General features: G+C 35.7%; 6 protein-coding genes across 7 annotated transcripts; 5 read left to right on the top strand and 1 right to left on the bottom strand.

The window, feature by feature from the left end:
- Positions 1 to 20,939: 20,939 nt before the first annotated feature.
- On the top strand, positions 20,940 to 30,046 carry LOC136807287 (kinetochore protein NDC80 homolog). Its single transcript, XM_067063901.1, has 19 exons — positions 20,940 to 21,180; positions 21,345 to 21,400; positions 21,558 to 21,592; positions 21,842 to 21,928; positions 22,075 to 22,263; positions 22,474 to 22,554; positions 22,851 to 22,953; positions 23,216 to 23,242; positions 23,796 to 23,863; positions 24,610 to 24,659; positions 24,839 to 24,933; positions 25,067 to 25,083; positions 26,220 to 26,357; positions 26,859 to 27,005; positions 27,459 to 27,548; positions 27,659 to 27,751; positions 28,167 to 28,294; positions 28,635 to 28,737; positions 29,830 to 30,046. The coding sequence occupies exons 1-19, from the start codon at positions 21,011 to 21,013 to the stop codon at positions 29,917 to 29,919; spliced, it is 1,767 nt and encodes a 588-aa protein (XP_066920002.1). The 5' UTR covers positions 20,940 to 21,010; the 3' UTR covers positions 29,920 to 30,046.
- Positions 30,047 to 30,218: 172 nt separating this feature from the next.
- On the top strand, positions 30,219 to 37,118 carry LOC136807256 (protein FRA10AC1-like). The gene is made up of 14 exons (XM_067063858.1): positions 30,219 to 30,352; positions 30,598 to 30,702; positions 31,103 to 31,148; positions 31,679 to 31,755; positions 32,308 to 32,352; positions 32,525 to 32,560; positions 33,246 to 33,330; positions 33,456 to 33,501; positions 34,027 to 34,085; positions 34,907 to 34,961; positions 35,059 to 35,101; positions 35,271 to 35,443; positions 35,792 to 35,888; positions 36,522 to 37,118. The coding sequence occupies exons 1-14, from the start codon at positions 30,276 to 30,278 to the stop codon at positions 36,562 to 36,564; spliced, it is 987 nt and encodes a 328-aa protein (XP_066919959.1). The 5' UTR covers positions 30,219 to 30,275; the 3' UTR covers positions 36,565 to 37,118.
- A 583-nt stretch (positions 37,119 to 37,701) lies between these two features.
- On the top strand, positions 37,702 to 41,977 carry LOC136807273 (fibroblast growth factor receptor 4-like). 2 transcript variants are annotated; one of them, XM_067063890.1, is made up of 6 exons: positions 37,702 to 37,853; positions 38,241 to 38,379; positions 38,602 to 38,747; positions 40,172 to 40,282; positions 40,687 to 40,881; positions 41,221 to 41,977. In XM_067063890.1, exons 1-6 carry the CDS (start codon positions 37,781 to 37,783, stop codon positions 41,481 to 41,483), a joined length of 927 nt encoding a protein of 308 aa, XP_066919991.1. In that variant the 5' UTR covers positions 37,702 to 37,780; the 3' UTR covers positions 41,484 to 41,977. The 2 variants fall into 2 exon arrangements, with proteins under 2 accessions (XP_066919991.1, XP_066919984.1); XM_067063883.1 differs by having other exon boundaries at positions 37,702 to 37,862.
- A 14-nt stretch (positions 41,978 to 41,991) lies between these two features.
- Positions 41,992 to 43,630, bottom strand: LOC136807265 (gamma-glutamyl hydrolase-like). The gene is made up of 3 exons (XM_067063870.1): positions 43,542 to 43,630; positions 42,711 to 43,406; positions 41,992 to 42,365 (listed from the first exon to the last, which is right to left on the bottom strand). The coding sequence occupies exons 2-3, from the start codon at positions 43,390 to 43,392 to the stop codon at positions 42,088 to 42,090; spliced, it is 960 nt and encodes a 319-aa protein (XP_066919971.1). The 5' UTR covers positions 43,393 to 43,406; positions 43,542 to 43,630; the 3' UTR covers positions 41,992 to 42,087.
- Positions 43,631 to 44,896: 1,266 nt separating this feature from the next.
- On the top strand, positions 44,897 to 49,859 carry LOC136807245 (proline-rich protein 36-like). Its single transcript, XM_067063849.1, has 2 exons — positions 44,897 to 45,062; positions 45,487 to 49,859. The coding sequence occupies exons 1-2, from the start codon at positions 45,017 to 45,019 to the stop codon at positions 48,708 to 48,710; spliced, it is 3,270 nt and encodes a 1,089-aa protein (XP_066919950.1). The 5' UTR covers positions 44,897 to 45,016; the 3' UTR covers positions 48,711 to 49,859.
- A 5,365-nt stretch (positions 49,860 to 55,224) lies between these two features.
- On the top strand, positions 55,225 to 56,851 carry LOC136805789 (uncharacterized). The gene is made up of 3 exons (XM_067062352.1): positions 55,225 to 55,519; positions 55,707 to 55,774; positions 56,532 to 56,851. The coding sequence occupies exons 1-3, from the start codon at positions 55,498 to 55,500 to the stop codon at positions 56,799 to 56,801; spliced, it is 360 nt and encodes a 119-aa protein (XP_066918453.1). The 5' UTR covers positions 55,225 to 55,497; the 3' UTR covers positions 56,802 to 56,851.
- Positions 56,852 to 68,699: the final 11,848 nt, after the last annotated feature.

Genomic DNA, 68,699 nt, shown 5'->3' with positions numbered 1-68,699 from the left:
CACATACATCCTTGGGGATTTTAACATACCACACACACCTCTTAATGACGAGACTTCAACCCCAACACGAAATTGCAATAAACAGCTTCTGGACGTTTTAAATGTTCTTAAAGCAGACTTGCACATTAATCAACTGATACACAAATCAACACACCGTGATGGTAATATTTTAGACTTTACAAAAACTAAACCTAAAGTTGGCCCACTGAAAAATCCAACCACCAACAAATTAACATCTGACTCGCAAGAGATGGCAAACATCTTACAAAAGCAATACTGTTCAGTATTTACCACTCCCAAAACAGACTACAGTTTTATGAATTCAAATGAGACAAAAGACTCCTCAACCCTTGAGCACATTACTTTCACAGAAGATGACTCCATCCAACAAATTGACACTATTCCAGCCAACTCGTCAGCCGGACCAGATGGCTTGCCAGCAAAGTTTTTCAAAATGTGCAAGAAATCACTTTCTAAGCCACGTAAGATGATATGGCAAAACAACTTTGACAAAGGAATCACACCTGAAATTCTCAAAACAAGCCACATTACACCAATCTTCAAGAAAGGAGATCAAGGTTTACCAGAGAATTATCGACCGGTTGCCCTGACATCAATTACCACTAAAATATTTGAGAAAATAGTCAGAGAGAAATTGCAAACCCACCTTGAAGAAAACAACCTATACAATCCAACACAACACGGTTTCAGACCAGGGCGATCTTGCTTGAGTCAACTATTGGCTCATGTAGAAAGACTGATATCTCACCTACAAAACAATGAAAATGTTGATGTAATCTACCTTGACTTCAGCAAGGCCTTTGACAAGGTGGACCATCAAATCTTGCTACACAAGCTAAAAATCAATGGAATCAAAGGACAACTATTAAACTGGATACAATCCTTCCTTACTGAGAGATACCAAAAAGTTTCCATAAACACGTTCCTGTCAGATGAAGCGAAAATTACAAGCGGAGTTCCACAAGGCTCAGTTCTGGGCCCTCTCTTGTTTCTGGTAATGATTAGTGACATCAACGAAAAGATTAAACATTCCATCCTCTCATCTTTTGCTGATGACACAAGACTTATGAAGGCAATATCTTGCGCTGCAGATGTGAGTCTGCTTCAAGATGATCTAGACATTGTCTATGACTGGACATCCATCAACAATATGGAGCTCAATGGAAAAAAGTTTGCATACGGAAAAAATGAACAACTGAAAGTACACTCAGTCTACAAATCAGATGTACAGCAGCCAATCGAAATAAAAAGTGCAGTGAAAGACCTGGGTATCCTACTCTCAAACGACCTGTCATATGAAATGTACATTCAAACGATCACTGACAGAGTCAAGGGTATAAGTGCCTGGATATACAGAACCTTCAAGTCCAGAGATAAATCAGTAATGATCACTCTTTGGAAGACATTGGTACTTCAACATCTGGAATACTGCTCCCAGCTATGGTCTCCTACAAAGCGATCCCTGATGCAAGAACTGGAGTATCTGCAAAAATCCTTTATAAAAGGGATCCAACTTCCACCCAATTTGAATTATTGGGAGAAGCTCAAACACCTCAATATGTACAGTCTTGAGAGAAGACGCGAAAGATACCAAATTATATATACATGGTGTATAATCGAACAACTGGTGCCAAATTTTAACTATGGTGAAGGGGAAGGCGGTATTTATTCATATACAAACCAACGCCTGGGAAGAAAATGCCACCTCAAACCAGTGAATACAACGAACAAGAACATTTGGAAGAGCTGCCTTTCAGACACCGGTCCAAGACTATTCAATGTGTTACCAAGAAAAATACGTGACATGACCAAATGTTCCAAAAATTCCTTAAAAAAACAACTTGATCAATTTCTGCAAGATGTTCCCGACCAGCCACTGCTCCCTGCCTATCTCCCTTACAGGATGGCTGACTCGAATTCAATTGTTGAAATGGTCAAACACTGGACCCCACGGGTTGAGTGAGCAGAGAATTTGCTGAAACACATCAAAGGTAATCAAAGGTAAAGGTAAGCAGGCAAAATTCCAAGCACTCTGGTCACTGGCCGTTTTTTGACTTAGAAATTGAGTTTTGGCTTTCGAAAGTAACCAAAATTTTTTATGAAACCCCTCAAGGCCACTTATGAAGGGTTTATTTTGAAGGATTAAGCATTACATTTGCGAAAATAGAAAGAAATGTATTTAATTGAATCTATTTTCAATCATCATAGAAAGAATACATTTTGATTTTGCTCACTATCTTCATCTTTTTGACAGTTTTGTACACAAAATACAAATTCTCTAAATATTGAGTTTTGAAACTCAATTCAAAATTGAGTATTTTGGCCGTATAACGGCCACAAAAAAGTGCTTGGAATTTTCACTGGTAAGGTACTTCTTTTCCTCTTGATGAATTTTTATGAAATTTTCAGGAGAGATCCATAAGATTATCATTGATATCATGTTCAAATATCTAAATCATTCTCTTTAAAGGAAAGAAAAAAATTGACAATGTTTACATTCCTCTAACCTTTCTGATGATGCTAAGTTGTTTGGGGGGCGTCACTCTCATTGTAAGAGTCTTTGCCCAAGATTACAAGTTTACATTCCTCTAACCTTTCACAGTACTAAAGCGTGCATTTTTACCTACCGTTTTCACGGTAGAACACGGTGGAGAGAGCGAGACTCCTAAACGGTGTATTCATATGACCTAACCTGCAAGTCAGTCTAAACTTAAACTCCTATATCAGGATTAGAAACTAGGCTAGTCTTACCTCTTTTATCTTTTCCTTTACTATAATACAATACTGACAAGTTGACACAACACATGTGTACATGTACATTGACTAATCCCTGAGAGAAGTTTTTATAGAAATCTGCAAAAAAAACGAATATGGTCTCTTCTACTGATTGCTTCCCAGCACTCTCAGCTGTTTATCAAATTTCCACCAATGAGGTTGCCGCATTTCAAACGGCCCTTCTTTTTGGCACCTGTGGCCTTTCAGTGCCTTGCATGACGGGCGGCTGTAAAATCCCACCCTTCATATATTTGTTTCAATTCGTGATCCGTGGCTTCGGTTTTTTTTCATCTTCAATTTACTGAAGAAAGCGGGAATTTGATGCGAGAGATAGATTGTCAACAAAGTGCCGTAAAAAATCATTGAATAAAAGAAGAACTTAAAATGTTAAATATTTTCATTTTGAAGAATAGGTTCAAATCAGTCAGGGACTCCTTGGTCTTTTTTAATATTAGTTTGGATAGAATAAAAACATACCTGATCAACATACCTTCTGTCTTGCGTTTACTCTTTCCTTCCCAACAACTTTCGTTTTTGTTATGTAGGTTTTAAAATCCACAAGTAATGAACCTCTTATAGCTTTATCTGAATAAATCTGGTTGAAAACTTTTTGTCAGGTTTCATTCCGTACGTTTTTTATCCACGTGGTGAACCGGTTTCCCCGATTTCCCGAAAATTAAAAATTGGAACTTTCCCGTGTGCATACTGCTATCGCAAAATATTTTTCGTGAAAATTTACTGTATTTTAATGCTAATATAATCTAGATAGGAAACAAATATTAAATTTGATTCTTTTTTTGTTCGTATTTCTAAATTTCACGTTAAAAAGAACTATTTATAAATTATTTTCTTTAACGAGTGTTGAATCGACATTGACATATTTAATGATGTCATAATTAATGCCGTGCATATTTTGTCAGCGACGTGCATATTTTGTCAACATCCTTTTCATTGGATAAATACCACTAAAATATACAAGATAAGTAAACATAAATTTATTACCCGCGAGCACGGCTTAGCTAAGCGCACCTCTCTTATTCATTATCTAAGAATTGAAGCGGACAAAGATTACCGCGCAGGCTGATAGCTGACAAAGGTTTTTTGAAGATATATTCAGTTATAATCCAAGGTAGAACAAACTAAACATAGAAAGGGGGTATTTTTTAGTGCTCTATACCATGATCGGTATTTTTTTTGAATTCTATGTCAGTTAGGGAAACCATCCAGGATCCTGCCATTCTATAAGCCAGCAAAAACCAAATGACACTTGTAAACTTAAGTTTCTTACCATTTTCCATCGAAAACAACCAAAAACAATGCTACTTCCCAAAGCCGGAGACCAAAACAAATTATCTTCCAAGATTATGGCGCCCTTTTGGATCTATTGTTAAGGCCATTTAAAATGGTGGAAAGAGTTGCGGAAAGACAAAGGCGCTCGCTGCGTCGAGGGTGGTAACGCCAAAACGCCTAATATGATCTTCCAACAGAAGGCGAGTTAGTTGCCGCGCGAGTTACGTCATGCACTCCACCGCAGCGCATAACGAAGTGTGTTTAAATGAATATCATTAATTATAAGAATATCTTATGTGCTTACTTTCAGTAAACTTTGAGTGCTTCATTAAAGATGAAGAAGGTAAGAAGATAAAAAATGCGCTGGATAATTTTCATTGTAACAGTTTGATCAATCATCGCTGAAAGTTTGAAAAAGTTTTTCCGACGCAAAAGAAATTGTCAGCCAATTAAAAGCACAGTGTGCTTATACTTACTATGTTTGCTACATCGTCTAGGCTAAAAAAAGTGCGAAAAGATACGAACGCCATTTTTTATTGAGTGACGTTATGATTTTTTTGATTGCGGCCGCGTACAGGAACTCGCCAAATGTTCCTAACTGTATGTTTAGATTTTTCTACCCAGCCCTGTTGCTATGTACGCGCGCCCTGTTGCTACGACGTTTGTTTGAAATCGAAAGCGAAACCAAAATAATTTAGCACACACTGCCGTTAGCGTAATATAAAAAAAATGAAAGGAGGCCCTCCTGACTGGTTCAAATAAGTGAAACATAGAAAAGTTTCATTTTTCATTGCATTAATCGAAATGGGGGATTTGGAAAATTTTCTATGTTTAGTTTTTTGCACAAACCCCTGTAACTATGGGCGAGCACCCCGTTGCTAAGATATTGGCTTGAAATCGAAAATGAAACCACTCAAAACGAAAGTAAAATCGGCCCTTACTCGAAATCCTGTAATCGTGATATATGAGTTTAAGTCTATACTGCAAGTAGAGCACTGATTTTCTCTTTTTAGCGATCCGTTGCAGACTGGTAAATCAGTCAGGAACTGGGCACTAGAGTACCGCTCGCTTCGAAAGTTTTTTATTCTAAGAAGATTGCCTCAAATAAAAAATCAAAACAAACATGTCACGATGAAGAGCATCATGTCAAAAGTTGTCTAACCGTTGGTTGAAAAGGATTTTTTTTTAAAGTAAAAAGTAAGTGAAAAATTTGAATCAAAAAATTTTGGTCGCCAACTGGGCAGGGAACTTCTGCATCAAGAAAGTACCGTGAAGTCGGGTAACTTGCATCGGTGGAGGCTAACACAGTCTCTGGTCCTTAAAATACAAAGTTAAATCAAAACAAAAATGGTAGAGCAGAGCTGCGAGCGAAGCAGCGTAGTTCATTTGTTTTGAAATTTTGCTGCATTGATTGGTCAGTCATTTGAGGGCTATGCATGTTAGCCTCCACTGATGCAAGTTACCCGACTTCACACGGTGGTGGTATAGCTCTAATAAAAAATAATGATACCTGCAATAAATCCAATAGCAATTCTTGCTTGGTATTCTCGTCAATATAAACAGAGTTATAAAAAGAGATTTTAAACTTTCCAAGGCTCGATTTCCAACTGTTTGTGTTGTCCATTGCAGTTTCTGTTGGCAGAATGACGACAGAGACAGCAGCAGATGGCAGACATGCAGAAGAAGAAGAACTCCGAAAATGAAAGCGCAGGATCTTTGTTATGATGTTTTGAAGGATATCTTTTAGCTTAAAACAAGATTCTTAAATTCAAAGAAGATAAGGTTTGAAATATTTAAAAAATTTGCTGCATATTTCCCTTTAAAGCCCTATTTTAAGTTAGAACCGTATAATTATGTGTAACATTCATCAATAAGTTATGACTTTTTCGTTTTTAACAATTGGAGTATCAAAAAATCTCAAGAGTAAATGAAAAATATATTAACTTTGACAGCCTTGGATTTTCCAAGAATTTGAATCTCCATCGCAGAGAAAGATCTCCATCTCAGCTTCAAAGTTTACCCGCGCAAATTCTGAAAGTTTTTTTCAAAACACAGACAGACAGCAAGACAGACAGAACAGTTTGACCATATGGTTTGACACAGTTTTCAGGAATTTCATCGTGATTTTTCAGGAAAAGATCTATTTAACTGAGGTATATTTGCATTTTACTTCTGCTGCAGGAAAGTATACTTATATTTTTGTAGTAATTTATAATGATGTTTTGGCCATCCATTGCAACCCCCTTTAAAGTTCGATTAAGTTCGATATTATTACTGAAATCGAACTTAATCGAACTTTTTTTAAAGAGACCTCGACAGTTCGAGTAGTTCGATTACTTTAATCGAACTTAAGCGAACTTAATCAAACTTTTTCAAGTTTAATCGAACAAAAATTTGAGTAGGGGTGGGGGTAAAATGGGGCTATCTTCAAATCATGCTGTGCTAGAGTTTTTTTGATGTGTTTCTACCCAAATAACCATAATCTGAAAAAAATTTTCAATTTCATGCATTTTTCAGGAATTGCCGGACCAAAAACTGGGCTCTTCCAGAAAAAATTTGATATAGGGGGTGGATGACGGGAGTTTTCAGATAAAAAAAGCACTCGGAAATCCAGTCAATTTTTCAAAATGCTTCGGAAATTCTGCTCAATTTTTTATTTCAACCCTTGGAAATTCCACACAATTTGTCAAAGTTTTGAAAAAGGTATCGGAAATTCCAGATTTTTCTACCAAAAAATTGATTTTGTATCGGAAATCCAGGAGTTTCAATTGCTTTTGTATTGGAAATCCAGGAATTTCAAAAAGACATTTTGCCTCGGAATTCCGCTGTCGTCCACCCCCCTATAACGGACTTTAACTGGAAGAGCCCACTGCCGATTTTGGTCCCAAAACCCCAAAAATAGCAATCTTCGTCATTTTACTGGTATTTATCCTTGTTTATGATCCCACATGAAGCCAATTAGTATTCAAAGTTGTTTGAATATAATTTAGAAGTACTTAAGATATAATTTTGGTGCTTTCAACACCTTTTGGGACCAAAAATTAGGCAAATTTGGACCAAAAACTCAAAAAAAGGTAATTTTTTATCAATTTTGTCATGTAAAAGTTGCTTAAATGCACGTTATAGGCCTAAAACTTGCCATTCGTTTCAAAGAAATAATTGATGCATCACAGGGAGTCAAGATTAGGGGCCTCTGGGTATAGAATGGGCTTTAGAGGCTTAATTAAGCTAAATAAACAAGAAAATCAACTGTATTTTCTATAAAAATGTAAAATATAAAGTTCAAATCTGATGCTGATTTAAATATTTTCAAATGAATTTTTGATTCATTTCGCTACAAATTATTAAGATTTAATATATATTAATCTATAATAAACAAAACTGTTTTGCTGTTCATCAAATGAAAAAGTCTCTTTCTGGAATCTGCAGCCATATCCCAATCACCTTCTATTAGGTAAATGGCAAAGTCAAAAATTCAAAGTGTAGTATTTTTTTTGTGAAAATTAATCTATTGTAAGACATTTTGCGCAATTTTTAACCTCCTAGGTAAAAAATCCAGCATTCCCCAGGGGGTTCTTTGATTCGCACTAAAAGCGAAAAATGAGTAAAAAATGGCATTTCTTTGCCCATTTTAACAGGGGGGGGCACGCAGTTACTACAAGACATGATGTGTAGTTAGTGCTTTTTCAACACTTTTTTTCAGGACCACCACCCTTTGCAGTTACTACACCTTGGTAGTAACTGTTTTCAGAAAAGATTTCCAGGTACCACCCCTGTTTTTGAGTGATATCATCAAAAACATGCTCGAAATTACCCTAAATTGCGATTATTTTTCAACCTAAAGCCATTTTTGTGCTAGATTATCTTTTAATTTACTTGGTTAACAGCTGTTGAGAACATTTTAATGATAATTAGGGAAAGCATAATTTCAAAGTTGGGTCTGAGAAAAATTTCAAATTTTTTTTCGTCCATTTATAACAGAAATATTTTTTTTAACAAAGAATTTTTTCACAAAAAAATTCATTTTTTTGTGAAAAATTTTGAAAGTATTTTAAAAAGAATTAAAATATAAGCACTTACTACACCAAAAGTGCTACTTTTAGTGTTTGGTACCACCCCCAAACAGCAGTTACTACACTGTGTAGTAATGTTTTCATAACTTCTGAATACAGTACCACCACGGTAGTAAGTGTCATACTGTCTTGTAGTAACTGTGTGCCCCCCCTGATTTTAAGACTATAAAAGGCCAGGAAAGGATCAAAATGGTTTCTAAATGGTGTCTTATACTAATATTCAACACAAAAAGACAAAAGAACCCCAGCGAGATCGCTCAATGTTTCAATTTCAGGCTAAAAAGGCTGATTTTCTCTGATTCTGGGTAGCAAAATGCACGAAAGCAGCATTTTTGAGGACCCACAACTTTTAAACTTTTTAAGGTACACACTTGAAATTTTCAGCAATGAAACACTTCAGAAAAAGCTCCAGGAGAAATCAATCTTGCGTTTTCAAAAATTTCCTATAAATCCATAATGGTGTCCTAGAAATTGAGTTTTCATCCTAAATGCCAATATTTCAAGCTAAAACTTGGTTTTCTTGGGCTAAAATCTCAAAAATGATTTCAAATGATGTCCTGAAATCTTTGGCTCTTGGAAGTATTCTGAAAATACTCTGGAAGAATCAAAATGGTTTGGGTCAGAAATTTGCCCAAGTCTGCCATTATAGTATTGCATTTCCCACTAAAACGCGATATTTAGAGTTAAAGTCTAATTTTCTCAGGCTAAAATCTCAAAAATGGTTTCAAACGGTGTCCTGAAATTTTTTGGTGTTGAAAGTATTCTGAAAATACTCTGGGAGAATCAAAATGGTTTGGGTCAGAAATTTGCCCTAGTCTGCCATTATGGCATTGCATTTCCAACTAAAACGCGATATTTAGAGTTAAAGTCTGATTTTCTCAGGCTAAAATCTCAAAAATTGTTTCAAATGGTGTCCTGAAATCTTTTGGTGTTGAAAGTATTCTGGATATAAAGTTTCCAAAGTCCCCCATTATGGAATTGCATTTCCCACTAAAACGCAATATTTAGAGCTAAACTCTAATTTTCTCAGGCTAAAATCTCAAAAGTAATCTTCAAATAAGGTCCTGAAATCTTTCGGTGTTGAAAGTCTTCTGGAAATACTCTGGGAAAACCAAAATGGTTTGGGTCAGAAACTTGCCAAAGTCTGCCATTATGGAATTGTATTTCATTCTAAAACACAATGTTTTGAGTAAGCTTGAGTGTTCTTCCTAAAGAAATAAATAAAAAAGCCCATTCTATACCCAGAGGCCCCTGGTCTTGACTCCTTGTGATGCATTAATGATTACCTTGAAATGAATGGCAGTTTTCAGGCCTATAACGTGCATTTAAGCAGCTTTTACATAACAAAATTGACAAAAAATTACCTTTTTTTGAGTTTTTGGCCCAAATTTGCCTAATTTTTGGTCCCAAAAGGTGTTAAAAGCACCCAAATTATATCTTAGTACTTCTAAATTATATTGAAACAACTTTGAATACTAAATGGCTTCATATGGGATCATAAACAAGGAGAAAAATCAGTAAAATGACGAAAATTGCCATTTTTGGGGTTTTGGGACCAAAATCGGCAGTTTTTGGTCCGGCAATTCCTGAAAAATGCATGAAATTGAAAAAAATTTTCAGATTATTGTTATTTGGGTAGAAACACCTCAAAAAAACTCTAGCACAGCATGATTTGAAGATAGCCCCTAAAAAATGTTGATTTACCCCTACCCCTAATTTGAGAAAACCTGAGCAACTGAAGGCCGCTCCACTTGCGCGTATAATTCGATCGATCGCACTTTTTGCCGGCCTTTATTATGACGGCACTTTGAGGAACTTTGAAGCACCCCCGCTGGTACAGGCGTCTACCAGTACATCCCCCCTGACCAGTGGGCACCGATCAAACTCTCCGGACACAAGTGTTACGCATAAGCCAAATCGCGTATTACGAACAACCTCTAAATTGCCGAGTACAGGAGAAAAAAAATCGAAATTCAAAATGGCGGCCAAGCCCACACTGATAGGTAACTATCAAAAATCTTTGTTTTTCAATCATCTACTGCAGCTCAATAAATCAATGAAATAATTTGAAATAAAAAGTAAACAAACCTTGAACCTTTCATGAATCCAAATCACTCCCACCTATAATGAACTCAAAATCCTAAAATTCTTTGATCTTGTTGAAACACTCAATATTATGTTCATATACCGCTACCTGAATAGATACCTTCCTTCTGACTGTCTTTCTACTTTTACCTTTTCTATAATTCCTCATGACAATGGGACTAGAGCCAACCATATCAGCCTCCTTTTCATCAGGAATGTCAATACAACCACCTTTGGCCTCCACTCCCTCACACGGCTAGCTTCACGTCAATGGAATAATTTACAAGAGCATCTTGATGACAAAAATCTGCAAATCATAGAACCACTAGATTTATTATCACATATTCATGAATTTTACCTCAACAAATACGCCCCTCAGGAACCCCCTCAGCAACAATAATTGCATACCAGAGTCTTATTATTTTTTAACTGTATATATTTCATGAAAAAACTAAACATGTAAATACAAAAAGAAAAAGAAAAAAGATTTATTGGTCAGCCTAAGCTGAGCATTCAAATAGGTAAAATTTTCTTCCAGTTCCATCATCATCATAAGACGACAAAAAAAAAATCCGATTTTCCGATCTCACTTTGATTTCTAAACTTTCTTCCGATCGGGTTAACTTTTTGGGTACTTTTAGCGTGCGTTGTTTTTACAGATCATAATGTGGTGTTTCAAGATGGCGGCTCAAGCGATAAGTCAGATGTGATAAGTCAGTGTTGTACCAAAGTATTTCCAGTGTAAATCTGTTGCAAGCTTCAATTTCTGTCATTTATTTTTTTAACTCGGCAAATCAAACACACGATTTTAATCAAGGGGATTCTTTTTCTACATCTTTTGAAGGTTTAAAGCCGTATTTGCTCAAGTTTTTGTTTATGTTGAATTACTTTGTTGCTGCTTTTTAATAGTTTTTGCAATAAAAACATATTTTTCTTGTTTGCCTCTAGGGGAGATTGATGGTGTTATAATGTTATTGGAATTTGATAAAGTTTACAAAAGTACAGCTACTGTCTAAATTTGATAAAGACTGGATGCAATCGTGCTTTACTTTTTTGGACTTGGACGTGCTTGATAAGGCAAATCGCAAAAAATTGTTTGGTTCCCGTCATTTCTACTTTAAAAAGTGGGAGTCGTACGGTCGGTCGGTCGAAAATATTTTTCTGTTAAGAAGCAGCTACATCTTGTTGAAAGGGAATCCGTGTGGACTGATCCGAATTTTAAAATTGAGAAACCGTGGATAAACTGGTTTTCGGTTTACTCTCCATTAGCATGCGGCTCTCTACTTCGATTTGAAAACTTGTAAACACAGAGCGTGCAGAGGTCGACAGTGGAAATCCAGCAAAGCAGCGGAAAAGTTTTCCGACTCTCCAACTCTACCTGCTGACCGTAAATCAGGGTCGGTCAGATGACGGGAACCAAATGATGACATCACATCTCCTATTATTGGAATTGCAAAATTATGACAAATGGTCTTTGGAATTTGATCAATTATATTAATATTAATATATACAGTTCTTGTTGAAATTGATCAAACTATTTTTCACGCAGTTCCAGACGCAGATTGTGTTTTTCTAACCTTGGCGCACGTTTTGACTGAATGATGGAATGGAATGAATGGCGATAACCCTTTTGGACCTACCTGGAGGTCCTATAAATTAACCTGCGTTCGTCCGTCCGTCCGTTCGTCTGTTACCAACTTTTCTCGGGATTGAATCATAGGAATTGTTCACGTGTTTACGTTTTGCTAAGTTTTTTATGCAAATTGTGTTTTTCTGGAGTTTACGCTTTGTGACTTAAAGTTTGTAGCTTGTCAGTTTAAAGTGTTATTGGAGTTTTATCAAGTAAAACAAACAGTACAGTTTCTATGTATACTTGATGGATATCTTTATTTTGATTCTGACGTTTTGGCAATTTTCTTATTTATTTCTAGTATAACACTTTGGTCAGATGTGGATATTGTCTACATCCAACAGAAAAAATGTATCATAACTGACGCTGGAATGAAATTAACAAAAAGTTTAATTACACTATATTTCTCTTTTATTTTATAGTAATGAACTATAGCTTAAAAATTGTTTGATGTCATAGAAAACGTGCTACAATGCTAAAGAGAAGTATACTTTGAGCTTCTCCCGGGGGGGGGGGGGTTGGAGGAGCTCTCAGGCTTGTTTTAAATGATTTTAAATCAAGTTATCAAATGTTTCACATTTGTACATTATTCAACATTTAGTCTCTCTGTTCAGTCTCTTACATCTGTTNGCATCATGCATATTCTATTGGTAGAGTCACAAACACACTTTATTGACTAAATCTTTGTAAGTTATATCCCACTGAATTGCGTCAACAAGCAAAACAGCATTTTGATGTATGGAACATACACAAACTGAATGAGTCCCAGACTTTCCAGCAATTATGCAAGACTTAGGTCTCAATGCACAAAAATTTAGAAAAGCCTACCTTGATGTCAGGGTTTTGCATCTTGAATGCTGCATAAAGTTCACGCAAGTTACATAAGACAAGACGTTTTTGTTCATGTACATTTTTTCGTATGCTTACGCAGTCTTTTTTACCTGGCATTTGTCTACTATTCTCGTCACTTTTATAAAAATTCTCGATGTCAATAATATGCTCCTGAGGTATTGTTTTCCCTTTTTTAGGTAATGGTGTGGCAAGTATACCAGAATCCCTTTTTAAATCCCTTGCTTTTCGTACTAGATATTCAGAAACATCAAAGTATTTCGAACAATACTCTCTGGACCAGCTATCAGGCGCAAGTGTTAGTAATTGTACCTTTTCAGGGTATGAACTGATAAGTAACTTTTCTTTGATAGCAGTGCACAGTTCAGTTTATCAAATTCGTCTGCCTTCTTATCAATTGTCTCCCTTTTATCATTATTTGAAGGTTCACTGTCCTTTAATTCTTCCATTGGGAAGTTGTAAACAGTGGATATTGACTCTTCAAATTTACTCATTACAGTTTTAAGTTTTTCTTTTGCTCTATTCACTCTCGAATGTGGCGGAAGAGAATGAAGATTTACTGGAGATACTCCCACTGATTCAAAGCTCGAATTTAACCTTTTCCTTGGTGATTCTTCATACTCAACATGTTCATCCTCAGTTTCATTTTGACTTTCCCCTTCAGTTTCTGTTTCTGTATCCATTTTTTCAGGCTCTACATTAGCTCGTGAAATGATTTCCTGATACTGTTTAATACACTGCCGACAAAGCTTTTGTCCTGGAACAACAAGATACCCTTTCTCTTTCAGTTTAGTTGCCTCAATTAAAGAAATTGTCTTTTGTCCTTTTGCCTTATGACTCTTTGGCGTATCCAACCCAATGCATTTAACTTGATTCCTTTCAAAAACACGTCCAAATTGCTCAAAATGACGGTTGCAAATTGTAGAAATATCATCTTTAGAATCATGTAAGTTGGATCTCCAAATTAAAATCGCTTTTTCGTCAGAAAAGTCAGTCAATGTACGTAGGGTAGTTGTCCTGGTGTTATTTAATTGGTTACAAGCCTGATTGAGAATTTCTCCAAAACTGCAGTTATTTTCTTCACTCATTTTTTCAAACACTTCATCTTCCATTCATATTATTATTAAAACTGATATCCACATTTTTCTAGGCTACTTAAATACTGTCTTAATATTCTCAAGGTGAGGATATAAAAGATTTAACCATGCTAACCTTGTGCTTTTCTTATGAACTTAGTGTGAAAGCATGAGGTACTCTCAAAATAAAGACATGTATTTTATGTATCCATTCTGCAAATGAGGTCACCATGAGGCATTCTGAAAGTGATGAAAATGGGATTTCTCCCCAGAAAATATATTTAACAAATAAATTATTCTTCATGATATACTTACTATGAGTAAAGAGGGTCAAAGGTTGAAGCAAAGTGTAGGTCAAAGCAAATAAAATAAATAAGTTTGAAAACAACATTTCAAATCAAATGAAGAAAACTATCTTTGAATGAACCCCAAAGAACAGTTTACAGGCCAAGTATGTGATTTCTTGGTGACAATTTGCTAGTTTTCCCCATTTTAAACCTTTAAAAAATACCCTGCATTTGATCTTTGATTATGACTGATCTAAAAGAGAACATTCTTAGTTTTTTGGTCAAATTGCAGTTCAAGTACTCTAAATTTGATTGAAAAAAAAATTTTCCCAAAAAAAGTTTGGCCACGCCCCTTTTTTGGTCACATGGTCTACCAAGGGGGGAGAATTAAAACAGATCTATAGCATGTCAAGACTTTATTTTTAATGGTTTTAAGTGCTTTTTTTGAATTCCTCACCTCAAAATTACCCTAAATCCAAAATTTCAGCCCTGTAGCATTCTTCATTCAGGAAATATTAAAGAAAACGTAAATTCAAAATGGCGGATTTTGGGACCGCAAGGCAAAAAGGGGCAAAATTTCAAATGGCGATATCTTGGGAACTAAAAAAGCTATGAGGCTGAAATTTTCAGGATTTTCATTTGTCATTTATAACTTTCCCTGGTAAAAATTTCAAAGAAATCTGAGATGTAAGGGTTACATGCCCTGGATGACTTGAGATGGAATTACCCCGGCTGGAAATTCGATTTTTGAGGATTACGATTTAATCAGTTTTTTAGCGATTTTTGCCTCGCTAGCCCAAATCTCGCAACCTCTTTACCTTAAGCCAGGCGTCCGCGCTCGATAGGATCGATCATCGGAACGGCTCGATGACGGATCGATATGTGATCAATGGATTACTTATCGATCCGGATAGGAGATCGATGGAAGATTCAGCCATTAAAAAGTCTTGAGTATCGATCCTTCGTTGATCCATTATCGAGCTAGTATTTCAATCGAGTATATCGATTCATCATCGATCGTTAATCGATTCGTCATCGATCGTTAATCGATTCGTCATCGATCGTTAATCGATTCGTCATCAATCGTTAATCGATTCGTCATCGATCGTTAATCAATTCGTCATCGATTATGCATCGATCGTTAATCGATTCGTCATCGATCGTTAATCGATTCGTCATCGATCGTTAATCGATTCGTCATCGATCGTTAATCGATTCGTCATCGATCGTTAATCGATTCGTCATCGATCGTTAATCATCGTCATCGATCGTTAATCGATTCGTCATCGATCGTTATCGATTCGTCATCGATCGTTAATCGATTCGTCATCGATCGTTAATCGATTCGTCATCGATCGTTAATAGATTTGTCATCGATCGTTAAACGATTATGCATCGATTTTAAATCGATAGGTGTCGATAGGTAATCGATAGGTGTCGATAGGTAATCGATAGCGAGAAAGATCGATTAATATTATCGATAGGGTCGATAAGATCGATAAAAGATCGATGATAGATCGATGATAGATCAATAACTAATCATAAGCTTAAAAAAATCTTGAGTATCGATCCTCTATCGATCTCCTATCCGGATCGATAAGTAATCCATCGATCACATATCAATCCGTCATCGAGCTGTTCCGATGATCGATCCTATCGAGCGCGGACGCCTGGCTTAAGGAAGATCGAAATTAGAGTTTTTCAGCGTTCCGAAAAAAACACATAGCAGAAATTTTTTCATCTTCACAGGATCGATTCTCAACAACAAAATACATCTTTTGGTCTTTGGGTTTGTTTCTGACGTTTTTTCTTCAAAGAATATCGATCACTTTCTTTTTCCCCTTAGCGCGCGAGAAAAAAATGACTAGCTCGTTTTCGTGCGGGCGAATAAAGATGAGGCGGCAATCTTGCACTGAGAGTGTACTTAGTTTCCGCCCTATTTTGCGCCCAGGATAGAATGGTCCAAACACAGGGGTAGTCCAAATGATAAACTATGTTGTTCTGTAAGTGTTTATTTTCTGAGAGATACAAATAGTATATTTGAATATTATTAACTTATTTATTAAAAACGTAGTCGTCTAAAAAAACGGCTATTCATTTGTAGAAGCAACCTACAATCTAGTTTTTATATTTATAAAAACTAGATTGCTGACGTGTGGAAAGGAATGTCGGCGTGACTGATCCTTTTGTTTCGATAATAACATGGAACATAATAACGGGAACTAATTTTCGTCTCGTTTCTTTCTTTTCTTTTTCTTTCTAGTAAGTTCACGCTTTCCCTCACACTCTCCAAGCGTGGTTAGCTCAAGCGGTTAGAGTGTCTGTCTCATAAGCATGGGTTTCCGAGTTCGATCTCGCTGGGTGACAAATTTTCCAATTCTTCCAATTTCTTTTTTTAATTCTCTTTCTCAAAGCAAGTTGAGGGAGTATGAGGGAAAGCGTGAACTTACTAGAAAGAAAAAGGAAAGAAAGAAACGAGAAGAAAATTAGTTCCCGCTTTGATGTTATTATCAAAACAAAAAGATCAGTCACGCCGACATTCTTTTTCACACGTCAGCAATCTAGTTTTTATATTTATAAAAACTAGATTGTAAGGTTGATTCTAAAAAAGAATAGCTGTTTTTTTAGACGACTACGTTTAAAGTATTTTTGAGCGCAAATTCATATACGGTTAAATAAAAAACGAATGATAACAGTTCTGTTTATTCCTCAAACCCCCGGGAAAAGTTTTTTTGCTGACTTAGCTATTTTACAAATCTCGGAAAAGAACTTCCATAGGAATTCCGATACCTAACCCGATTGGTTAATTTCGGAACGGCTTCAAGAAAGTCATAATGGCAGATAATTTTTAAAGTTTCTGAGGGAATGTGTGTAATTTATCGATGTGGATGGCTTGTTGATTCTTTAAAGAAAAAAGATAACAGGTATAGCTTTTTCTAATCCTGGAATATCGAGGTTCCAGCTACACTGTTCTAAACACAAGCAACAGATTCAGAACAATAGAGGTAATTATTTTTACAACTCACAGGCTGCATCATTTGAAAATTTCAGGCGTGTGGTCAATCACACTCCTAAAACCTTAATTTTAGTAATTTAGGCGTTTGATAAGGAGTGCTATGCACAACTTTCAGTTGTGAAACTTACTTTATGGGGTGTGATTGATCGCACTCCTCAGACATTTTAGGTGTGTGTGGAGGTGTGCGTGTGCTATCGCACGCCTCAAATGATGCAGCCTGAACTCACACTTTTTTGATCACAATAATTGAAGTCTTGACATTATAGCCATCTTGTTAGGTGTTTTGTTTTGAGAGTCCTCATACAATAGTTTACTGTTCAACTTGGAAAAGGAATGTTTGTAAACATAGAATTTTTTTGGGTGACGGAATTAGGCAGGGCTGGCGGATTTAGGACCACTCATGGTAGTTCGGTTGGTTCAAAACGCAGGAGACAGGACACAGGACGCAGGTCACTGCTGACAGGTTAGCTTTAATTGATGTAAAAAACAAAGAAAATATTTGAAAAACAATTGTAATCGTTAGAAATATATTTCTGAAGGTATTTTATTGATCTGAAACCTTTTTAAAGGTCAAAATCTATCCACGTGCCTACCACGTGTTTTTGCATTCTGTGCCGTGTATAACACAGAAACACGGACCTGTAATATTTATATTATATATTACACATAAATCACGCATGTATGATAGAAGTTAATGTTACATACCGTAACTTGGTCTAATGTTGACACCCCTCCTCTAATTCCGACATCCTTTTTATCAGCTGAAATTTATAGAAAGGTTGAAATTCAAGCTTTCGTATTATTCCTTTCTCTAAAGAAGGGTGTCGGAATTAGAGGAGGGATGTCGATATTAGACCAACTTACGGTATGTTATATCCAAAATACACATGTTATATATATTTATCTCGTCTTTAAACAGCCTCCTAGCAGGAAAATAGCTATTTCACAATCGCTATATCATATCTCATTATATCTCCTGCATCACCTTGGGTGTGATAACAAAAATTGATTAAAATGGCGTCAAAGGCTTATATTTCATAACTATATCAATATTTTTATCCCCTGCCTCGTATTCTTGATGAAAATGACTTCACTCTCTTCATATCTCTAAAACAGCTCTTTTGAAGCATTTAATGTTTTCAAAATATATCAATCTATATCCACTTGCACCGTCAGAATCCTATTGAGCATGAAAAAAACATTTTGTTGTAAATTGATTTACACGCCTCGTATTTTATGATAACGTTATTATTTACATAATCTAATTGTCATTTTGTCAATATTTGGCATTTATGGTTTGTTGTTTAAAAATCAAAATTACAAGTGTGTTACAATTTTCAGGTCTGTAGTTTGTATGACCTGCGTCCTGTCTCCTGTCTCTTGCGTCATGTGTCCTACGTTTCGAACCAACCGGGGATAGTTTGTTAAAAAAATTTCCCAGTTTCCCTACAAACGGGGCACATTTTCTCCAGATCTCTGAAAAGATCGAGTGCAGGTGCAAAATTTGAGGTTTTCAGGTGCAAGTGCAGACGGTTTTTTAACCTAAAGCAGCCCTGTGAATTCAGACAAAATCATTCCAGCACGCAAGTGCCGGCCGTAGGCCGACCTAGAGGTTATTTTAGGTTGGCAAAGCCGTCCTAAGTAGCTTGTTTAGGTCGGCAAAGACAATAAATTTCCTACAGTTAGTTTAACTATCATTAATAATTGTGTTAATAAGTTTTATGTTTTATAAAGAGAATGGAATGAGGCTCGATTATCATGTGTTATCAAATGATAACACAATTAGATTAACCTAACTAATGATATTTTTCCTCTTTAAGTCGGCTTTGCCGACCCAAAACATTTCTTTTGTCGGCACGCCGACCTAGAGTGTAAATTACGTCGGCAAATAAAAGCCGACTTCAGCTCAAGTTACGTCGGCTTTCAGGTCGGCATTGCCGAATGCCAACCTGGATTCACAGGGCTGAGTGCAGAGTTCCGCTATAGTTTTCACCTCAAGTGCAGCTAATTTTAGCAATTTTTTGCCTTGTGGGGCAAATTTTCGAAGTATGGATGCACCTTGTCTGCACCCAAGATTATCAGGTGCGCTCTTCCAGTGCGGAACTAGGTATATCCAAATTTTTCCTTGAGTGCAGCCTTGCCATACTCTGCAAACTGGAAAATTTCCAGGGGGTTAGTGAAAAAAAATTTGTCAATACCCCTGTACAATTTTTTTTTGGAATAGCCCATTGGGGAATTGCGAAAGACACACTGGACTTGTACTTTTCAGTCTCTAGTATAGTTCGTAGTTTTTCTGACTTTTTGGGACTTTGTGAGTTATTTTCTATGTTTTTCAACAGTTTGAATGATTTTCCGACAGATCTCACCACTGATGAGATTCAAACCCACTAAATGCAAAGTTCTGATTATCAGAAACCCAACGCTTTCTCTAAAACCACTGCGCCACGAATTCATGCTTTCTTTCAAACTACAGACCAGACTATAATTAGAGAAAATCACAAAAGAGTAGTTGTTTTGAGCTCAAACTAGATGATAATATGATAACCCACAATTCCTAGCCAATCTCTGACACACAACCACACCCATACCCAACTCTACTAGATTGCCTGCAGGTCCTGGTACTATTCCTGCATGCCAGATCCAAAAAATATATTTGTGTCTTTTGCCTTTATGAAGAAGCCATCACCTTTCCACCCCCTGAAAATGTTGTTGTTTTTAGTCAGGCAGCGCTGGCTGGGCACAACCCACGGTATGCCCAAACTTTTTTCAGGCCTGTTTTGAACTTGTAAAAGTCCCGAATATGACACAAACTGTCTAGTGAGCAGAGATATAGTTATCGGTCCCTATTATAGGAACCCTAGGTGCGGGTTTATAGGGACATCCTTGAATATAGGGTATTGCCCCAAGGGCCATAGTTACCATGTCATCTTGAATAATTAAAAGTTCCAGCATCAAAACAAGATATTGCAGTATTGCACTTTATATTTTAATTTTTCTGGTTCAGTGCTTTAAAAAAGCAATTTGCACTTTTTTTTAAAGAATGCAGTCGCTTGTTTACACTCACTCCACGAAAACTTCCAAGGTCTCGTCCTACTTTAGGCGTACAAACTTTTGCAAGCAGAGACTTTTGCAAGGTTGAAAGATCGCGAAATTTGCGACATTTTTTTGCAACAAAATCTTTTTTTGCAAGTATAAACTTTTGTAATCAAGGCATAAAAATGAAAATATTTAAACCTTTTGTCTTTTTGAGTTTCGAGGCTTTCATCAGCTTTAACAGGCTATAAGGAGTGCAATAAATCTTAAGTTCAGTAATGAAGAATTTGAACCAACTTGTCAAAAGAGTGCTCAATACAAACAAGTAAGCTCTAGTTTAGACGGTTGACTTTTTGCCCTGCCTATTCTAATTGTTAGCAGAAAGTGGGCAGTTAAAATCTTTGCTTCGAAAAGGTTGAAAGAAGACATTGCATTTACGTCAAAAGAGGGCTATGCATTGACTTTAGACAGCCCACTTTAAGCCCACTTTTTAATTCACAATTAGAATAGGCAGGGCGAAAAGGGGGCCGTCTAAACTAGAGCTAAGCAGAGCGAATTTCAATTTAATTTCAATCTTAAATTCTATTTCAATTGAGAAGCTTTACAAATTTTCTATTTTGTGAAGAATTTCTCCCGAGTATAAATTTTCGCAAATTGACTTTTCAAGAATTTTCAAAGACATTTACTTTTGTGAAAAGGGCATAAATTTGACAAAACCCTAAAAGTTTGTACGTACACAATAGGAATCACATGAAAACATGAAAAATAAGAAAAAGGTGGGTTTATTTTCTAATTGGCAATCATTTTGCAAGATTAATTTTCTAGGAAACATTTCTGTCTTAAAGTTTTGATCAGGGAAAAAGTTAGATCAAGAGATGCGTAAATCACTTGCAACACCTCAACAAGGAAATGGCAGAAGATCCATGCTTGGCTTTGGAAGTGCTGCAGCAAAAGGCCAGAGAAGGGGTGGACTTCCAGAACAAAAGAAACTTATTTTCAGTGCCAATCGATCAAGAATGCAAAACTCAATGGTTGGCTCCAAAAGGTAAAAAATTTTGTGTTTTATATTTGAAATGATTTTATTAGAATTACTATTTTGAAGACTTTGTGGTGTGAATTTCACCTGGTACTAGGTTGAATAGCACAGCATAATTCTCATTGCACATTGTTTTATATATATATATATTTTTAATTTCTCGTTAATATTAGATGGTCAAGCCAAGGATCTCATGCGATGAAAGACCAAAGACCATTGAGTAACAGGGGTCAGTATAAGAACAATAAAAGCTGTACTTTAACTTTTTCGAAAAACCTCGAAACCTTGTGAGATGTGATGACATGCTAATTCAAATTGCAAACTCTTAGAAACAATATTTAAGTCAATTGTTGTCATGAATATAAATACAATTTTCTACATTACAGCTTTTCAAAAGCAACTGATTGATGATATTCTTGAGGTAAGTGTTTTAGTAATAAAGAAACTGTTTTTATAAACCAAGTACGATACAATAAATATGGCTAAAATTTGACTTAGTTATTGCCATATTTTGGTCTTTTTTCTGTGATAAAACTAAATATCAAAATTTTGTCAACAAGTTAATAAAGTAATTCCATGGAAATTGTCAACTCGTGTTGAGTTTCGCTATCCCGTTTTTTTAAATAATCACACCCTGCTGGACACTTGGATATTTCTGGTTATTTTATAGTTTCTTAGCGAAACTGGTTATCCTCATTCAATCACACCCAAAATCTTGAGTGCACCAACAACCAAAGAATTTGTGAGAGTTTTTGAGGTTTGTAAACTTCAGATCCTACCCTTAATTATTGTACAATTTTTACTTTTCATTATTACAAGATATTCTTATAAGACAGATGTATATGTTTTCTAAAAAATTAAGAATTTCATTAATTTCAGGCGCTGTCTATTTTTGTCATTTAGCATTTGTATGGTTGCATTGACAACAATTTCACAATGGCCAACAAAAAAGTTGAAGAGGAAGTCCCAAAAATCCTGAAACTTCTGAGCTATCCTTTTACCATATCGAAAAGTGCAATGTTTGCGATTGGTAGTTTACATTCATGGCCAACTTTGCTTGGCTCTCTTCATTGGATGGTTGATCTCATTAAAGTAGGTTTTATTATATAAGAAATTCAAATTGGATAGTTCAAAATATATATACCAAAATATATTACCCTTTCATTTTACATCGTCTCTCTAAGAGGAAAAAGAATTCGGCCATTCTTTGTTGTTTGTAGTTCTGACAGGAGAAAACATTTTATTTTCATACTATATATATATATATTTTTTAATATTGACTTATTCTCAATTGTTTAACAGACATTTAACAGTATGGATATTGAACAAGTTTTATTCCAACCATCGTTTCATGATGAAGACCCCACAAGAAAACACGGCAAGGTAGAAATTAATTAACATAACATAATATTTAGAAGAATACTGACCTTATGAAAACATTATAGTGAACAAAACGAAAAAGGGTTGATTTGATTTAACAAAGAATTTCTTCTACTTACAATTATATCAATTATTTGGGAACATGTAAGAAATGTTAATTCGGAACTACGTAAATGTAAATGGGTCTGCGATTTTGACTGAGCAGATATTGTATTATACATTGGATTAGCCAGATAAAACATTATCATGAATGTAGCGTTCAAATCTAATTCAAATTACATTTAATTTCATTTTTCTAGACATTCATTGAATATTATACACTACGATATGGAAAATACATGCGTAACGAAGATGAAGAGGAAGATATCAAACTTATGAAGAATGGACTAGAGACTGCTATTAGTATGTCATTTGATAAAGACACTCGCAAACAAGTCTGATAAGTAATAGTTATCACACGGTACCGAGTATAGCAGGATATATTTTTTAAGTTCAGATTTTTCGTCACATTTTCCGAGCCTTAAGCAAGGACAATAAGAGAATGATATTAGTTTATCATCATCTTCACTTTAGACTTACTTAGCTATTCTAATTCAAAATTTAAATCTTATTATAGGAATGAGAATAATTTTTGTTGATTAAATACAATGTTTTCTTATTTTAGTTGAAGATGCTGGCTGTTCTGCTGAAGGTAACTCTTAAGATTCGAAAAAGAAAAGTTGAGATAAAAGGTCTTGTATTAGAGTGGTTAAAGTTGAGGAATGAAAAAAGTGCCTACAACAACATATTTGCTGAACTTCGTCTATGTGACTAAGAAGAATTTAGATCTTATTTAGAACATATCCTATCTTTCACCCCTATCTCATATTACGTTTTAAAAAACGCTAGAAAATCCATTCACCAAAAACAATGTACAGAACTATCATCAACTATCAATATCTCGAGAGAAGTGAAGAAAAAAACTTTTAACTCTTTACCAAAAAAATGGTAAAGAATCACAAGAAATAATTTATTTTTCAAGAATTCATACGTCTTTATTTTCTTTAAAAGAGGGCAGTGACACTTGTAAATTTTAATCATGAAGACTTGATTAAAAAAATTCAGAAATTTTGAAATGAATTAATGTAATGTAACCACGCCTTTACATTGATAAAATAAAAAGAAATTCTGAAAGTCCAAACTGATAATTATTTTTATTTTTTATTTTTTTGCATTCTATTCCATTTTCTTTGTGTCTTGCTTAGATCATGAGATGCTGAGGGAAGAAGTTGAAGCTCTAGAGCAAGAACTAGCAGCCCTTGAAGCTGAAAGTGTAAGATTTATCAATAATATTCTGTTTGAATTCAATATACAGAATACTTTTTCTTTCAGGGCAGATCTTGGGAGGATGAGATTGAAATCAATAACAGAATTTCGAGATTACTCTGAATTACTAAGATAATCGTCAGCCGTGCAAAATTACTCGAATCTGATTGGTTTAGAGGAGTGCAATTAATCGTTAATTGCACTATTACCACTTTTTGCACTCTTCGGCGGGGGGACACTTTTGTCCCCTTATTCTTTTCTCTCCCAAGTCCTGTGTCAGAGACTTTTTTTTACTATATAATAAAAAACAAAGACATTTTTTTTCTTCAATATAAAAAAGAACAAAGAAATTTTACGTTACAATAGCTTCTTTTAATTGAAAACAAAGAAAAATTACACTGCAATGTTTTCTTTTCAAACAAAAGAAAAAAAGGAGGTTTTCGAATGTTTACAAAAACATAAAAGTTAGAAAAAGATTCTTTTTCAAAACTATTTACTGACGATTACCTCGGAATCGTATGTTTTGTCGTGCAATTAACGATTAATCACTCGTAACAAAGGAGAAAATACCGTAATACTATTTTCTCCTTTGTTACTCGTGATTAATCGTTAATTGCACTCCAAACCATACGATTACTAGTACAAATACTGATTTTAATTCCTTTGTTTAGCATAAAAAACGAAACAAACAGCCAAGATAAATATCACAACATAAATGGTTTTGAATTATATACTTAATTTTAATAATTTTAGGACCCTTTGGAAGAAGCTATCAAAACGAAACAGATTCTTGAAGAAAAGATGTAATTGTTATTAGTTGTTTTCTCGTTACAGTGCAAAAGTAGGGTTCAATTTTAATTGTAGAAAAGCTTATAAGAAATCAAATTTACAGCTTGGTTTGCTCTCGCCTGAGAAATATTTTTTCTCTAACAAAACTTTTCAAAAGGCTTTTTCTAAATTAAACATAATGTTTTTGATTTAGTGAACAAGATGAGATAACTATTAAAGAACTTCTTCAAGAGCACGCTGTCCAGCAAAAGCAGACTTCAAACTACCGAAGACAACTGGAGGAAGAAGGTATACTTGCTTGAATTTTTGAATTTGCTACCCTCTTTTCCTAATTAAAATTTTTTGAGTCCACATTTCCTCACCCAGAAACTTTCTTGAAATTTCAATAAAAGTTTAAAGCTGTTACCTTCTTACTTTTTAGATATTGACTATGAGCAGGTATGAATCCTTTTCATCAGCAATTTTTTTTCTCTGTTTCAACATCTACCTTATTGGTATTATATTTTGAGGAAACGTTTTTCGTGTGTGCTTAATTTTGCGATTGCCACTTTCTGGAAATTTTCGTGTGTATTAGATTTCGCGATTCACTAAATTGGGCATTTTCAAAAAGTGGGAATAAAGAAAGAAAATGACTGATTTCCCTTGAAACACAACTTATTGGGTGTAAACATACCAAAAATAGTAACAAAACTAGTGACGAAAATAGTAACTAAGTGTAACAAATAAGTATTTTCGATTTGCGACCTATTTTGAAAATTTTTCGCGTTTATTTAATTTCGCGATTTTGTATTTTTGAAAAATTTAAACGGTATTAAATTTCACGAAATTTGTCCTAAAAAATTGCGAAATTAAGTACCCGCAAAATTTTGTAACACGCAAAATATAATGCCAATAAGGTATAAGTCAATTATTTCGAATGGCTGATTTCATAAGGCAAAAATAAAAAAATGTAGTGTTTCCGTAAACCGGCCGGGGGAAAAAGAAATTTTTTCTGACCGGACCGCAGACTATGGGTTCATCTATATGGTTCATCATAAAGAAAATCAAGTTGACTGTTCAAGCTATCAAACGTCGTTTATTTAGATATTCCCGCTTGTAAATCAAGTTTTGTTCGTTAGTTTGTTGATACATTAGTATTCATAGGCCTTACTTCATATTGTTTGCACATACAAGTTATCTTTAAAGTTTCAATGATCTTAAGTTATCAAAAATAGCAAAAAAATGCGGCCGGCCGCATGAGAGCTTTTTTCCTTCACCCGAATTCTGGAAACACTACATTTTTTTATTTTCGCCTAAGTTAAAAATAAATGACTGAGTGTAGTCCTGACAAAATATTGGTTTTTTGACCAACTTGGTCTCAGCGAGTCGTCCATAAAATCATTATTTTTCATTGATCTATAAAGTTTTCATCCTTAGAAGAAACTATTTCAATTTTATGACCAGGTTTTTTGAAGAATTTGCTTCATTTTCTAAGTACGTAAGGTTGAGATTTTTTCTGCTCCTTGTACGTTTTGAGAAGGTGATAACCAACCAATTTTTTTAAAGCCACTAATTTCTCATGTTATTTTTTGAAGTTGACAGAAAGATTTGATTCCATCAAACACAAAAGTAGTGAAATCAAACGTGAACTTGAACGATTGAACAATGAATCAGACAGACTGGAGCAGCAAAATAATGAAAGAGAGATCAGATATTGTCGAAAATATGATGAGGTAATATAAAATAATGCAAAATTGCAGGTCTATTTCCTTTGTTACCCAGAAATTTCTCGATTTTACTTTGTTTATGACAGATTCCTAGCTAAAGTACCTGCTTAGATCAATCATTTTCTAAAAATAAGATTTACACAATTGTTGTGGAATAACTGATGGGATTAATTTTCGCGGAATTTTTTTAAGATTTTGTGGGGACTAAAATTTAGGGACAGCTCTATTGTGAGGTAATATTTTCAAGATTTTGTGCTATTTTTGCTATTTTACTGCAATACTATGCATGGTCTGACATTTTTTGTAATTTAATTCAAAAGATTTTGCAGATAAGACCTTTTCAAATTTCTATTGGGACTTTCGCGTATGACAACCAAATCGGCGAAACCTGCCAAATTTAATTCCCGCAAAAATTAATTCCATTAAAGTAGTACTACTATTAGCTTATTGTTAGTAGTGTTATTAGCTTATACCAAGTTGGCATTGTCATTATCTCTTTTTCCATAGATCAATTCATTAATCAATCAATATAATGATATTGTGAAAGAGCTGGTACAAAATTCCGATGTTAAACAGTACATAGGCAATGAATCACTTATTCTTGTCTTTGACCACAACGTTCAAGATATTAGTAACACAAGATATCGACTGAAGGTATTCATTACATTTTGTATTTTGAGTTTTTGTTTTGAGGATGTCAAATTGATCATGTAAATATACAAAACTGGAGAAAATCATGATAGTTGCCGGGCCAACCCCTAATCCTTAGGAATTGTAGCACCTTTAGTGTGATTGGTGCGAAAGTAAATAGAATTTTGAGACTCTTTGAGGGGGGGGATGGAAACCTGGTAAAGTTTTGATGTCATTATAGGCAAAACTTCCAAACTCCAAATTGGTTAAAAGTGGGCAATTTTTCAAAGTTATACGAAATTGATACCATTGGATAGAGTATGAAATTCTGTTCTTAATAAAAAATTCTTAGCCCCCTACTAAGATGTTATTTCACTGGATCGCATAAACTTGCTCGATAAAGAACTTCTCTTCCAACCTCAAACAATTTGGTATTTTGTATTTAATATTGTATCATTATTTGTGTTTTTTTTTCAGTCTTTGCTTACAAAACTAGCGGAGCAGCTTTCTGAAGATGTTAGACAATTAGAATCAGAAATCACCAACAAAGAAATCGAGATAACTAAAGTAAGCAAAACGCATTATCTGTAATGAACTTTTTCAATCAATTGTCAAGGAAAGTCGAGGAAAACGATATTCAAACAGACTGTTGACAATCAATGTCTTTTCTTTTTTAGATGAAAGAAGCAGTAGGTGACAAAAAAGAAGAGATACCTCGTTTGAGCAACAACATTGATAGATTGGATAGATTGTTGGATGATAAAACATCAGTAAGTCAACCTGCCATTTCTGTTGCTATCTTCCTTTTTAATATAAGTGGGTTCAAGGCTGAGAAAATTTCAGTTGAATTAAGTTACTTTAATATAATAGTATAACATGCTCTACAGTTTTTCCTATAACTCTCTAAAACAATTATTCTTTGGAACGACCCAAAAGAATCCCACGCTGGAAATGGCTGGTCACAGATCCTATAAAAATGGGCACATAAAATAATGTTAATTACAGTGTACAAGAAATAAACAAACTGAATTATGATAATTCAATTTTGTTTTTTTTCTTGTACACTGTATGAAGCTCTGGTCCTGATGGTGATGATTGAACACTCTTTGATGGAATAATCTATATTACTTTGATATGATGCCAATTATGTTTCTAATTATAAATATTGATTAATTTTAATACTAGAAATTAAAACACAATACAGGAACGTTTGGTTCCATACAACAACAAGAATTAGCGCTTGAAAATCAACTACAAACTATTTATCAATCTGTGCAAAACGAAATACATTGTTTGGAAGAAAAGCGGTTAAGGTTTGTACATCTGTAGTTTGAAAAACCTTTGAGAAAAGAACAGTTTCAAAAATGAAGGGTGTTTCAACTTTGAACTTACAGAGAAGGAATTTGTTTTGATGACGAACAGTTAGTCAATTTGAAGCTCTACCCTTCCTATGAAATTTTGTAAAAAAAAAGTGATAGAAAGATAATTTGAAACAGGCACCAAAACATAGAATAATTTGGTGTTTTACAGTTATGATCATGACTCTTTCAATATAGTATTGACGATAGTTGATATGGTGTAACAGTGGATCAAATTTGACACTCAAAAATTATCTTCATACGGACTTCAAATAATGTTTGAATTTGTATTTAGAGTTGAAGAAGATGGGAAGAAATTGAAAATTGAAGAAGATGATTTTCTCCAACATATTTTAACATATGCCAAAAGTTTTCAACAATATAAATTAAATGTCAAGGTATGGAGCACTTTCTATTGTTATTGTTTTCTGTAAAGAAACAGGTCCATGTACAAAATAGCGGCATGTATCAGTACTTTGTAGCAAATTTCGATTTTAAACACCCACCCACCCCTATAGTACAAAATGTACAAAATACTATCCAGCAAACTCCCAAAAACACCCCAACACCCCCTATATTTTACAATATACTATCCAGCAAACTCCCAAATACACAGCGGCATGTATCAGTACTTTGTAGCAAATTTCGATTTTAAACACCCAACCACCCCTATAGTACAAAATGTACAAAATACTATCCAGCAAACTCCCAAAAACACCCCAACACCCCCTATATTTTACAATATACTATCCAGTACTATCCAGCAAACTCCCAAATACACCCTGACACCCCCTGTATAATACAATATACTATCAAGCAAACTGCCAAATATACCCCAACACCCCCCTTACATAGTACAATATACTATCCAGAAAACTACCAAATATACCCCTTCACCCCTTCATAAAATAAAAATTTTAAGCCACAAAAACTTGAAAGTTTAAGGCAATCAATTGATTTGATGTTGGCTTTTTAGTACACAAATACTAATCAGAAAATCTGAAATTTGACCCTGACGCCCCCATGTATAGTACACAAGTACTAAACAGCAAAATATTTTTGAAAACACCTACCCACCACATGATACATGTCGCTCTTTTGTACATGGACCCTCCCCCCCCCCTGAAAGAAAAGGCATTTTACCAAAATCGAACCGGACTCATCTTGGAGATTCTCTACTAATTTGTGAAAATTTACCCTAAATGGTTATTGGAATTTAAAAAAAAGTAAACCAAAATATGACTGAATAGACGATATTGGCTTTCCGAATTCTCCCCGAATGATTACCCATGATGCATTGCGCAAAAAAATTCACGGACGATATTGACTTTCCGTGAATTTTTTGCGCAATGCATCATGGGTAATCATTCGAGGAGAATTCGGAAAGCCGATATCGTCTATTGGAGTTATATGTCATCTCACTACGTGCTCTTTCAGAGTAGCTCTTGTGAAATCTGACCAGTCAATATTCTGTTTGTTTTTATTTTTAGAAAGGAATTGAAAATCTTAACAAAAACCTGCAATCAGACATACAGCATATCGACCAAATCCAAAAATCATACACTGACTCTGAAGAATAATTTTGAATTTTTTCTTATTTATAGTAACAACATGTATAATAATTTGTAACATATGATATAAAGACAATGAATGCTACTTCAAATAGAAAGATAGTTGGTTCATAAATTGAACTTTCTGGTATTTTTACATGTTTCTCTTTCAATAGAATTATCCCTAAGTTTTAAACGACGACAAATGTCTACCCAGTAAAACTTATTTATCTGAAAATGTAGCTTTTACAATATTGAAAGCTGTTCAATGTTAACCGTGATAATTTTTTATTGGAAAATTATTTTCTTAATTTATTGTTTCTTTTTTAAAGATTAATAAAATATGAAAAATAAACAAATAAAGATGGAGTAAGTGAAGAAGAACAATGAGTGGCAGAAGAGGAGGAGGTTACAGTTCAGAGTTCGAAGAGCCTTCTTCATCCTCTGGAAGTAAACGGAAAAGGTTCCGATTTCTTTTTCAAAAATTTACATCTATTTTGCACACCAATACTCCTTTGACCAATATTTCAGCATCGGATTACACAGCTACAGGAATCACTACAACACAACAACATCTGAAATGTTTTAAGATTGCAAGAAAGGAATCTCTCTAATTACTTTCTAACTTGAACTATCATGATGCCTCTGTATCAAATAGTTTATTTTGTTGAGTTAATTTCATGGTTCGTCCTTTGCTTTCTCCTTTAGTTCATCATGGCGGAATGATTCAATCAGTGAAAAAGTCAAGATTGCCAGAGTTGACCATGGTGCATCAAGACCTGCAAGATCAAGTTATATTGAAGAATATGAAAAGTTTGTATTCAAAATTTTATAACTCTAAAGGCTGGTATCCACTTTCGCGCGAAATGGGCGAAATGTTTTTTTCACAACCTTTTTTGCCTAAAGAAACGATTACATCATAAAATTTTTTCACGCGAACAAAAAAAAGTTGAAGGAAGTTCACTGTCTTTGTTGAAACTTATCAACACTGATATTCACAATTTCATGACTCTAATTTGTTTTTCTGTTAAATGTTTATTGTGATTTTTCCTAATTTGAATTTGTGACTCCAATTGATTGCTTGTCTTCCTTTTGTGTTGTCAGCTATCTTGGTTCAAGATTTCAAAAACTTGATAGCCAATCATCGGTTCTAGCTAGCATGCCTAGTTTTAACCATTCCTATTAAATGTGTATTGTGTTGTTCCTTTTTCAGAGAAGAACGGAAAAGCCATTTCGCCAAATTCTTATCTTTGAATGCAGTAAGTAAATTCTGCTTTTTGTCTTGCTTTAAACTGACATTCAACTACAATACTTCTTCCCAGAGATGAAGAGAAAGATCTTTTACTACAATCATGGTTGAAATATATTGAGAATTCCGGTTATTTTAACGTTTTTCAAGATTTTAAGTTCCGGCGGGAAAGTCGATTTCGGGCTATCTCTTCAATTTAATCGATTATTTCGATTTGGGAGGGGTTGGCAGACTTCCAGGCTATATTCTGAGCCTTATTGGACTATTTTTGAACTTTTGAATCCTCAGATCCTAAGGTCCTAAGTCTAGCGTTAAAACTCAGAGCTAAAACTTCACACTTCGAACCTATTTTAGAGCACTTACAAATCGATTGTGGTTACAAAACTTCCTGGGATTTCCTTTTTTTTCTCAAATTTTATGACCTTGATTGTAACTGGTATTAGAGGCAACGTTTTACTTTTCGCACTTAATGTTTTCCGGTACTTTCTCTTTCTTTACATATTCTTGTAAATTTTGTGCTTGTTTTTTTTCTCGTTCCAGTATCAACGTCATCAGAAGTTGGTCGGAGATTACCTTCGTTACTATGGAGGGAAGCCGGAACATTTTAAAAGAGACAGGTTATTTATTCATTATATGTATACCATTACAATGTTTTCTGACATTTCATCACGGACCCAATGAAATAGCTGATTGGTTTTAAGTGACGTAAAATCAGTCAATACGTCTCTTTCAACCAATCATCTGTTGGGTCCGTGGAAGACATTGTAATGGTGCATATCATGAATTGCCTTTCCCATTCTTCGTTTGAACTCACTTTCATCTCCTTTCTTCATTTACATTTCTATCTTCTAGGGCATTGCTCATTATTCATGATATTCACGACGTAATCTTTTCTACGGAAACACCCTGATTTTTGCCAGTAGTGGCAATTTTAAAACCATTAGTGGCAATTTTAAAACCATTTTTCTTCAGTTTGAATTTGCCACTGCTTGCAAAATCAGGGTGTTTCCGCAGAAAACATTACGTCATAAAATGCAACTTTCAGTTTTATCAAGAAGCTTAATTAAATGAGCTGTTCTATTAAAGTTTCTTGGTTATATCATCCTTGAAAAAGCCAACCGTCTTAATGATGACACCCTCTCACTGTAAACTTCTCAATATCTTTCCAGTTCAAAAGACAAAACAGATTATGATGTGCTACGAGAAAACCACAAGTAAGTCTACGAAAACTTTTCTTGGGAGGATTGGGGCACACTTTTTTTTGTTCATGAAAATTGACTTTCCTTTTCGTTTACAATAGTGAGTACTGTTTTAATCAAAGTATTTCTCTTTGTTTATGGCAGTATTATAGTATTGTTTGAGTAAACTTTCCATTTTTCTGTACAGATTTATTTGGGATGAGGAAGAAGAAACAGGAGACTGGTAACTAATTCAACTCTTTCCTTAAATGATTGAGAGACTGTGCATACAAACAAAGTGTAAAAGGGGAAATGGTTTGATAGTCAGGCTTTGACGAGAGGAAGAACCTATGACATGGGACCAAAATGCCAAATAAAGATATTCTATACATACTATACCATGCCATGTGAGGGGAATTGGGTACCATTACTCTGATACAAGAGTGTGGGTAGATTAGACAGACATTGTGACGTGCCGTGGCACTCATAAGGTTCGGCCTCGCGTGAGCATCGCTCTCCCAGTGTCGTCCGAGTGTCATGGTATACGCCATGACTTGGCAGCTCGCCAACTTTCATCATCAAATTCATTGATAGCGATTCCCACCATCAAGCATGATTCGATCGTCAATGAAACTGATTTCTGCAACCGGAACTTTCTATATCTTTTTTCCCTTCTCCCCTTCCCTCTCCCCATCAACAATCAATGATGAAATTTAACGCGTTATGCCTTTTCGCTAAACATTATATTTTCTAGCAGATTATTTCCGTTTTTCTCCTTATTGCTATCTAACTTTCATCATCAGGTAGATTCATTCAGCAACTAGCTTGTTTGTCTTTTTTTGTGCTCCATTTTTTTATTTTGTAATTTATAAGTAAAACTGCTAGATATCAGCCACGAAAATCTTGAGTGTTTTTATTTTATTTTCAAGGGGTAAGCAAATGGCGAAGAGATATTATGACAAGCTATTCAAAGAATACTGCATTTGCGACTTGAGTTGTTATAAAGAAAACAAGGTACCGTTGTTAAAAACACTATTTGGTTTTAATGAAAAAGGAGTTATCTATAGTATCTGAAAAATTGATACACCTTTTTGAGATGATTCCAAAACTTAAGCTTTAACTTTCTTTTCTACGTTCAGTTTGCAATGCGATGGAGAGTCGAGAAGGAAGTAACGAGTGGAAAAGGTGAGAGGTTTAGAGGGATAGATATTTTAATAATGTTGGGTTAAACCATGCTAACGAATGATTTAATGCTTTGTGATTACGTCATAAAAGCTGTCAAGACTGCACCCAAAGAATAAGCTATCATTTTAATTAAAATGCGTTTATCAGATTAACTTTCGTGAGATTAAATTTCGCGATTTTGCAAATTTTTTTGCCATTGATTTTCGCGAAATTAAAACTCGCGAAAACGCGTGAGATTTCTGACTCGCGAAATTAAATCAACCCCAAAATTTTTTAAATCGCATTTTCGGCGGAGAAGCCAGTCCAAAGTCTCCATTAGTGGCAAAAAAAAGGCTATTTTTCAGCTGTTTTCAGGCTTAATCGCGAAATTAAATCCAAGCGAAATTTTTCAAAACTTTGACTCGCAAAATTAAATCCAGAAAATTTCGTGATATTTTTCGCTCGCGAAATTTAATCTCGCGAAATTTAATCTGATTAAAGTAAGGTAAAGCTTGGAAACATGAATCATGATTATTTTTCTTTCAGGTCAATTCGTATGTGGAGCAAGAAAGTGTGAAAATAAGGACAGTCTGAAAAGTTGGGAGGTACATTAATATACCAAGCCTTTACTAACCTGGGTCCGCATTTTCCTTTTAAAGAAGGCGTTTATTCTAAATAATTCTGCACAGTTAACCCTATTAGCCCCAAGCTTTTTTGATTTTTGTATCCCCAGGGGGGGGGGGGTAGAATCTACCACCCTCGATTATTTTTTATCTAGAAGAGCTATGGCCATGAAATTTGGTACAGATGTTCTCCATTATGACACAAATTTCCAGGAAAAAAAAAATTGATGACGTCATCACAAAATTTCCACCTGCCGGAAAAAAAGCCCAAATATATGGTTTATAAAAATATATATTCCAGTCGAATCAATAAAGATATTTAGATTCTGTTTGAAGATTCTGAAAGATAAAAGGCTGTTCTTTAACATAATTTTGCAACTTACATAAAGATTATTTCTTAAAATCTATGCTGAAGATGAGTAAAATCTTTTTATGATTTTTCAAATTTATATTGTCAATACCTATCACTGTCACAATTTGAAAATGATTGAATAAATAGTTAAGAAGTTATCAGCACTTTAAAATTTTGAGTTTTTAAGCGATTTTAGCTGTCATGTTTCACAATAAAGTCATAAAACCTGATCTGGACAACCTATGACCCTAAAATTTTGCTCAAGTACTCTTAATAAGATTTTGTTAAAAGTAAGAAAGTTTCAAGTCGTTTAAAAATTTTTTCTCTGAGATATACACAAAAGAACTCCAGCGTGGTAGATTCTAACCCCCCCCACCCTGGGGCTAATAGGGTTAAGACGTTTCGTTGATTTTTTCTTCACTTAGGATTATTTTCGAAATTTTGTTTTTAGGTTAACTTTGGATACTTGGAGCATGGAGAAAAGAAGAACGCTTTGGTGAAACTTCGTGAGTGACCGACGGTAGAATTTTCTTATAGTTGGAGTTCATTCTTTTATATTTGATTTACATTCTCACTAAGTTATTTGATATTCTTTTTACTTAGGTTTATGTCCTGATTGCTCTTACAAGCTGAACTATCACAAGAAGTAAGTCATTTTGAATTTTTTTCCCTTATATACTATTATGGGTAAGTAAATATAGGTTACGTATTTTTTAATAAATCTTAAGTCGATTGTCAACTTGATAAGCCAGAGTCCGACCAAAATCACGTGAAAGGTTTAAAGTTTAATCCTGAAATGCTCTTTTTTCATTAAGACACAAGAAAGCGAAGAAGAAGAAATCGAAAAAGAAGAAAATCAAAGAACGTCGACGAGAGAAGAAAGAACGAAAGAAATCAAGCAAAAAGAAAAAGAAGAGGAACTATTCTACGTCATCTAGTGAAAGTGAAAGTGATGAGTCAGCAAGTTCTGATGACGAAGAACAATCTAGTGAGTGGAAAACCTCAATGTTAATGTTATAATTTGTAATGTTGATTAGGCTGGGTCCTTTAAAAGTTCAGCAAAAAAATAGTTACCCTCGTGTAGACCATATGTTGTGCGTCTATATCCCCTACTGTAACCAACTCATTCACTTAGATCTCTGTTATCAGAGTCAAATTAGATGTCTTCTCTTTTTTTACTGCCACTTTTATATGAACAATTTTTGATATTTGCAATTTTTCAACTTTAACTAAACTGTATTGTAATGCCCTTGCCCGTGCCCTTGTAAATGTAAAGGAGCTCCCTGAAGCTCTTGGGCGGTCTTTTGCCTTATCGCACAACACATCTATTTTGCAGAAAATTCGTCGACTTCAAAAGAAAAGGATGAAGATGAAGAAGAAGATGTTTCGAATATTTGGAAGAAACCTGTCAAAGAAGACGTGGAAAAAACAAGGTCAAATTTCATTTTTACAACCTTATTTTACTGTTATTGACAAATCAATAGATTTGATCCAGGAGCATAGTCAGAGGGCTTGTGTAGGGAAATTCTATAAGATTTAGTAAACTATTTTTCGTATATAGTAAATAATATTGTCTTCTCTCTGCTATACCTGATAATCTCTATAACTAAACTGGAAGGAATTGATTTCAAAATCCGCCCTCTAAATCACTCTTCTATGTTGTCCCTTTGTATTGTGACTATACTATTTTGGAACCTTATCAACTTAGTAGTGAATGATACATTTACTAAAGCTCTTGAAAAGTACATTATCATTAATAGTGACCGTAGTGAAAAAGTAGAGCATTCGGTTACGGTGTGCAAATTTGTGGGCTCAATCCCAAGACGGATCATACCAAAAGACTTCGTACAAAATTGTACTTAGTGCTTCTCTGCTTGGTGCTCAGCAAGTAAGACAAGGATCAAGGATAAGTGTTACTCAAATAGAGGGACATAGCATGGTGCCCTCCCTTGCCTTCGGGTTTAATAGCTATCGAAAGAGGAGCTTTTGGGTCGCCTCCGACTGCGGTCGCAAGATTTACTGTACTTATTTTGAAGATACTGTAACCAAATCTATTTCTCTCATAGGGAGGAAGAATTTGATGAATACTTGGACGATCTCTTTATGTAAAACAAGTTAGAAAAAAGTTCTTGGACAAGGCTAAATTTATACGCGGATGAAGGCTTGGAATGATATAAATCAATCGTGTAGATACCCAAGCTTCAGGAGGTTTAGTTAAGCACGAAGCTGTCCAATTCTCTGGTAAGTCAAGTAAGATGTAACATATATGTGAAAGAACAGTCAAGCCCAAAGACTTAGATTTCTGGGTAAGAGAAACCCTAATACTGAAGTAAATTGTATTGGAACTTCTTTACTGTAACTGCCCAAAGTTACTAAGTGAAAGACGAAGACACCTTTTACGATGATTGGGAGATGACTTGATGAATGATTGAAAGTTTGCCCGACTTATCTAAAATCCAGGTGGTCGTATGAATTGAACAGCTATATAAATACTTGTCAACACTAAAAGTCTGAAAAAAGAATACTTGTTTTAGTAATAAAACTATTTTTGTAATAGCTGGTTAATGTAATAATTCAATTCGATGATTTTAAACCAAAAACTTATTATTGGAGATGATATCTCATGCTATGAGAATTCAAAAGATTTCAAAAACAATATTGAATGATTTGAAAACTTTTGTTTTGACAACTTATGTTCTAACGGTGACATCATGATAGAGAAGGTTGGTATTGATTTTTTATGATTGGCCTTGCGTTACATTCTTTATGAATTCTTTATTCTTTTTGTTAAAAACTAAAGTCGAAGCTTAAGTATGATTTTTCTTTGAATATTCAATACGTTGGACTCTGGCTAATTCGAACTTTAATTACTCGAATCTTTCTATTATTCGAATTCGGTAACCCTAGTAGAATACTCTCTATAGTCCGAATCTCTCTGTTTAGTCGAACAGATTGGACACCCTTTTCGAGTTCGAATCAACGAAACTTTACTGAAGTCTTCTGACATCATTCGATAAACTCAAATTACTTTCATTGCTCTCTTTTGATTATGGGAAATCTTAACTGTGCCTCGAAATCAAGTTTGGGAGGTATCAATGACCACTAACACAATTCTCCTGCTGTGTTCTTAATCCTCAAAAAGGAAGATAATTTCTCATAATTAAACTTCCGCACAAGTACAGTGTATAAATTAATTAGTAATTGGTCAATTAAACTTGCAGTAGTTTTCAACCGTCACACAAAATTATTTTGAATTAATTAATGTGATGTTGACATTGGATTTGTGATTTTGATTTTTCTTGATGTGAACATTTTTGATGTGTTTATGATGCTCAGAAGAAACCAGACGTCTTACTTCTGCTGTTTAATTTTCTTTGTGGTGGCACTCGTCAATTGTGGTAGTTATAGTAAGTTTTCTGTTTTCTTTGTTATTTTAACATTATTTCGCAAATTTGAAAATGAGCTTTTCCAGAAAAAAAATTGAATATGGGGGGTGGAGGATATAACAATTTTCAGTGATATACCCCCCGGACAAAGTGACTTTTGCCCCCCCCCCCCCGGACAAACGTTTTACCCCGGGACAAGCATCAGTTGACCCCCCGGACGAGACAAATTTTTATGATTTTCTGCTAGCCCCGGACAAGGCAAATTTTTATGATTTTCGCTAGCCCCGGACAATATATCCTTCACCCCCCCCCCCCCCCCATGTACGGACATTTTCTGGAAGAAGATTATTGTATTTGATTGAACGATAAAATATTGGTAATTCTTTTAATTTATTTCAGATATTTTTAACGTCAATCTCAATGTGGCTTCAGGATCCACGGTCTATCTGTCTTGCAAGGACCTTATCACCGATAACATCACACAATATCACTTCCAGTGGCTTAAAGATGGTATTGATGTTAGAGAGAGAAATTTTAGGTAACAATTTCTCTTGAGATTAACTGCAGCATGCAGTACAACAAGGACTTCAAACAGAAATCAATGGAAAAATATAAATTTGAATTGTCAGGAGGCTATTAAAATTTATTGTATGGGTAGACTCACGTTGGGGAAAGCCTTAATTTTTAGATCAAAGTTTTAAAAACCCTTTTTACGAAGTGATTTGTTTCTACTCACTATTCCGTATTTGTTTGTTTTCAGATTCTTTTACCAAAACCTGACGCTTGTGGATACTTTAACTTTCAAAGACATCAGATTTGATGAAGCAGGTTTATACGAATGCATCGTTACCAATTTAGTTGGAAATCAGACATATTTGCAGAGGGTTTTTGAGATCAACGTCCAAGGTATTTTTATTTACCTCAAATTACCTTTTTTGAGGTAAAAAATACTCTAATAGTCTACAACTGAAATTAAATTTCAACCAGGGAGGGGGGAGTCATGCAGTTACTACAAGATATCATGAGTAGTAAGTGTCTTTTTGATGCTAACAATCTCATACCACCACCCTTTACCTCTAGGTAGTAACTGTTTTCTTGACAAAAAAATGAATAACCACCCCAAAATTTCCCCATTTTAAAGTTACTTTCTGGAATCTGGCAGAACAGTGTAGTGCAGGGGCTTATGTATTCTCGTGTGCACAGGTTTGTTACAAGCAAACTAACTTTTGATCTGATGCCCTGACCCCTCAAGGACCAAGAAAATTTTGGGTTAAAGAATTCTAACACCCCTGCTGCCACTGGTTGCCATGGAAAATGATGTCATTGGTTACCATAGCAACAAAAAATTAAAGTCGTCAAATTCAAAAAAAATTTTGTTCCATTCGAAAGAGCATGAAAAACTGGTAAAGAAAAAGGTCACAACCTATATCTGGAAATGCATATATCTCAAGATATTAAGGAAATAAGGCATAACGACGTCATAAATGATGACGTCATCGAAAAATAAAAAATTGTCAAAATTCAAAAAAAATTTGGCTCATTCGAGAGAAAAACTTCCAGGGAACAAAAAATATTACTACGAAAAAGTTTCAAAATCATTTAAAGAAAGTATATTGATAAAAAATTGATATTTTTTTATTTTTGCCTGTGGAAGGTTGGAGCTTGGGGCTAGGCACGCTCAGCCCGGCAGATTACAGGCAAAACTTAAAAATACCAATAGCCTCTTTTAAAATGATTTTTACCTTTACTTCCTAGTTATCTTCTTTCATTTTGAGCTTGATTTAAATAGAGCCTAAAACTGCATTCGATTTTAGTGTTGAAACATTTCGAATGCTTTGAAAATATTTGATTTCAAAATCCAAAAAGAGAAGTGTTTACAAATATCAGAAGATGGATACTCCCCTAAAGAAGCAGTCAGTTGCCTCCTAATAAACAGTGGGGGATTTCCAGGGGGTAGAAATTGTACATCTGAAAACGCCAAAATAGGGTATATGGGCTAAAATCAGGCAATTTAGAGTGAAAAAAGTACTTTGTGTAGTAATCAATTTCATCAAATTTGAGAAAGGGTACCACCCGCAACTACATTACTGCCTATGGGTAGTAACTGTTTTTCTTCAGACTTGAATTTGGTACCACCCTCAACTACAGTTACTACCTTTGGGTAGTAACTGTTTTTCAAATTTTGAAAATTTAGACCACCACGGTAGTAATTGTGATAGTGTCGGATAGTAACTGCATGACCCCCCCCTCTGTTTCAACTGAAATTATGTAAACATGAAAGTACAATCTCAATCCAATTACTAACTTCAGTTCATTTATTTTCTTTCTAGAAAAAGATGAAAAGTTGAGATTTTCGCATGCATTGAACGGTTCGAGTTTGGTCATACAAAGAGAACTTGGTCAAAGTGTATCGTTCAATTGTCACGTGGCTGGAGCTGCTGGTATTTCTATACTTATTTTTTTTTCTTTTGTTGATTTGTTTGTGAACCTTGCAACGAGTTTCCATTTAAGATTTGTTGCATGGAATATTCCTCCAATGTATGGCTTTATCTAGCCATAGGTATTATCAGGCTTGAGAAAGAGAACCCAATTCAAAGTAAAGGTCCCTTATTTAGCTTTAAACAGCCTGTTTTTAGCCTATATTTACCTTATATTTGGGTTTTCAGAAGTGAAATTTCCAACCCCCTCGGCAATTAGGTCCCCCCGTTTATTTGGAACCTAAGAGTACTAACCTAGAAGTACTAAACTAAAAATCTATAATGGTGGAAGCCATGTCAGATCTAAGATCGGTGTGCGTCGCAGTTAACATTTTTTCAAGCTCATTCAATCATGTTTTCCTCACTAGATCTGGCAAGACACTACCAATGGAGTTACCTCGACACCAATAAGACTTTAGACAACATAACATTATTGAAGAGAGGCTCAGAGATGAATGTATTATCACTAAATGACTTGGAAATTGATCAAGGTGGAACTTATTCTTGTGTTGTTTCAAATCTCAATGGCTTCATTCGAAGGGAATACACTCTACAAATTATAGGTAAGATTCACTCACATGTTTGAATTAGAGTCTTTCTTTCAGGGATCTTGGTCTCCTCAAAGACGTCTTTTGAGATGAATTTTTTCTTGGAGCTTGGAAAAAAAAAGACTTTTCACTGTGCAGAACGGGTTGAACTCATTTGGTCTTGAAAGCTTATATATGTCATTTCTATAATTACAATTTTCAGAGCTGTTAACGCTGAAAATAATAAGATTGATGATTGTCTTTCATAGGGACGGTATGAAACTTTAAGTTCAAAAAACTACACGAGTCTCATTCTTAATGTTTTCAACCCATGTTCTTTTAATCTTTTAATTTAATTTCTCCATTTTCTAACAGATGGAAGTGAATCACGGAGAAAGGCGAAGGAAGAGCGTAAACGTAAACACCGAAATGAAATCATCATCATATGTTTGTCATGTGTGGCTGCTCTTTCCCTCATTACAATCGTCGCCATCTTTCTCTCCAAATGCTTCAAATCTCATTGGTGGAAATGGAAAACTCGAAGAAATCGCGCCCACTCTTATCATTACCACGCTTCTACCTCTGAACCGCCCCAAACGCCTAATGGAAATGTCTTCAAGCAAATCACGCCCTGGTGATGATACGTTTATCCAATCAAAAATGGAATAGGAGAACAACACTTGCGTTATTCTTTAGGAGAAATTGGGTCATTTTAGAGATCTTTCTGGATAGATCTAGTGAAAAAGAACCGAAAAAAGAACCGGCCGGTTTTTAAACAACTGTACCACTGTACACTTATACGGGTGAACTTATTGGCTTGTGAAGAGCGAGAAATTTGTGACAGAAGTTATTGCAAAATATTGCTGCTTATTTGATTTGACAGGAGTGAAAAATGAGACTCCTATTTAGAAATGGCTCTAAACTAAAAATTTACAAATTTAAATTTTATGCTATTGTATGACAATAAGATATTTTATTTTAAGTTTAAAAAATATTCAAGTCGAACATTAGTTCTTGTAAAAGCAGGAGAATAATTACCAAGCAATTTTATCGCGAAATTCAGCTATCAAACTCTATACCATGTAGAAAATATTTTTTCAAGAAAATGATTTTTGAAAAGCTGAAAGTCTTTATCTATATATATACGATATCTACGAGTCTTCATTTTACCAAAGTCTGGTAAGAACAGTGTTCTTTTGAAATTTTCTCTTCGAATGCTCTTCTCCACTTGGTATGTAGGTTTTATGTTCGAAAGACATATTTCTGTTCACCGAAAACGTTATATTTCGCCGAAAAGACAGTCTGATAATTATAAATCAAATGTTTCTGCTCTTCTTCTTTGCTTTCAAATTTATTAAAATTCTTCTTCGCTTCATTAACGAAGAAATTAGCCATGTGTTGCGCCAATAGGACTGCATTCGAAGTGTGAGGTATATTAGGTCCCAGACCCTCTGCGTTGTCGAATTCAAAACTGTTCATTTCTGGATGCCATTGAACGGCGTATATTGGAAAATCATTCGCTGAAATTGTAAGAGGATTTTTTTAACTACCTTGCCAAACAAGCAAAATTTAAGTTTTGTTTGGGTTTTGCTGGATAAATTTGCTCATGATTCAAAATAGTCTGAGTCCTCGGTTTGGCATTCCTTTGCAATATTCTTGAAGTCGACCATCATAGATTTTATTGTAAGTTTGGGTGTTTCAAAACTAAACTTTATGTCAAAAAAATATTGTCAGCGAAATATTGTTAAAGTGATTTCAATTTGAAGTAAATTCTGACTCGAAAAGGCGACACTGAAACACTTCCATTTTAGTAAAAAATAGAAAAAAGTAGAAAACAAACAAACAAACAAACAAAGAACATTTACCTTCCATGGTGGAAATGAAAACTTTACCATTGCTATCCACATTGGTACTCAAGACCTTGAAGAAATTTTGTAAGTGTTCACTCTTTTTGTATGAATCCATGCTTACACAATTATAATGTGCGTTATACGTTAACGGTTCAAATCTTACGGCATCGAAAATTTCATCTGACATTTCATGAATCATGCGCCCATCACGGTTAAGATCTGGCAACTTCATTGGTCTATCCCAAGTTCCTTTGATTGCCGACAGAACGTTTGATTGGGCTACTAATACACTCAGTTGTTGAAAACCCATACACGTGCCCCAAATGGGGAAAAAGTTCCCCGCGTTACGTTGACTGACGGCGTACTCAAAAGCCATTTTCGCGTTCCGTTGAAATGGGGAGTTCATGACGTCAGAATCGCCACCTGGAAATAAAACTCCGTTCACACTTGATAACAATTTTTCAATGATTTCAGGTTTTTGATTGATCTTGATGGGCACAACTCTGGCACCGGCGCTCTCCAAATATTTAACATATGATGCGGAAATGTAACAATCGCCCGGAACAGGAAACGGGTCGTCCGGATGAAAATGTTGTGCAAGAACGCCAATGATTGGTCGATTGTTCAGCTGTTGATCACGTGACTGTGACGTATTGATAAAGTAACCAATCAGTAGAAGGTATGCTAGTTTCTCCATTTTTCAAGTAGTTACTGAAATTCGAAAAATACATTTAACAGATAAGATTAAAAGTTGCTTTTCAATAACTTGTTAGTTTTTTCAAATTTACACAAAATTTAAAAAATATGTTTACAGTTGTTAGATTGTACTTTTCTACAATCACTGACCTGTGATTAAAAACCCATCTACCAATCAATTCGTATGTAGTTTAAGGAAGTATAATCGGTTGACATCGATCCAAGACTTGAATCAAAACTCTCCTCTTAAAACCCCTAACAACAAATCCTTATTCATTTTTACCTCACAAGGTAATCACATGCAATTTTAAAAGACTCTGAGGTGGAGGGATGAAATATGAGAAGCACCTTTGGATTGGAGCGATCTGAACACACCACCGTAGATGCTTCTGTGGTGAAATATAATCCTTTCATAAATAGCAAGCGCCATGACGTTCATCAAATTTCTTTTTGAGGTATTCATTTCCGCATTTCTTTATCTCTCTCCCCTTCATATTTGAGAGAGGTTGGTGGTATCTGTCATTCTTTCAATCTCATTTTTATCGATCTTCATTTGAAGCTTCTCAAAATCCGTTCCGGGAGAATCTTCTGTGAGCTGTTTGCGCTGCCCGATTTAACTTGGTGCTATACTTAAAAAAGACAGAAATAGACTGGAGAGGCCAAAGCCACATAAATTTTATTAAACGTTTCTTTGCAATTTTCTAATTTCAGAAATCCCTCAACTTTGAACTTTGAAAGGTTATACCCCAAGATTATGGTTTAGCTTTTATTATTGCAGATTGGACAACTCTTTGATTTCCACTAGCAACTAATAAGTTGTTTGCAATTTTGGTCTTTTTTTGCTGTTATGTCTGTACCGACAAACGCCAAAAGCTCAATGTTTTTACATACACAGGAATTGTCAGTTTTTGGCTTCTGAGTGCATTTTAGATAAAAAATTGATTACGATAATTTGATAACTGGTCGATTTAGAGAGCTATGTACTTGGAGTTACCTGGAGACGAGAACAATCAAACAATCGTTATTAATTACTTTAAAATATTGTTAATAGTTTTGTTTTGTTTGTTTAATGTTCGATTTTTCGAAACGAAACAATTTGTTGATGAGAAAAGTCTTTGATCCTTTGATCCATTATTCAGAACTTATGTTTGCGTAAACGAAAATGAAAAGTCTGCACGGTTTCTTTTCTAGATTTTACAAAGAAAGATTTCTACTTTGCGATAATATATCCCTTAATTTTTCCATTATATTCACATTTGAATAGACACTCAAAATTATAAAAATCTTCGATTATTTTTGTTTTCTTAACTCAGTCACGCTGAGAAAACAAGAGGCAAATCTGTGGGGGTGAACTGTGGGGACCATGTTAAACTGTTGTTCCATTCTAAAGATCAGCCTTATGCTCAGTGAAGCATATCAAACAAAAAGTTTGCGTGCCGAATATTCGCCTCTTTCTACGACAAAAATTTGCGTCTTTTATTAAATACTATGAACAAATGAAAACGTAAAAAAGTTGAAGAAATTTGAATCTCTGTGTCCTATTTTTATTGATTTCTTCAGTATCATCGACACTTATTTGTTTTTGTTATTTTGATTGACAAGTTGTTTGGTCACCCCTGGCAACCATGATGCGTTGTCTAGTGCTGGTTTTGGTAATCAGCCTCGTCAAAGGTAATTATTGATTTTTCATTATTTTAATCCAAAAAGTTGTCAAATGGGAGGATTATCATAATTTTGATTTATAACAAGACATACAGTCTCCATAAGGCAATATATTTTTACTTTACTACAATTTTCTGGTTTCCAGTCGGTCTACTTGGAAATCCGTCATCATATTTTCTCTCACTTGTTTTTTTCCTCCATCTTGAACAAATGAAAATGATAAAATATGATGTGTAATGTCTCGTCAAACTAACAACGTTCGTATTACGTTGGTATTAGCACCCCAGTTAGAAATGCATTTGTTGCTCATATCAAAGTCAACCTGTCTATTGACTTTGCTTACATCTTGGCAACTTCAAAGGAAATTTTCCCCTCATGTAAAAGCACAGCTTTATGACTTATTTGATTTTTGTATCTATTTTTTACTTCCTAGGTGACAATGCCAACACTACCGCTGAAAAACGGAATCGCTTAGGCTCCATGTCCAGAAGCTCCCCACTTACCTCAGCCTCATCATCGAACTCCTACCAACGTCCTGCTTCACAACAATCAGGACAACAGCAGCAACCTCCAAAAGGTGTTGATCCTTTCATTTACAACATGTTGGCACAAAGCTGGGATCCAGTTATGGGTCAACCACCATGTCCCTTCCAATGCCCCTCTCCATGTCCATATCCATGTCAACAAAGTCAGATGATGGCTCCCATGCCAATGCCTATGCAACCTCCTTTCTGTCCATCAATGTGTCCACCTTCTGGTTGTCCCATGGGTTGCCCACAAACAACTGGTATCACTGTGATCCCACCAACACCAATCTGCTCTAACCCATGTCTACCACCATCATGCCCATCCTCTTGCTTGGGAGCTGCCCGACCACAACAAATGTGCCCACAGCCCTGCCAACCTCCAGCCTGCCCAAGTGGTTGCCCCTTCACCATGTCTGCTTTACCAGCCATGTGTCCAAGACCCTGTCCATCCAGCAACTGTCCAACCGGATGCCCCATCACTTTAGACATTCCAGTATACGGACCATCAGCTAATCCTCCACCCTCAGCTGCATCTGCCCCTCCTCTTGGTGGCTGCCCCAACCCTTGCCCTCACCCATGTCCACCAGGATGCATCGCCACACAACAGACAGTGAACATTATGGCTTGCCCAACACCATGTCCTCCAAGCTCATGCCCAGCTCAATGTCAAAAACAATGTCCTCAACCATGCCAGGGAGCCTCTTGCCCTATGGGATGTCCACAGACAATGGCTTCAGCTCCTTCAATGTGCCCACAACCATGTCAACCACCTGCTTGTCCTTCTGGGTGCATGCAAACTCAAATGATGGCTCCACCACCAATGTGTCCACAACCCTGTCAACCACCAGCTTGTCCAATGGGATGTCCAGCAACTTCAATGGCTGCTCCATCTATGTGTCCACAACCCTGCCAACCACCTTCTTGTCCTATCGGGTGTCAACAAACACCAAGACTTTACTTTTCACCTCAAAAAATGATGCAGACGTGTCCACAACCTTGTCAAGCTCCAGGTTGCCCGATGGGTTGCCCCATGACCATGGCTTCCATGCCTTCAATGTGCCCACAGCCCTGTATGCCTCCATCTTGTCCAAATGGCTGTTTGCAAGCTGCACCGATGATGGGTGCTCCTCAAATGTGTCCTCAACCTTGTCAAGCACCCTCCTGTCCAATGGGATGCCCACAAACCATGGCTTCCGCACCATCAATGTGTCCAAGACCATGCATGCCACCATCGTGCCCCTCAGGATGTGCACAAGGTGCCGCTATGATGATGCCTCCTCCCATGATGGCTGCTCCACAGATGTGCCCACAACCTTGTCAAGCACCCTCCTGTCCAATGGGTTGCCCACAAACCATGGCTTCCGCACCATCAATGTGTCCAAGACCATGCATGCCACCATCGTGCCCCTCAGGATGTGCCCAGGGTGCCGCTATGATGATGCCACCTCCCATGATGGCTGCTCCACAGATGTGCCCACAACCTTGCCAAGCTCCAGGGTGCCCTATGGGATGCCCGCAAACCATGGCTTCAGCTCCAACAATGTGTCCACAGCCCTGTCAACAACCAGGCTGTCCTTCTGGATGTCAAGAGTCGCCACGATTTTATTTCTCGCCAGAGAAGCTCCTTCAGCAAATGCCACCACCTCAGCCGATGATGTGTCCACAACCTTGTCAAGCTCCAGGTTGTCCAATGGGTTGCCCCATGACCATGGCTTCTATGCCTTCGATGTGTCCACAGCCCTGTATGCCTCCATCTTGTCCAACTGGCTGTATGCAAGCCGCTCCAATGATGGCTGCTCCACAGATGTGTCCTCAACCTTGTCAAGCACCTTCTTGTCCAATGGGATGCCCACAGACCATGGCTTCAGCTCCATCGATGTGTCCAAGACCATGCATGCCACCATCGTGCCCCTCAGGATGTGCCCAGGGTGTCGCTATGATGATGCCACCTCCCATGATGGCTGCTCCACAGATGTGCCCACAACCCTGCCAAGCTCCAGGGTGCCCTATGGGATGCCCGCAGACCATGGCTTCAGCTCCAACAATGTGTCCAAGACCATGCATGCCACCATCGTGCCCCTCAGGATGTGCCCAGGGTGCCGCTATGATGATGCCACCTCCCATGATGGCTGCTCCACAGATGTGCCCACAACCCTGCCAAGCTCCAGGGTGCCCTATGGGATGCCCGCAGACCATGGCTTCAGCTCCATCGATGTGTCCAAGACCATGCATGCCACCATCGTGCCCCTCAGGATGTTCCCAGGGTGCCGCTATGACGATGCCAACTTCCATGATGGCTGCTCCACAGATGTGCCCACAACCCTGCCAAGCTCCAGGGTGCCCTATGGGATGCCCACAGACCATGGCTTCCGCACCTTCAATGTGTCCACAGCCCTGTCAACAACCAGGCTGTCCCTCTGGCTGTCAAGAGTCGCCACGATTTTATTTCTCGCCAGAGAAGCTCCTTCAGCAAATGCCACCACCTCAACCGATGATGTGTCCACAACCTTGTCAAGCTCCAGGTTGCCCAATGGGTTGCCCCATGACCATGGCTTCTATGCCTTCGATGTGTCCACAGCCCTGTATGCCTCCATCTTGTCCAACTGGCTGTATGCAAGCCGCTCCAATGATGGCTGCTCCACAGATGTGCCCTCAACCTTGTCAGGCACCTTCTTGTCCAATGGGATGCCCACAAACCATGGCTTCGGCACCATCAATGTGTCCAAGACCATGCATGCCTCCCTCATGCCCCACGGGATGTGCACAGGGCGCGGCTATGATGATGCCTCCTCCCATGATGCCTGCACCTCAAATGTGCCCACAACCTTGTCAAGCACCCTCCTGTCCAATGGGATGCCCACAGACCATGGCTTCAGCTCCATCGATGTGTCCAAGACCATGCATGCCACCATCGTGCCCCTCAGGATGTGCACAAGGTGCCGCTATGATGATGCAACCTCCCATGATGGCTGCTCCACAGATGTGCCCAACCCTGCCAAGCTCCAGGGTGCCCTATGGGTTGCCCGCAAACCATGGCTTCCGCTCCAACAATGTGTCCACAACCTTGTCAACCACCAGGCTGTCCATCTGGCTGTCAAGAATCTCCAAGGTTTTATTTTTCTCCAAGTAAACTTCAACAGCAGATGCCAGCACCTCAAGCACCGGCCTGTCCGTCTCCTTGTATCCCGCCATTTTGCCCTGCAAACTGTCTTATCCCATCATGTCCACAGCCATGTCAACCACCAAGTTGTCCAGCATACTGTCCTACCACAACTGCAATGACGCCATCCAGCTGTCCAACGCCTTGCCCGCCTCACATCTGTCCACAGGGGTGCACCGTAGTACAATCGACCGTTAACATGTGTCCACAGCCTTGCATGCCGCCATCTTGTCCAGGTGGCTGCCCTCAAACAACGAACATTTATCCTCCAATGTGTCCACAGCCTTGCCAGGGTAATATTTGCCCAAGTGGATGTGCTGCACGTCAGAAGAAAGATATAATTGAACGACAGAGAGGTTAAATTCGAAATTCGATGGAAAATGAGAAATAAAAACTTTACAGACAATCATTCGATTATGTTTTTGGTAACACAAAAGTGCTTTGTGAGTGGGATTTTTAGAGAGAACGAATTTTATTTTGTAATATAGGGAAATTTACCAGCCTGGTCATTTGCTGATTTTTGAACACCTTTGATGATCTTTTCATAAGATGTTTGACCCCCTACTAAAGTGTTTTTGTATCTCGTAATGAATTGAAGAATGTGGCCTACCTTATTCCTTGCAACCACTCTGTTTTATACCTCTACTACCAATAAAGTAAAAACTCAAGTTGCTAGTGACCTTTTCTCAAGTAAGAAAAAGCGAGATTCTAATGCCACACCGTGTAACTTATAACGGAAATAATTTTTAAGCCATTTTCTACATATTTACCTCATACACTTTTGCTATTTGTGAGGGTTTTTTTTACAGCCATCTCGCTTTCTCGATTCACAAACTTGAAAGTTTTTGACGACTACCCTTTAGTAAGTTTAAGTGCGTAGATTAAGAATTTTACATAAATGGTTTGGTTGTTTAGCATGTATTAGGGATCGATTAGTTTACGATCTATTATATTTTAGGCTCAATTTTAAATTAATGTTTAGATAACTATTTATTTTTAGATGTCTCTAAATGTTTTTTGAATATGTTATAGTATTATTTTATTCGTGGAATTTTTTATAAAAAGTATTACAGTTGAATTTTTGATAAAAGAAATTCTTTATAAAAGTTGAAATTTTCAGTCAGTGCCTAATGAGCCAACCAATTCTATTATTTATTTTCTGTTTGCAGTCCGCAAATTCTGATATAATACTGTGGAAGGAAAAACTACCTTATCGGGGAAAACTTCGTCGGGGAAAATTTTCGTCGAGGAAAAATATTCGTCACTTGCTGGTAGTTGGCAAACGCATTAAGGCCGGGGAAAATTTTCGTCGGGGAAAAATATTCGTCACTTGGCCAAAATTTCGTCACTTTTCCCCGACGAAGTTTTCCCCGATAAGGTATGTTGGAAAGATAAAAAAATATATTCAAAAAGAGCCTAAAGGGTCGCGAAATAAATTTACAGTTTTTAAAAACTTCAAACATTTTGTTCTCATTAAGGGTCGATTTTCAAACTCCTGCCACCTCACGAATTTAGTGGATCTGGCTGGATCTGGTACCACCTCTTACCTCTTACGTGCACGAGGTAATAAGATCTTATTGTGTTTTCCAGGATTATAATATTGTATAGACTTTTCAACTAGGTCTGACATTGGAAAGAATTTTCAACCCAAATTATGAATATGATCTGGTTATCTTTATAAGTTACTTAATCGTAGGTATTATTTGGACGTTCAGTTCTTCGTCTTTTCAAAATTTTGCTTGAAGAGTAACTAAGGCGTTGGTGTTTATTTTTTTGTGTTTGTGAATAAAATGGGAAGGATTAGTGACGGGGTTTATTTGTAAAACGCCTCCAAGAATGAAACAAATATATTCGACTGTCGAACAAGGGAAGTCCGTCATTTGGCATGTTCTCTACCTGGATAAAATTAATGATTCCAAATAGGTTGCTCTCGTAAACAGATAAACAAACAAATCTATGTTTTCTGTATCTCAACAAAGACAATTAATTACATCACGCTTATTCCTTCTTCTGCAAGGCACAATCAAGGATTAAAACCTCCTAAGGGAGTGGTCAGAAAGTATCTACTAGGGGGGGTGGAGGATTCTAGGGGGGGGGTTCCAAAATTTTTTCGAGGGTTTAGGGGGGGTTTCAAATTTTTTTGGAGGGTTTAGGGGGGGTTCCAAATCTTTTGGGCAACTCAAGAGAAAATGTAGGAAGTCTAATTTCATAGTTTTACGTTTCAAGATTTCAAAAATTTTTCGGCCTGACGGCCGACAACTCGCAATTTATTTTATTACATACATGCACATGTCATACTAACATTATTTGGGCATCATCTTGCCCTTTTGGTTTGAAGCATTGAGCTAGATGAGGGAAGTAGATTAGTGGCTTTCACAGCTCATCAGAGTGGTTTGAAAAAGTACTTTTTAGAAAGAAATTTGTCAAAACAAAGTGTCTTTTAGCTAAAATTGTGGTGAAAAACATCGAAATTTTCTCCCGTCCGCGCAAACCATGGTTGTGCCTCCTTAGTCTACTAATATCTTATAAATTACATACACAGAGCTTTGACAGACCCTCGAAAACCTGAAAAATATAGGTTTATAGGGAAATTTCAAACTCAGAGAATTTTACTTTTCAGACTCCTTTTAACAACAGAATAGCTTGTATTTTAGGGTCTCGAGTACCTGATCTTCAAAATTTTCTCCCCTCGGGGCCCCTCAGGATATTTTGAGTAATTGAGATGCCTCTGTAATGTAGGGAGATTGTGTATCAGGGAAAATAAGCCGTAATCTTCTCCCAAAACTTAGGGAAACTCAGAGAAAATAACTCGTTGATTCTTATTTTAATCCTGGACTATTCCTTTAGGAGATCACACTACCATTTTGATTGACGTTTACACCACGGGTTTTTTTCTTTTGTTTACTTCAGAGAAATTCCGTCGTAACCATGGAAATCGACGGAAAAAATCCCGTGGTGTAAACGTCAATCAAAATGGTAGATCTCCTAAAGGACTATACTCAACTTTACAGGGCTAAACTATTTCCCTTACCTAATTTTGACATAAAAAACTGTCATACAAACAAATAATACTCGTTGTACCGCATCTGTAGGAATTCTTTTTTTGCGTAAAAATTTTTCTAGTAGGGGGGGGGGGGTGCGAAAAAATATTGGGCCTTATGAGGGGGGGTTCGAAATTTTTTTCCAGGCTAGGGGAGGGGGTGCGAAAGTTTTTTGGGATTTTTCGAAATATCCTCCACTCCCCCCTAGTAGATACTTTCTGACCACTCCCTAAGAACAAACAATACCTAACATTTTAAGAGCTCGATATTTAGGAAAAGGTCTTGAAATCAATCATTAATAGTAAATAGCCTATTTCATAGATTTCGCGTTTTAGGTACATATTTTCTACGTCACTGAAGTGACAAAAAATTAACTTTATTTAAAAGTCTTTCTCGAAGGGAAATTTACACAGATTTGTGCTTTTTTGTCCTGTAAATTGTATAGAAAAAACATTTTACAGATGCATGACCTATGAAATAGGCTAGTAAAAATCTTTCAGGCCTGAACCATTGATTCCAAAGCCCCGAAGGGGCTAGATACAAAACTCCTGGATGGGAAATGAAGCCATTTACTTTTAGGTGCCAAATAAACGGGGGGGGGGTTCGAATAAACGGGGGGTTGGAAATTGTACTTCTGAAAACCCGAAATTAAGGTAAATATAGGCTAAAATCAGGCTTTTTGGAGCAAAATAAGGGGACTTCATTTTGTGTCAGCTAAAAGTATTCTTAAAAATTAACAAGCGAGGCGGGGCGTTTATTTGGCACCTAAGAGTATTCGGGAGTATTCCCCCATCAAAAACACGTGACCCGCGTAGTTTGTCGTAGTTTTCACATAAAATTTCTAAATGCAGGAAATTTTTAAGGCTACACTTTTTCTGGCTTGCTCTCTAGTCCCATTCGGGGCTTCAAACTCAACAGTCTGAACATTGTGATAAATGAAAGCATCAGAGGGTCGGTGAAAGCTTGGTTTTTATTAAAATGCATGAACCAGAAAGATTGCCAGCGAATGGTTCGACTCTGATAGATCTCTATGCATCAAGGATTAAAAAAGGAAAAAGAAAATGTAACTGAAAAGATGTTTTACATCCTTGAACGAGTAATTTAACGGCACGTGGGTTGACTATTATTCTCTCTCTCCTCTCTCCTCAATTCGAGAGGTGGGAAGTAGCAATTAATAGCTTTGAAAAAAAATTTTGGTTTAACTAATAGCTTCCCTGATAATTGATAATTGGCACAAATTAATCATCATGTTTTCTTCGGTGCGCTATTTGAAATCACGTAATTATTCATACCTATTTTCTCCCATTGAGTATGCATATAATATAAAATTAAACTTTTCCTTTACTTTTTGACTAACCACTCAGAAATATCTTTAAAAAATTGATGAACTCCCCGAAAATGAATGGGAGGAGGGTGTCCAATCGAACACACGGGGTTCTTGCAAGTTGCACAGTACATTTCATTTCATTTATTAATATTTAAAGAGGAGCATACATCAGTTAAATAAATAAAAATTTACAACTGCTATCAACGTCACTCCTCTCCACAAATCGTACACTCGCTTCACATCACACCTCAAGACACACACTCAAGATAAAAATTAGATAAAATGACATAAATACTAAAAATAAATACTATTATAAATTGATAAAATCTAAAATCTAATGTTTTCGAAAGATAGAGTTTAGTCTTATGTATCAAAGGATGAGCATCGTGGTCAAGGTACATGTCTCTCTGATTCTAAAGCAAGGAGCTTGCATAAACCATGTTTACTCACTCTAACAATGTGTTTTAATGTACTACGTACCTCCATCATTCCGGAAGATAAATTGAAGATTTATTTTTTGTTAGATGAGGTTTGGATACGAGCCAAATCAAACCAAAATCATCGAATTGAAGTTCTCAATGATGAAAGCTTGCCAAAATGAATGTTGGATATCTACCATCCCCCGCTTATTAATTTTTGGGATAATGTTTTTGAGAGTTCCCTCTTTTGTCCTAATTCAGCTGTATTAGCCTCCTTTTCAAAAATTTTCCACCCAGGACATTTTTATTCCAACCCCCCCCCCGCTTATTAAGTTATGAGATTTTTCCAACCCCCCCCCCTGCTTATTCCAATCCCTCCGGCTATTAGGTACCCGAGAGTATGTAGAAATAAAACCTTTAATTACACTTGGAAGGTTGCCAATTCTCATTAGTAGATTTTAAATGCCTTCAAACAAAGCTTCAAGGATGAAAAATTGAAAAACTAGCATCTTCCGTGTGTTTTCTCGACCTTTGACATCAAATAATTTCCTAAAGGGAAAATCAAAAATAATCAGCAAAGATTAGAATTTCCTAAAAGCTTCCAATTTACTCTCGTTTTAACTTATCTCATTACCGAAAGTTCAAAGTCACAGGGGGATTTCCTTATGAGAAAGCAAATATCCTTTGTACTAATTTAAGTCATCGAATTTTCTTTTCTCTTTGAGCATCTATGTCTTGGTTGATCTTCTTTAGGGTTGAGCTGTAAGTTCCAGACATAAACCAGTAGCATGTACTTGCTGAAATTCGGTGAGCCAATAAGTATTTGCCCATGCGGAAACATTTTTTATAAAGTTAAATATCCTTGAAATGTTATTAGATTGCTATTGCGATTTCTCTATTCATATTGTCTTAAAGAGCGGCTTAAAATCGGCTTATTCTAGCCATTTCTAAGGCTGAAATTGTTCTTCATTTTTCATAGGTTTTTTGCCGAATATGAGCCTCTTTTATGTTTTATGAAAGTAATTTCTTTTTTAAAGCTTGTCATTCTTCCTGACTTTTTCACCACAACTTGAAGCATCATTATTTTCCTATAATTATCAATCTATGACGATAAGTGGTGCGTCAAACCTACATTTCCCAAACTTTTTAATAGTCAAATTAGTCCTAATTTTCCCGAGCAAAACGAAAATAGGCAGTAGTAATAGGAAGGTAGTGATAGGGCAAAATTAAAAATAGCAAAAGACATTTTTCTTAATATAGTAGTAGATTGTGTGAGTTTGTTACGAATTTCCTTGTGCACAAAAACACACAACAATGGGATGTGGTCAATTTAACTTTACACGTTGCGTAAACGTCATTGTAGGGGAAATAGTACAGGAGAATTTATAATTCAATTCGCTTAAAACGCTTTAGTATTTCCGTGAAAAATTCTCACTTCGCAGATTTTAGTCTAATGGTTCTCCTCTGACTAGGGTTGTGTTATTCTTACAATAATTGTTATGCGGGAGATACAAGGAAATGTTGTGAATGTTTTCCATCCTTTTATGCAAAAGTGTAATCAGCGCATGATAGGGTGCCATAAATTACGAGCTGCCAAAAAAATGAATCGAAATAAAAGGTAGAAAATTAACGATTTATATGTTGGACAGAATTGCAGGAGGTTTTTTTTTTGTCGTTGTTTTTTTGTCAACAAAAGAAATACACTACGTGGTGAGAGGAAACGTGGAAGAAACATTCCATGGAAGATTTTCCCCTCCAAATGATCTGTCAACCGCAAACGATTACCTGCAAACATACTTATCTCTTCCGGCTCTTTGTTAAACGTATGTTCCAACATGTTAAAAAGCCTGATAGATTGAACGCTCAAAACATTCTTTCAGAACTAGTTACTAACTTGCGGTCACTTACCTGGACCCATAGAAAAAAGACTTGATTTTTAATTGCTGGACAATTAAGAACTCACCGTCATTATGGTTTCAAAGTTTTCTTCAGGTAAGTCAATTGGTTTAGTTTTTGTCATTATTTTACGCAAAAATATATTTTGAATTTCTATTTGTAGTTTTCTAAATAAATTGTTTTGGCTTACAGAAAGCATTATGGCCTATTAAGCTATTACTAGTTGAAAAAAAGTTTTAGTTTCTCAATATATTGAAAGTTTAAGTGTTGATAATTTTTTCAGGATTTTTATTGGCAAGTTTGTTGCTCATGGTGCTGGTCATCACAGCTCAAGCCAGACCCACAAAACAGGTATATATTATGAATATTTTCAATTTTTTAAATCTATGCTCGAAAAACTCAGTGATCACTCAACATTAAAACGTTTGAGCAATGAATGGATAGCGAACTGATTAAGATATGGAGTTTACCACTACAGTATTTGTCTCTTAATTTAATACTTTGCGTCAACGTTTTTCAAACCTGATGACAGTTACCGAGTTCTCTTAACGCGATAAGGCTTCGGAGCTATGAAGCCTCAGCTTAATGTGCTATAAAAATATAAACAGTTGACTTTGATTAAGTTTCTTGCTTTGATTTGATCTGCAAGTGACGGTGATTTTTCTTTTTTGAAAGTATTTCATACAATTAGCCAAACTGGATGACACTGCAGGGATTCTTCTAAAGCCCTTTTTTATGTCCGTATACCGGCCAAAATATAAAATATATTTTCTAGCAAAATCAAACTTGTTTGTTGTTTACAAACAAAAATCTTTAAAGATATTATCTACATATTCAAAATATTTTTGGGAGCTTCGCCCTCTGAACACCAACCAAACCCCCAGCTTCATTAATATACATGTACAGCTTTGCTGAGAAGATTCCCTTTCAGGCATATTAGAAACTCAATCTAAGTTTACAAAAACGGCCCCAGTGCTTAGAAAAATCCCTGGACTAGTTCGAAATAAAGATATGATGAAAGGTTCAAATAACTGTACTGTTTAGGTTACGATTCTCTAACATGTACCACTATGTACTATTACTAATATGTACGTATCTTTTATTACAGAATAACCAAGGAGTTTGCAATTTGATGAAAAAATGTACAGAGGAGTTGGATTGTCAGACGTCCAGCACCCTCTCCGATGGCTGCTTCTGTAAAAGACGGGGGCAATGCAAGTGTAGTCCGAAAAACGGTCGATGCATGCCTGACATGAGCAAGCAGTTAAGTAAATCATCAAGTGTGAAACGAGGCAAATTATTGAAAAGTCAAATCACTAAACAGTGGACTGGATCGAGAACCATCACCAGGTATTTGTTTATTGTGGCTTCAAAATGAAATCCTTGCTGTGAGAAGCTTTTTTTAATTTATTTATTGTTTTGATACATTCGAAGGAATTTTGTTATTTTTTATTTATTTATAATTTCATCAAATCTTATAATTGAATTATAATTGTTATTATTAATGAAAGTTAAATCAGAGGTATTTGTTTATTGTGGCTTCTAAATAAAATTCTTTCTGTAAGAAGCTTTTTTTATTCATTTATTGTATTTTTTGTTATCATTTATTTATTTATTTATTTCGTATTTATTTATAATTTCATCAAATCTTAAATTTCTATTAAATTATATTTATTAAGTTAAATCAGATTTTCTATTTTAAATGTAATGTAAATATTTCCTTAAAATTAATTTATTATTTACAGTATTTTGAATTTTCCTAAATTAACTTATTCATTTCCATCGTCATAATTTTGTTAGTGCAGGGCACTGCTAAAAATATATTGCAATGTAATTATTGAATTTTGCAGGAAGCTATTGTGAATAGAGTTACCTCAAAAAAACATGACATGATATTTTCTGTTACTAGAAATAGAAATTAAATGACTTTATGGTTTCTGTTAATTGGTACCTTGGCTTAAAAAGTGACGTCATTGTGACGATATAATTTGTTTACAATTTCATAATGTAATGAGGTCGGTAAGAACAAGGTCAAAAATATCAATTTGGCAATGTTTTAATAAGAAAAATTCTGTCTGAGAATTAGCTAGTCTTATATTTTCGTGGTTTTCAGGTATATTTTAAACTTGTAGAAAATGCCTTAAAACTTTTAAATGATTTTTGAAATAATAATTTTTAGATTCTTTTCAAAAATTAGTCACAGAACCACCTAAAAATTCATCTTTTTGGACCTACCCCGGTGGAGGTTAATAATTTAACCCATGTTCGTTCGTTCGTTAGTTACCAGCTTTTCTCAATTTTCTCAATCAAATTTTCTGATTTTTGGCACAAAGGTGAATGGCTATAAACTCTCGAATGTAACGGAGCCTGATTTTCGAAAAAAGCCGAAGCCGAAGCCGAAAAACGGCTCAAAAGCGGGGTTTTTTTTTTATTTTTTGCACGAAAGTAGAGTATCATCGTAGGTAAAAGATGGCTCAAGCAGATTTTCGGATCGAAAAACGCATCTTTATCCATAAGAATCACTATTAATAAGCATACATCAATGTTCTTAGCCAAATTACTAAATTTCTTGATGAGATAGATGTTTTTTTGCTCACGAAGGCTTAATTTTGAAAAACATTTGTGTTTAGATTTTGGTTGCTAGACGTGTTTTTATAGAAAAATGGGCCGAATCAGATATTTTTTTATAAGCACATTACCAATTACTCTTAGGTGCCAAATAAACGCCCCCTCCCCCCGCTTGTTAATTTTTGTTTTATTTTTTAAGAATAGTTTCAGCTGTCAAAAAAAGGCCCTTTATTTTGATCTAAATAGCCTGATTTTAGCCTATATTTACCTTATTCAGAAGTACAATTTCCAACCCCCCCCCCCCCCCCCCCCCAATTAGGTCCTCCCCCCGTTTATTAAAATCTCGAAAATTTTCCAGCCCCCCCCCTTTCTTCGAAACCCCCCCCCTCGTTTATTTGGCATCCAAGATTACTTAGTTATTAGCTTTACTCGAGATTGACTCTTTCATTCTTTAGGAATTTTTGGTACAAAGATGCATAACTATAAACCCTCGAATGTGACATAACTATAAACCCTTGAATGTGACATAACTATAAACCCTCGAATGTGACGGAGCCGATTTTCGGAGGAAAAACTTTTTGGGTTAATTTCACAGATGAGATGGAGTTTTTATAAGATACTTTAATAATTGGTCATTTGAAGTAATAAAAATGACGCGTTCTTTAGAAAAAGTAGCAAAATTGTTTTATTACTGATTAACGACCAACCAAATCAAATAAGAGCTTGTAAAAACTCCATCTCGTCCAAAATTTCAGCCAAAAAACGGCTAAAAAAACGGTTTTTTTGGCCTTCGTGAAACATTGGATCAAAGGATCAAAGATGGCTTTATCAGATTTTTGCAAAAAAAAAATTTCGGCTCAAAAAACGCATCTTTATCTATAAGAATCACTATTAATAAACATACAATTTTAATATATCACGCTCATGTTGGAGATAGTTATACCTTTAGTCTTTGTGTATATACTTTGTATCTCCTTGCATCTTTTGTATTTTATTTGATATTATTTCTTAGTATTTCTAGAACGAGAAATGATATAATTGTATAACAGGATAGCATTTCATTTAATTAGTATATTTCAGATGTCTCGCTCATCTGAGCTCCCACACTTGTTGACTGCTCAAGGTCTATACTGAAAGTGTTTCTCAGTCAGCAAGTCCCCCTGTGACATTTTGCCTCGCCTGCCCAACTGGCTGTCATGTCTCTGTTAGCTCTCCCCAGTCTTGGAATGTCTATATAAGTCTGACAGGCAGCACAGTTGGGTGGAGAATGTGAAGCCAGCTACCGGTCTGTTATCTTAGTTGAGTACCTATAACTATTAGAACAGTGGCTATGTTTATAAGAGATATTTTAAAGTGAAATATAACACAATAACTTTGTACTTGGACTGGTCTCAAATGTTTAGATTCAACCCACCTAACACTCACGTAGATATCAATTAAATGCATAACCAGGTAGGCCCATAAAAGTATCGCTTATTTGGGAAACGTTTCATTTTTTAGGTCAGCTTGTTTCTGGGGGGGGGGTTGCAAGTGCCACTTGGGATAAAAATTGGGAATTAAAAACTAGATAGAACCTAGAACGCAGATCTCTACAAAACCGCAGGTAGTATATAAGGAGTATGAATCCATCAGTGGATGCCAACAACCTAGATAGCTCCAAAGCTCTTATACAGTTTTAGTCTCAAAGAAGTCAATTTTAGTAAAAATTTGGCTTATTTTTCAGATCACGTTGAAATATATGTTGCCTTTGAAAATAACTTCTTAAAAAAATTATTTATTTTCCATTTCCATTTGTATCGTTATAAAGGTGTTTATATTTTGAAGCAAAGTTCGAATTTTCTTTAACCTTTGCAAAAACAATCTTTTTAACGTCTTTGCGGGGTTTATTACAAAATAGAATAATTTCTTCAAACAACATTTACAGATCAAATCATGTGCATACTGATGTTAAAGTATATTTGCATCAATACTCTGAAAATTAGGCCCGTGGTGACTTTTTGTACTTCGAGAAGAACGTACCTTTATGTCTTGAGATAAAACTCTTTCATTGAGCCTTTTTACGTTTGCTTGTTCTGATTTGATTGGTTTGACCTTCATCCAAAATCCTAAACGACTGCCATGGTTAGTTTTGTATTCACTGAATGTGCTCTGAATAGAATCCTGATCTGTTGTCACAGTTTAATATTCATACACTGTGATACTCATTGTTTAAAGGGTTTTTTCATCTCATGTTTATCTAGGCTACGTTATATCTTCCTTCGTTTTGAGCGTAAAAGTCATGTCGCAGAACCTAGAACCCACGAGTTTGGGTTCGGGGAGAGAGAGAAAAAACTTTTGAAAATTTTCGGAGAAAAATTTTCTCGTAACTTACGAAAATTTGTGCTCTAAGCAAGCTTTAATGGCCTAAAAAAGGCCTTACTCTTAGGTGCCAAATAAACGGCCCCCCCCCCCCCGCTTGTTAATTTTTCGATTTTTTTCCAAACCCCCCGGACGTTATTAGGACCCCCCCCCCCCCCCGTTTATTAATTTTTGAAAAAATTCCCAGCTCCCAAATGGAAAGTTTCTTGTTTTACTCTAAAAAGCCTAAATTTATAGTCTATTTAGACCCTTTTATTGGGGGTTTGCTACCATAACGGAAAAACAAAACGACTTGTATACAAAATTATTCTACACATTCAATTTGAGGTTTGTTCTTTTATGTTATTACTTATTTTAAGCATGATTTAAATTTCTTTATCTACGTCATTTTGTGTAGTGTTGAACTTTGTTTCAGCTAGTCAGAAAATCTGCCGTATACTATCTTCGCTTTCTGATTTGAATGATGGCGCTGCGATAGGACTTCTTGTCAAAGGAAACCCCTCGACAGTTTTCTGTCGGTGCATGCGTCAACTTTTGAAAATAATTCAAAATTGCGCAATATCCGTGGTTGTTTAATTAAAAATAAAATGGCTGTATTGTTTGTCTTTAAATAATGTTTTTATCTTAGTGAGGAAAACCACGGCTTAATTATTGATTTTGACTAACTGCCGTTCAAAACAAAATCTAATTCCGAGAATCTGAAAGTTTATGAAGCAATTCTACAGTGAAGATCTTAAAGAAGAAAAACAATCTAATCACATTGAGAAAATAATGGAAATCTTTCGTTTTACCATTAAGAAAAGGTAATATTCAATGCTGTTGCTAATATCTATACTCGCTTTCTTTTTCATACGGCTGGCTTCCTATAATTATCTACTTTATCTTTTATCTACGTTGGAGTGCAATTTCTACGCTAATAACGGCAAAAAGTATATTGAATAGTAAAGGCAAAAAGTAGTTGATCCCCAGAACCTGGACTGTTTCAGCTTGAATAAGAAATCTTTTTATCTATATAAAAAGAAAAAATTATTTCCCTCAGGCGAAAATAAAAAAATGTACAATCAAGGTCATAATATTTGAGAAAAAAGAGAAATACACCGGGAAGTTTTTGAACCACAAGCGATTTGTAAGTGCTCTAAAGTAGGTTGGAAGGGTAGAGTTTTAACTGTGAGTTTTATCATGAGACTTAAGACTTTCAAAAGATTCAAAAATAGTCCAATAATGCTCAAAATATAGCCTGTAAGTCTGCCAACCCCTTCCGAATTGAAATATTCGATTAAATTAAAGAGATAGCCCAAAATCGACTTTCTCGCCGGAACTTTAAATCTTGAAAAACGTTAAAATAACCAAAATTATCAAAATATTATGACCTTTACTGTCTTTGAAAATAAAAAATGTCAAATTCTGCTCTGCTGGGGGTCTAATTTTAAACTTAAGGCATATTTTCTGGTTAAAAATATCCCTTTCTTCGATTTAACAGCCAAAAACTTTTAAAAAATTTAAAATTTTCTCATTTATTAGCATTTTTGGATTTCCATAAACGGGACCTTATCAAAAAGTGAAATATTTCACCAAAAACTGATTTTGACCTAATGAAAATGCCTCAAAATGGTCGGAAAAGGGCTATTTTTCAAATTTTTGGGTTTTTTTCCTAATTTTAGACCCCCCGCAGAGCAGAAATCGGCATTTTTCATTTTCAAAGACAATCAAGGTCATAATATTTGAGATAAAAGAGAAATACACCGGGAAGTTTTTGAACCACAATCGATTTGTAAGTGCTCTAAAGTAGGTTGGAAGGGTAGAGTTTTAACTCTGAGTTTTATCATGACATGAGACTTAAAACTTAGGACCTTAGGATCTGAGGATTCAAAAGTTCAAAAATAGTCCAATAATGCTCAAAATATAGCCTGTAAGTCTGCCAACCCCTTCCGAATTGAAATATTCGATTAAATTAAAGAGATAGCCCAAAATCGACTTTCTCGCCGGAACTTTAAATCTTGAAAAACGTTAAAATAACCAAAATTATCAAAATATTATGACCTTTATTGTAGTGTTTCCGGAATGCGGGTGAAAGAAAAAAGCTCTCATGCGGCCGGAAAAAAGTTTTTTTTTGCTATTTTTGATAACTTTTGATCATTGAAATAGAACTTTAAAGATAACTTTTATGTACAAACAGTATGAAGTAAGCCCTGAATACTAATGTATCAACTACTAACGAACAAAACTTGATTTACAAGCGGGAATATCTAACTAAACGACGTTTGATTGCTTGAACGGTCAACTTGATTTTCTTTATGATGAACCATATAGATGAACCCATACTCATACATAGTCTGCGGCCGGGTCAGAAAATCATTCTTTTTCACCCGGCCGGTTTCCGGAAACATTACATTTTTTTATTTTCGCCTCACCTCAGAACTAAAACTAACACAAAAACATTATTTTTTAACCATAAATCTAAAATTCTTAAAGCTAGACTTAGAAAATTTTAGACAATTATTTTTCTTTCGGTATATCAGATGACACTTTTTCGAACCCCGCGGTATACTTGGAAGACCACATAATTGCGAGTTATCTCGTCATCAGTATTTTTTGACACGGAACGCGATGACGATGTATCTCGGCATCAGTATTTTTCGCATGGGTGTTAAAGGGTTAAAAAGGTCAAAGTAGCAAGAATAAGCTCACAAAAAGTGTAGAAAGCATGAAATTTCATATCACAGAAAGTTTTCTAGCTAACCCGCGTAATACCGTTCCAGCCCAACTGGCGTGAGAAAGCTAAGCTGTGGTGTTCATGGTAGATGATGATTTGATTGTTATGATGATCATATGAATTGAAACTGAAAACAATTTTGCACTCAAATAAAGCGCTACCGCGTACAAACTATTTTTTAAAAGCCTCTTGTACTCTATGAGAATCTAAGGAGGATTGGAAATTTCTAAGCACCGTTGAAGTGAGTGACATTATAAACATTCTTGAAATCCCATACTCTCAGGTAATAAGCGTACCTAATTGATTCTTCAAAAATTTTGCACCCAGCACATTATTCCACCCCCCCCCCCCCGGTTATAAATTTTTTTATAGCAATATATTTCGCAGGTCTATGAAAGGTCTATGAAACAGAACTGATTTTACATTTTATAAAGTTTTTCCTCCCATTCTTTAATCAAACGCTCGTTGAAGACTTGTAAGGATGGTGCTTCAACAATATCTTCTTCTACATCATTCAAAGGCTTTACACTTCTGTAAAAAAGAGAATTGCTTTGGTAGCCTCTTATACCGTCATTAGCAAAGTCCCTTTGAAGCTTGTAATCATGTTGACGTCGTGGTCGTGTCCGAGGAGTAAATTTCTCTGATCTTATAGACTCGTCATAAATGTGGAGGTTCTTGAAAACTTCCACCATATCACCCGCCTGGTCTTTAGGCTGGGTAGATTGATGAGTTGTAGCCGATCTTCGTATGAGTAGTTTCTACAGCAACTAACTAGCCTTGTAGCTCTTCGTTGGACGCCCTCGATTGCATTGATATGTTTCCTCTTTTGACGAGCGCACTTCTCTTTTGCAGTATTGTTCACCTTTTAGTGTTTGATAATTAGGTGATAAGCCGATTATTGACCCGAAATTTTAAATTATTAGTCTAGATCGATCTAGACTAGATTAGCCTTGGAAAAATATTTTTGAAAGTTCCCTCTTTTTGCCCTAATTCTGCTGTTCTAGCCTCCTTTTCAAAAAATTTCTACCCAGGACATTTTTATTTCAACTCCCCCTAATTATATTTTGAGATTTATTTATTAGGTACCCAAGAGTATGAAAATTGAAATTAAATTGTCAATCCCTGCTCCTCCCCTTTTAAAGCTGTCTGACAACTGTGGCAGCCTGTACTTTAATGGTTTCCTTTCTTGTCTAAAAACATCCCGAGCAAGGGATTATATTCAATGATTGCTTATTGCACATGACGATGTTATGGCTGATTTACCATGTCTTGACTAGAAAAGTAGTCGTTATGGTCAAAACAAATCTGAAAACAGCTTGTTTGTTTTCAATTTCATTTTAAACGGATTTTGATCATCAAATTAAAATGAATTGTCTTAAAAGGATTTCCCTAAAATATATTGAGTCGGCGACAAGCCCACCTGAACTGCTATCCAGATTATCTGAATTCATTAAATAGTCGAAGACATCTTAGCTATTCCGTTTTTTTCGCTATTCTCTCGCTAAAGGATGGTCTTCTTTTCCCAGACTCGGATAAAGCAGAAAATGAGTAGGCGTCAATTTCACTTCACATCTTTCTAAGTTAGAATCGTTTATAATCCATGTAATCCTCTAGCGAAAAAAGTTTCTTATAGGAAGTATAGGTCTGCGAATCAGACTATGTAATGCAGTAATCTAGGTGTTATGTGATAATTGTCATGGGATAATATCAGTTTGTATAAACTATTATTTTTCCCTTCCTTCCGTTTGCTTGTTTTCTACTATGTCTGAATTTGTCTGAATTTGTAATTTCGGGTTTGTCGTTCTGGAGACTTCAGACAATTCTTTGTAGTATCTAGAGGTTCTTTATGTCCTCTCTATCTCAAAACAGTAATTTCTAGGATACCTGTTTCCATTTTTTTTTTCAATTATCTTAGGAAACCTTTAGTAGGGTTTAGACGGTTATTTATTCAGGTTAAGATTTGATATTTACAATTTTACAATAGAGATAAATTAAGATTCTATCAGATTAAAAATTTGAAGACGAACATAGGATTCTCAAAGAAATGTACATATTTACAAAAATAATCTATAGAAAATCAAGCGCAAATAGACGCTTTTCGTGAGCGCCAATCGTCAAATCGCGGGATTAAGAACGAGTTTGCATGAAAACATTATTGCGGTAGTCATCTTTCATTCGCCAAACCAACGTTGTTTCTATGTTCATCGAACGTTAGATGGACGTCAAACGTAAACACACGCCGACAAAAAGAAATCACAAACACTGCAATATCACAACATTCGCCTCCCTCAAGCATAGTATCGCACGAATTCTCTATCATGAAATCGCACGGTTCGTTATATGGACAGATGTGTTCCTCACGGCGCACGACATGATGCACGAAACTTGATACCTGAAATGAAAAGGATTTTGTTACTTTAAATCCTCTTTCTTCACTTGCGCTTCTTTGGGAGGAGATTTCTCATTTTTTTAAAGCTCTAATTACACCATTCATATCCTTCCCTTTATTATTTGTCAGCGTTCCAAGAACATTTTGCGGATTTGACAAGAAGAAACTGTTAACGGATCTTTTATCTATGTGTGTCGCAATCGGTAGTTTGTTTATGGCTAATATGATCTAACCGTTTTAAATTTAAGTTTTAAGATTTATTGCTTGGAGAGCTGACGGTCAGAAAACGTGAAAATTCGAAGTTTTGATGTTTTGTTTTTCAGTTATTGAAGATGAATCATTTGTGACAAAGGAAACTCATCTACTTACAGGTAAGACTAACGATTGCGCATTTTGAATCGGAGGGCAAAGGTCATTAATTAATCTATGCAAATTTTAGATTTGCTGATGAGCTGCAGGTTCATCTTCATCTCGCAACAATCGTGTACCCTTTGTCGTTATTTATCAGCAAAATATAGCAGGAGGCCTTTACGAATTGAAAGTTTCTTAAAGCCCATATCATTTACATAGAAAATGGTTTATGGTTGTTTTCTGGATCACTCTGAGGAATAGCCTGACCCTTTACGCAACTTCACCAAAATCAAAATTCTGATGCGCAAGAAATATACAACCTTGAACGAAAACCTAGCCAGGTCATTCGCGAAAACTTCTGACATTATTACAATCCATAATCTGGAGGTCAAAGTAGGCTCAACAATGTATTAGAATGTACCTAGATTTCCCAAATTTTGTTAAGAATGAAAGTTTGAAGATTAAATCTTATGATTGAGTTTCGACGATCTGGACCCGATCCATGATGACGCCAATATACTTTAGGCGTACAAACTTTCGCGAACAGAAACTTTCGCGAGGATGAAAAATCGCGAAATTCACAACATTTACTTTCGCGAATTTAACGGAAAAATATTTTTCGCGAGCATAAACTTTCGCGAATCAAGACAAAAAATTGAGAATTTTCACATGAAAAAATGGCTTAGAGACACAAATACTTCTTTGGTTGGCTTGAAACATTTGTCCTTTGACTTATTAGTCTTTTAGCAGGCTAAAAAGTGCCATAAAAGTTACATTTTATTCAAAGTTTGAAGTTTTACAGATTTTCTATTTTGTCAAGAATTTTTCGCGAGCATAAACTTTCGCGAATGGCCCTTCCTAGAATTTTTAAAGACATTTACTTTCGCGAAAAGGGCAAAAATTCGCGAAAATCGCGAAAGTTTCTGCTCGCGAAAGTTTCTACGCCTAAAGTACTTCCCTATAATATTTTTGAGCAAGTCGAATAATTTAACTAAATAGTCCTGAAAGATGTTAAAACGGTTTGTTATTTTTTGACTTGCTAAAAAATATTTTTGAATAGTATTGACGTCACCGATAAAAATGCCTAAAATCAGCATATTTGGTCAAAATAGGCCATATATCGGGTCCGGGCGGTTAAAACAACACCATTTCCCAAATCCCTGGCTAAATCTTTCAATGATAACACCGAATTTCTCAGTTTTAAAGTTCGTCTTATAAAGGGACCCTTGATGCTCTAAGTGGGTATTTTTGGCTGAAAATTGACTATATTCATATGCTTCGATCTTGCTAACATAGAAGTTTCCACTCTGCATAAAACTTTGGAGCTTTTGGTATGATATGTTTGGTTAGCCCTAAACAACGAAAAATGACCCTCATCTCATGGACTAAATTATAATACTAAAATTTTGTTAAGAAACACAACTTACCGGAATGCCGTTCGATCGTTGAATGTTGATGCAAAACAATAATACCCATAGTAAGAGAAAAACCTTTGTTCGTTTTCCTATAAAGTATAAGAAAGATGATGGTTAGGGATGGTTAATGATAGTTACAAGAACTAAGCTTGGCTCTTACTTGTGTTAAAATTGGTGCTCAAGTGCGTTTATCTTTTAAGGTACGAACCGTTAAAGTGTGCATAGTAGAATCGATCACAGTTGTTTAATTGCGTGAATGAAGGTACTCACTAGAAAGCAAAAAGTGTTCGTCGCACTTATTCGCAAATTTTAATACAAGTGTGTGCCGAGCTTTATTGGAAAAGTTCGAAACATTGAACCTTCATTGTGATTATTTTTATTGTCATTTTAGCCGTTCTGTACAGTAAAGCTTAAAAAACGAAACAAGAGACACGAAAGAGAAAATCAATCCAAGAAGTCTACCTTTAATGTAAAAACAAATTGAAGTTGAAATCGAATGAAGAATCATAAAAAATGGAAATGACGTCGCTTAATTTCTTTGATGAAGAACAAAAGAAGTAGCGAAGATCACGTACAAAAGCGAATACAGTTGTTTATAAGTTGATATAAAATACTTACCAAAATTTGGAATACGAGGAATCATTCTATCGTGTTCTCAAAATCAAGAAGTCTGATGGGACCTCCACCTTCTTTACTGATACTCGTCATGATACTTGGCAAGCGAAAACAACTCTTTTATATACCTAGCGGAGGTTACTAAAAGATCAGTCAGGAAGCTGCACTGCACAATTTTTATGCCAAAAACAATTCATCGTTTTGTTACTGATTTCAATGTGTTGCTATCTTTGAAAGAGCTTCATCCGAAAGAACAAAGGGTCGAATATTGACCCTCCCTGATCGGACGTATCTCGGTCTAAATTCGGACATTTTGATTTGATCAAAATTGTAGATTCCCAGGGCGTAGGTGTATAGTGTATAAAAAACACGTGGTTGATTTTACCTTGCACTTTTGTCTCACTGTGACTTTGTGTCTCGTTTCCAAACGATCTCTTGGTCCCAGGCTCCATACATTATGCAAGTTATATCGAAGAAAAGAAAAGATGTCATGTTTCAGCATATCGAGTCCCTTTTTTTAATTTTGACCTTTTTCGCAAAGGTCAAACTCAAAAAAGGAAAAATGGCGACTCGATGTTTGTTTGAATCAATTTATTCTTGGTTTGATGATTCTCGATCAAAACACAAGTCTTTCCTGCGATGTCTCTTCATTTTTGAAATTCATCAAAATGTTTTACATAATGGTTATTGTACGTAATGTTATAAAGTTTGATTCATCCGGCAGCATGCCTCTACTCAATATAGCTCCTGTGAATGATTTATTGCTGATTTCCTTCTCTGTTGAGAACAAAATAGTTCAATATTATTTTGATTCATTTCAGAGACTCACGCGATATTGTCATCCCATTGTTTTTTCAATGCACAACA

Source organism: Clytia hemisphaerica, unplaced genomic scaffold (genome assembly GCF_902728285.1).
Source record: "Clytia hemisphaerica strain Z4C2 unplaced genomic scaffold, Clytia hemisphaerica genome assembly, whole genome shotgun sequence".
Taxonomy (NCBI): domain Eukaryota; kingdom Metazoa; phylum Cnidaria; class Hydrozoa; order Leptothecata; family Clytiidae; genus Clytia; species Clytia hemisphaerica.
This window is presented reverse-complemented; position numbering and strand designations above follow the sequence as displayed.

Bases quoted from the DNA above. Each gene is read 5' to 3' on its own strand.
- LOC136807287 (XM_067063901.1), top strand. From the start codon at position 21,011: ATGCGTAAATCACTTGCAACACCTCAACAAGGAAATGGCAGAAGATCC. The intron at 23,864-24,609 runs GTAAGATTTATC...TAATAATTTTAG, and splicing joins CAGCCCTTGAAGCTGAAAGT to GACCCTTTGGAAGAAGCTAT. The intron at 27,006-27,458 runs GTATTCATTACA...TTTTTTTTTCAG, and splicing joins ACACAAGATATCGACTGAAG to TCTTTGCTTACAAAACTAGC.
- LOC136807256 (XM_067063858.1), top strand. From the start codon at position 30,276: ATGAGTGGCAGAAGAGGAGGAGGTTACAGTTCAGAGTTCGAAGAGCCT. The intron at 30,703-31,102 runs GTTTGTATTCAA...TTCCTTTTTCAG, and splicing joins TATATTGAAGAATATGAAAA to AGAAGAACGGAAAAGCCATT. The intron at 32,561-33,245 runs GTAACTAATTCA...TTTATTTTCAAG, and splicing joins GAAGAAGAAACAGGAGACTG to GGGTAAGCAAATGGCGAAGA.
- LOC136807273 (XM_067063883.1), top strand. From the start codon at position 37,781: ATGATGCTCAGAAGAAACCAGACGTCTTACTTCTGCTGTTTAATTTTC. The intron at 38,748-40,171 runs GTATTTTTATTT...TTTTCTTTCTAG, and splicing joins TTTTGAGATCAACGTCCAAG to AAAAAGATGAAAAGTTGAGA. The intron at 40,882-41,220 runs GTAAGATTCACT...ATTTTCTAACAG, and splicing joins ATACACTCTACAAATTATAG to ATGGAAGTGAATCACGGAGA.
- LOC136807265 (XM_067063870.1), bottom strand. From the start codon at position 43,392: ATGGAGAAACTAGCATACCTTCTACTGATTGGTTACTTTATCAATACG. The intron at 42,366-42,710 runs GTAAATGTTCTT...TTACAATTTCAG, and splicing joins TTTCATTTCCACCATGGAAG to CGAATGATTTTCCAATATAC.
- LOC136807245 (XM_067063849.1), top strand. From the start codon at position 45,017: ATGATGCGTTGTCTAGTGCTGGTTTTGGTAATCAGCCTCGTCAAAG. The intron at 45,063-45,486 runs GTAATTATTGAT...TTTACTTCCTAG, and splicing joins GGTAATCAGCCTCGTCAAAG to GTGACAATGCCAACACTACC.
- LOC136805789 (XM_067062352.1), top strand. From the start codon at position 55,498: ATGGTTTCAAAGTTTTCTTCAG. The intron at 55,520-55,706 runs GTAAGTCAATTG...TAATTTTTTCAG, and splicing joins GGTTTCAAAGTTTTCTTCAG to GATTTTTATTGGCAAGTTTG. The intron at 55,775-56,531 runs GTATATATTATG...CTTTTATTACAG, and splicing joins AAGCCAGACCCACAAAACAG to AATAACCAAGGAGTTTGCAA.